Genomic DNA, 72089 nt, shown 5'->3' on the forward strand with positions numbered 1-72089 from the left:
GGAGAAGCTTCCAGGGCACTAAGGAGCAAACACAAACCTCCCTTCTAACTGGAGAATCTGATATGATAGTTATACAGAACACACAGGAGGCAGTTCCATTCCCTGAACAAGATCCCATGACATCTGTCACAAAGAGGCCATTCCTATTTTTTAATTTGAGGCATCCAACAATGGAGCAGAGTGCTTTGCAGATAATGAGCTCCCCACCTCCCAAGTTATCCAAACATTAATGGTCAGCATAGACGTCTTTTTGACAGCATACATAAGTGGGAGGTTAGACCTCATGGCCACCTAACCGTTACTTTCAACAACAAAGCCTTACCCTGTACAGTGTTTGATGGAAATAGGGTCTGTGTGCCCATGCTAACTTTCTTTCAATTCTCACAAAAGCTCTGAGAAGTTTCAAATCCTTTTTACAAAGAAAGAAATGGAAGCTTAGGAGGCTTATTTAATAGGAAAGAGAGAAGACTTCTTAGAGGGTAAACTTCCAGCTGGGCTCAGAAGTCTGGATGTTGGGGCAGAGCATGAGGGGCCCATTGGGAGAATAGTTAAATTGACCCAAACTCACCTTTTCCATAGCACTTCCATTAGACCCAACCAAGTCCCCAACACTCCAACTGCTGCTCCAATCTTCTTTATGGAAGGAGGCTTTGGGAAGCTTTATCCCAGAGAATAAGCTCCTTATATGATATCCAAAGACTTCAGAGCAAGATGCAAGGTATGATAGGAAAACCTGTAGAGATTGGGTGGTGGCCGGCCCAAAAGGTGAAAATAACCCACGACTGCTTAAAGAAGGCAAGTCCTGTCCTAAGACACCCAACAACCTCCATTACTCCATCTCCACACATGCCTTGCCTGGCCTGGGAAGACTTTTAAGTTTGCAAGCTTTGCTGAGCTCTGTGGGGAGCAATTAAAGGAGGGATGCAACAGGTGAGATGAGGGAGGCCTGCACTAGAATTGGGGACAGAATAGATGGGATTTCAGACAGAAGGGGTTGGGAGTTAAAAGGCTAGGATGGCTGGAAGGTAGGTTCTCAAGGGAGGGGAAATTTGGCTCTGTCTTGCTAGTAACACTGCATCCTGGCAAAACTATTCTCCTTTTTGTGTTTAGGTATCTGGTTTTCCCTTCATGTGATTGTTTGATCCATGGGCATCTCCATCAGCATCTCCTTCAGAGCTAGGAGAGAGGTCAGAGCTAAAGGCACATCTTGGAGTGTTCTGCATAGGGATGCTATTAGAGGTTGTATAGACAGATGTAACCAGTGAGAAAGAAGGTACAAGGAGGAAGAGAGCCAATGACTACAAGCAGCAGACATGGATTCTGAGTCTTTGATCCTCCTACCACATACATTTCCAGGAGACTCCTTTATGTTTGTTTACTAACACAAAGCTGTCTGAAAAGACAGAAACAGAGCAGTCCTAGAGATCCAGGAACAGAAACCTGGATTCAGCATGGCCCTTGGAATGAGCAAACTCCACTATTTTCATTCTTTAGTCATCCTGCTCAGGAACCGAATTCTTGGAAATTTGGGTATCTGTAGCAATCCACAGATGTATCTCTGGGAAGGTCTTCCCAAGATCACAGGGAAGAAGCCAGTGATATTCTAATTTTATAGAGGAAGATTAAGTGGTTGGGCCGAGACAACTTGGCAAGACCAGGAATAACATGGTCCTCAAGCTCCCCTAACTCGGAAACAGATGGAGAAGCATTGCTGCCTTCTGGCCTGAACCCTCAGGATATTCCCACAGGCTGATGTAGGGTTGTTTTATAGTGCTAAGCCCTCTACCGTGGGAGTGTTGTGATTTCTTCCTACATAAAATATGATGTGCCTTTATACATAATAAAACACTCATTATTTTGCATCTTCATTTTACCTTGGTACAATTTAATTTTTTATTTCCAATGTCAATCTAGGACCACTTTGGGTCTTACAAGTCAGACACCTTTTAAAATTTGGGGGGAGGTGGGTAGAGGAAGGGAGAGAAGGAATATTAAGCAGTCTCCACAGACAGCACAGAGCCCCATGTGGGGCTCAGTCTCACAACCCTAAGATCATGACCTGAGCCGAAATCAAGAGTCGGACACCTAACAGACTGAGCCACCTAGGTGCCCTACTATAGCTTTATCTTTAAAAGAATAATAATAATAGTAATGTTTGAACAGTGGCAAAAAATATATATATACCCAAGTTGTATGTGATAGCTTAAGCTTACATCACCTCTTGGCCAGGAAAGAACAAGAAACCAACAATGACCATCCCCCCAAAACCACATCCAGTGAGAAGAGGAGGAATAGTTTCTCTTAGCAAAATCAGGGTGCTTTCCCAGGTGACCTTAACGACCCAACCAAAGACAGCCACACTGATTCTGAGACAGGGTATTTCATGGCTTCGCATATAAAACTACTCATTCCAGAAAGCAGAGGATGATATGGAGCTGAGACTGCCTTCTCCTTCCCACCTTTCTTCTCAAATCCATGCAGAGGTGATGGGGAGATCAGATGTAGAGAGACACTTAGGGGATGAATGTGGGGTCATACTCAAAAGGTCAGTGCAATGTTCAAGCCACTTATTAGTGATTGCCAAGTAAACAAGCAAACAATGAACCTGGACTCAAAAATATTCTTGGAGAATTTGAAAATACATCCCTTGGAAATTGGAGATTTCAAAAAGTCTTCAGAGTCAGCACCCTGGCTGGCACCCCCACCCACCTGGTCGTGGCCCAGGTGGTAAGTGTGGTAAGGTTGCATTTGGACTGCCAAATGGGGCCTGAAAGAGTGGCTTCCTAGTCAACGAAAGTGGGAGGCTTACTGAGTTAATGTTTTCAAAAGCTTTCCTAGTGCTCTGATGGGAGCAGCTGTACCACGGGCAAACAGCTTTTCATCTCCCAAAATAGTCTCTCTTCCTACCCCCTCCAACCAGCTGGTTCTTCTAACTTTACCAAGACCATCGCCTCCAAGAGAAGAGGACAGGAGGCAGCTAGCTCACAGAAGGTTATGTATGAACCTCCCAAGATCTCTGATCCTTTGTTCCTTTGCCTAATGCACCTTGGCTAAATTTTGCCCAAACAGCATCATCAGTGGTACATGTGGCCCTGCTCCGAAGCTGTGCCATCTGAGAAGGCAGAGAAACCCTTCTTCTGGAAAATGAATGCAAATAGATTCTAATCAACAGGAAGAGCTCAATTAGAGCCAAGTTCAGCACACTTCAGAGGTATTGCTATTTTCTCCCTGGCTAACCCCACACAGCCCTTATGAAGCAGTCTCTGACCTTGGGAGGGTCTGGGCAACAAGAGCTCCTCCAGGCAACTCTGTAACCAGGCTGGCAAACTTCCACCCATCTTGGATGTCCTCTGAAAGCCAGAAAATGAGAAAGGCTCCCTGCTTAACTAAAGATGTTTGAGTTTAGAGCCACATTTCTCTTCTTGCATACCCACAGCAACTCTATCAGGGCTAGGGTAGAAAAGGGCTCAGTGAAGACATGAGTATGGCCACTGATCTGTAGGGCCCTGGGCCCTAAGAGCCCAGGTAAACATAACCACCTGCAGAATGTCAGCTGTTCTGCCAAGCTGCTGGGAACAGACTCCTGTTTAAGTGACCTCGATTAATGAAGGGTTAGAGCCTGACAGCTGGGGAGGTGAGGCAGGACATGAAATACAGCCTGAATGCCAGGCAACACATTTGGGGTTCAGATCTTGACACCCACTACTTGTTTAATCAACTGTGTGATCTTAGGGAGATTTTCATATATTTTTAAGATTTTTTTTTAAGATTTTATTTATTTATTTGACAGAGAGAGATCACACGTAGGCAGAGAGGCAGGCAGAGAGAGAGAGAGAGAGAGAGGAGGAAGCAGGCTCCCTGCTGAGCAGAGAGCCCGATGCGGGACTCGATCCCAGGACCCTGAGATCATGACCTGAGCCGAAGGCAGCGGCTTAACCCACTGAGCCACCCAGGCGCCCCTATTTTTAAGATTTTATTTATTTATTTGAGAGAGAGAGAATGAGAGACAGAGCACAAGAAGGGGGAGGTTCAGAGGGAGAAGCAGACTCCCCGCTGAGCAAGGAGCCTGATGTGGGACTCCATCCTGGGACTCCAGGATCATGACTTGAGGCAAAGACAGTCAATTAACCAACTGAGCCACCCAGGCACCCCTTGAGGAGATTTTTTAACAATCCTGCAGGTAGGTACCACTGTTATCCCAGTTTGTAAAGGAAACAATCCTCACATTATCTAAAGCATTAGCAAGAAAAGAGAGGAAAAGGGATCAGCACAGTACCAAGTACTTAGTAAGTTCTCATTAAGTGATAACTAGCAGTACCATGCTTTCTGCAATTCTTAGTTAACACTGGTATGCTAGGAAATGTCTGAAAAAGAGCTAGTGACCAGAAATTTTAGGAAAAGCTGCACACATCCTCCTCTGGGAGTCTGACAAGACACTTTTCTGAGGGACTTCTCCCAGTCTTTAAAATGTTAAAGGCAAGTGTAACTTTGAGAAATACTGAGTTAAATAAATTAACTTACATATTTGTTGTTACAAAGAATACCTGCAAACATCAAGATACAGAAATATTATGAAGATCAAATTGAGAAACGCTGAACTCATACATTCTCAGCTCATTGATCTCTCCCTTCAGTAATATCCTACATAAACACTCCCCCAGGCACTGGAGACCTTGGACAGCAAAGGTGCACAGGACCAGGGCAGGCAGCAGGCTGAGGGGTGTGTCCAGCTCACTGTTCAGATATTGAGTTTCTCTCTAGCTCATTTCCCTCCTTCCAGATGGGATCATTCCAGGCTGGAGGCCACTGTTCATTTATCCTGCATTTTGCTTTTGGACTTAGTAAGTTTTTAGTTTTGTTTTTAAATATCTAACCACATCTCTCTTTCTCTCTCTCTCTCTCTTTAATAAAAGACAAAGAGCATGGAAATTGGACTGAGACAATCAGGTTTTTCATTCCATCAATTTCATCTCTGCAACCTTTTTTAAAAAATAAATTGGGTCAGTTCGTTCACTCTCCCAATATCTGTAGACCCAGTGGCGAGCCTGTTTTTTTATTACAAAATCTAAATTAGGAAAGCGCTTCCCTCCAGGAAGGAATTTTTCAATATATGGGAGCTGGGCAGTGTCACCCCATGCAAGGGAGGCCCTAACTAGCAAAATGAACTCCAGGACCCCCTGGAATGTCACTTGCACTGTTTCTTGTGCAAAAAGAGGCCTTAGCACCTGTCAGCTAGACTCAGCCACTTCCCAATTCATCATTCCATTCCTGTCTTTCTGAATCTCCATGCTGAGCCCAAAGTCCTGCTTCACCTCACCAGGGATTATGGGGGTTCCCAGGGGTTTCAAAACAGATCCTTTGAGGGGCGCCTGGGGGGCCTTTGGCTCAGGTCATGGTCCCAAGTTCCTGGGATCGAGCCCCGCATCTGGCTCTCTGCTCAGCAGGGAGCCTGCTTCCCCCTCTCTCTCTGCCTGCCTCTCTGCCTACTTGTGATCTCTGTACGTCAAATAAATAAATAAAATCTTTTTTAAAAAATCCTTAGAAACTTGGGTTCACATCCTAAAGATGAAAAGTGGCAAAGCAGCAGCATTTCCAATCCCTAAACTTTCACCCCTAGCAGAAAACTCAAATTTATGCCCTTAAGTGGCTTTCTTTTTTTTATTAATTTTTTATTTCTTTTCACTGTACCAGAATTCATTACTTATGCATCACACCCATGCAATACATGCCCTGCATAATACCCACCACCAGATCCACCCAACCTAACACCCCTGCCCCTTCAAAACCCTCAGATTGTTTCTCAGAGTCCACAGTCTCTCATGGGTGGCTTTCTTAAGGATAAACTGGTGGGTGCCTGGGTGGCTCAGTGGGTTAAGCCTCTGCCTTCGGCTCAGGTCATGATCTCAGTGTCCTGGGATCAAGCCCCGCATCGGGCTCTCTGCTCAGCAGGGAACCTGCTTCCTCCTCTCTCTCTGCCAGCTTCTCTGCCTACTTGTGATCTCTGTCAACTAAATAAATAAAATCTTAAAAAAAAAAAAGGATAAGCTGGTGACATGAGTTGAGACAGACTGTGGTGTGTAAAGAAGAAGTCTCAATTGGCTTGTCCACTATGTCCCCAGATGGTTGTATAAAGCCATTGCATTATTTTCTTCCCAGACCCCAACCCACCTTCTTTTTTTTTTTTTAAGATTTTATTTATTTGTTTGACAGAGAGAGATCACAAGTAGGCAGAGAGGCAGGCAGAGAGAGATAGCAGGCTCCCCGCTGAGCAGAGAGCCCAATGCGGGGCTCAATCCCAGGACCCTGAGATCACGACCTGAACCGAAGGCAGAGGCTTAACCCACTGAGCCACCCAGGCGCCCCCCAAGCCACCTTCTTATAGTCAGATCTGACCCAAGTTCAAGCCAATAAAAGGGGTTAAGATTTCAAGCTCTAGAGTCAGCCACTCTGGGCTTAACTTCTAGTTGCGTGAACCAAGGGAGGTAGCCTAAGATCACGGAGGCTCCCTGGCGCAGGTTCTCAGACAAAGAAGCTAACAACCATCCCCCCAGCCAACATGACAGTTCTTAGGTCAGTTCCTGAAACATTTATTTAGCCAACATTTATTGAGGACTGAGTATCATCATCATTAGTAACTAACTAAAGGGCACTTAGCTGTCCAAAAGAAGATGAGGTGAAAGAAAAGGCTTAGAATCAATCGAGAAACTAACATCAAATTGCATGTTGCTTTTGGGTTGGAGATCCCCCACACAGATATTAACCTCCCTTTATTTTGGTAAATTATTCCCATATTCCCATACCACAGGGAGGAAAAACTCCAGGGGGGATGTGAAAAGATTTGCCCAAGAACATGGTCAGGCAGCAGAAAATCCAGGATTGGAGGTCCAGATCCTCTGACCCAAATCCTCTGTTCCTCCCACTAAACTAAATTGTTTCCCATTAAAAACCGTGATCTCCATTCTTCATAATCTTCCCTGAGGGCCAACATTTTCACCAAGCTGCTCTGAAGGTAAGTTGGCTGATGAAGAATCACCTTGAGAAAAGCCAAAGGAATCTTGTACAAGTGACCTTCATCCTGACCCCATGTCCTGGCCCCCAAAACGATGCCATTCATCAGAGACAGTGAAGTAAGATTTGCCCCCAAATCTTCCTGGTTCCTTTCCCATCTACCCTGCCCAGTGGGATGGGAGCTCTGGAGCAGGTTCAGGGGCCCATTTCTTAAGAAAACTGGTGATTTTTGCAAATGGGTTAATGAAAAAAGTCAATCCTCAAAAACAGAAAAAAAAAAAAAACCAGATGTAATAATAACTTAAGATATAATATGCCTGTGTGATTTTTGAGATTAACAGTGGAACATATCTTAGAAAGATTCACTTGATATTTGAGGCTCTCCAGTGCAGTCACTATAGACTACACCCTTGTCACAGCTACACTTTCCAGCTTTTTGGCTCACCTGGAGACCATAGTGAAGCTCCAGAACTGTAGCGAACAGAGGTCTGCCAGGGAGGACCTCTGCTTAAATGGTAGAGGGAAGTGTTTCCAAAAGTCCACTAATTCTTCTCCCTGCCACCAAGAAAAACCCGTGACCAAGTAAGTTTGGGAAATGTTGTTCACTGCCCCCGTCCCTCACGTCCACCCTTGGGAACTGACTGCACACGCCAGCATGTCAACCACGAGCCAGAGAGGTACACTGGAACCTTTCAAGCCCTGGTTCTCTAAACTTATTTCCCCTAAGCCCTTTTCACAGGTAACACCTACAGAAATGGTATTCCTTGAAACTCCCTTTGAGAAATACTTTCATAGTGGTCAAGAGAAATTTCCTCACCTTTTCTGGGCCTGTTCTATAACCTGGCCAATACTACGCTGGCAGGATTGCTGTGAGGATTAAAATGCTTAACACAGGGCAGGGCACATGGGTAGTGCTCAATAAATAGCAGCCTTAAAACAGTTGTTTTTGAGAAATATATTCAATAAAGTGTATAGATCTTAAATCAATGCCTCAATGAATTCATATATATATGCTCATTACCCAGGTCAACCACCCAGAACCTCTCCAACCTTGAGGTCTTCCCCAAGCCCACTTCTAAATTGTTTTTTTTGTTATTTATTTTTTATTTTCAGCATAACAGTATTCATTATTTTTGCACCACACCCAGTGCTCCATGCAATCTGTGCCCTCTATAATACCCACCACCTGGTACCCCAACCTCTCACCCCCTCGCCCCTTCAAACTCCTCAGATTGTTTTTCAGAGTCCATAGTCTCTCATGGTTCACCTCCCCTTCCAATTTCCCCCAACTCCCTTCTCTTCTCTATCTCCCCATGTCCTCCATGCTATTTGTTATGCTCCACAAATAAGTGAAACCATATGATAATTGACTTTCTCTGCTTGACTTATTTCACTCACCATAATCTCTTCCAGTCCCTTCCATGTTGCTACAAAAGTTGGGTATTCGTCCTTTCCTCAAGCCCACTTTTAAAGAGTCCCACAAAGGTAGTCAACCACTGTTCTATCATATAGATTAACTTTGTATAAATAGAATCATATAGATCTTATTTTTTAACTTCCTCTACATGGAATCACATAGACCCTGATATTTTTTTATGCCTGGCTTCTTTTACATATTACACCTGAGAAATTCACCCACGTCATTGTTATGTAATGGTCTGGTCTATGAATATACCACAGGTATATGCCTGTTCTCCTGTTGGTAGATACTTGGGTTGTTTGCTGTTTGGAGCTAGTATGAACAATGCTGCTATGAAATAATTTCTTGTGTCTACATCTGGGATAAAAATGGCTGGATCATGGGAGGGGAAATAGAGGGATGTTGAGATACAGTAATGAGGCGCTTTCCTTTTACCAACACCTAAAATGCCCCTTCAAGACACATTCCAGTCACTGCCAAGCCTTAGCGACAGCAAGGTGACCAGCCTTCCTGGTCTTCTGAGGACAGAAGAACTTCTCAGGACATGAAAACTTTTCAGTGCAAAAACCAGAAAAGTCCCCAGCAAACCTGGCTGAGCTGGTCATCCTACCACCCAGTCTTCAGTGCCCTCTCCTCCTCTGTATGCCTTTAATTGATCATTCCCACACTTAATGTGACTTTTTTCTAGGTGCTTCTCCACTGACAAAAGCCCCTTGAAAGCAGGAGCTAGGTCTTACACATTCTTCATGTTCTGACAATAACCAGGAAAATGCCTTATATAGAGCACTCTCCCCATAAGTCACTGGGGACATTATTATGGGAAAGCACATCATCAAAGCTATATTATATAGTGACATTATTATGGGAAAGCACATCAGCAAAGCTGTATTATTCCCATTCCTCAAATGAGAACACATTCACATGGGTCATTCATGTGCTCTCTGTCAGGTGATAGGAGTCAGGAAAAAGGAATTTTCACACAATTCTAGATATTGGGTTCTGGACTCTCTACAAACATGGCCACCAGGCAACAAAGCAACAGCTGTGGAGGAGTTAGAGCGAGGATTAGCAGATCTGTTTCCAGGCTTGAATATTAACCAGACCCATCACTTCTACAGAACACAAAACACGGCGTTAAGAAATAATACAGCGCCCACCCCACCACCTTTATCCTCTTCACAGTATTAAGGTGCTATTCCCATTGCCTACCTTCCCTCATAGCAGTGATTAATCTTCCCAGCACATCAGAATCTCCTGGGGTGTTTTTAAAAATTATCTATCCCTGAACAGACGCTAGACCAGTTGATTCAGAATTCAGGGGGGGATGTGGGCACTTAAGGTTGGGTTTTTTTTTTTAAGCACACAAGGTCATTCCAAACCAAGTGCTGAGAAACACATCTAATGCTCTAGCCTGGTGTCGTTTTATTAAGCTGGTATGGAAACAGAACTTAAAAGGGGCTGAAACAATGTCCCTACTTGTGTGGTCTCTAAAAATGTCTAGAGCGATAATGGGAGATTCAGACTCACATGAATTCATAACCAACCCCATGAGTGATGAATCTGAAATAATTCTGCCTTCATGTTCTAAGGAAATTAGCCTTAGAGACTCTTAAGCAAAAGTGCTGGATAGACACGAGATATTCAGACATTTCCACAATCTCTAAAATAGTATCTTATGAGAGCCTCCTATATTCCTGCCATTTCTATAACCTTAAATCTTCAAAAGTTGCATGTGAAAAGAGAACAATCTCCTCAAGTGACTAGGTGCCCTAACACATACTACAGAAAACTACCTGTAAACCAACACTTCTATCTTGGGGGAAATGATTTAGCTTTACTATTGTCAATATTTGCTTTAATATTCTCAGTTCTTTCCATAGGACATTATGCAGTTAATTTCATAGTGTAAGCACATGTCTTGTGTTACCAGTTCCTCCCCTCCAGAAAAACTTTCCTGTATAGTGTCCTACAGAGCAGAATTCCACCCTTCCCCCACCATAGAATAACACCATCAGCAAATTAGTCATTACATTCCACAGAGCCAGGAAGAACCCTCCCCTGTCAATTGCTGAATCGTCAATTACAGTCTGGACATACACACTTTACACTGATTAAAAAAAGAATTACAGCCGTTGATTCTGCTTTTGAAATTAAGGGACAACATCTATGTAATATGGAATTACAGAGACTTGGCTTAACAAAATGGTTATTTAAAAGAACAGAAAATTGGATTTAGAGGAAAACTCTGTGACCAAGACAATGTGACTTTCCAAAAACAGAGAGTATCAAATCTGTTAGCCTTTCTAAACCCATAAGATTGAAAGACCCTAGGGAACCATAAACTCTAACCCAATATCAATACTATGTTGAAAGGCCAAAATGTTAATTTCCTCCAGCACCAGAGAGGATTTGTCTCACTAGCAAATTTTAGATATAAACACCGAGTCAAAAATAATTCTCCAGTGACTCTGAGCATTTTACCACAACAGATTTGAAATGCATTTTAGAAGCAATGACAGGGAATTAAATAGATTTCTAGTGCTATAAAGCTTAATATTACTTTAGAAAGTGTTAAACTGTCTGCTCATCTTCCTTGCAGCTCATTTGGTATCTTGTAAGCACTGAAGAAAAGCTAAGTGCTGGAGCACTTTATTAATGTACCAAAAGCTTCATCACTATTAGTATGCCTAACACCTTCAGAAAGTTTTTTAGAGATCTAAAATAAAACAGTATGTGAGTTCCTAAAAGCCTTGCTGAAAAATATCACCAGCTATCATCTAGAGAGCTGCCTTTAGCTCAAGGGCTAACTATAAATTAAGGATACTTGATTTTGCAGGAACATTCACAAGTAACTGCAAAGTATTATGCTTCCCATGAAAATAATGCATAGGATTTAATTAGTTTTTAATTGCTTGTTAAATTGGTCCTTTTATTCAAAATGTCCTTTAAAGAGCTACACATGATTATTTCTAATATTTCAGTAAGAAAGTTGTCGGCCCACTTGGCCTGAAAGTAGTAAAAGCTAAACTCCAGAAGTATGTACACCTGGTGAGCTCACACAGGCTTCTTAGTAAGGTAAGAGTTTGTTTGCCAACCATCCATGACCTCATCTACATAAATAAGTCTGAATGCAGAAAACTCTTAATTTTGGCAGGAAGCCCACCAAATTAGGGTTAGCTGAGATTCTGGAACATGTATGTGCTCAGCTGAAAGACTTAATGCCCTGTGATACCACCCTACCCACATTCCCCATTTACTAAACATTCCAAAAATGTTATTTTGGTCAAATACTAATTAGTCTAATAAATATTTCAACAGAAATAAGCTAGAGAAACTCAGAAATTTGAGCTGGTTAACAACTGGTTATTGATAGAGTCCCTCACTCCCTTTGGCAATGGTTCCAACCAGGAAGATTGAGTAACAAATATCAGATTTACCCCCCTGCCTTAGATAACTAGAAAACTGGACAAAATAAATGAGACAATGGTTTTCCCAACATCAACCAACATAGGACAGTGTGTGATACCTGAGAAGGGAAAAAAAGGGAAGTTCTATAATTACTCTACTTTTGTGCCTAGTGGCAGTTTCCAGGCCTCAATACAGGGAAGGGAAACAGACCCCAGTTGATTCATGAAGGTAAGGAAACAGAAATCAGAGTGTAGGAGACAACCAAAATTTTCCAGGGTGGAATACTGGAAGAGGGAGAGGCACAGAGAGCTCTGGAAACCTGCAGTGGGTCCCCTTGAGTATTGGTTGAGTACCAATCTGTATACGTGTGAGAACCACCCAAAGCTGGGGAAAGATCACCAGAAAGGAATAAATGAAAAAAAAAAAAATTGATCCCTACCAGCTAGAGTGAAAGAGTGAAAAGATCTTACAATACATGGGGCACCAGATAGAATTCTAAAAGGGATAGGGGATGGAGCCACTAGAATAAAAGTTGCTCTGGTCCTGTCAAAACAAACTTTAAAAACAAGCACTAAAAAGATCCAACTGATTCTAAATAATGACATTCCAGAAAAATATCCCACACTACTTAGAGGAATAAAACGAAGCACAGCAATAGCATAAAATTCATAATGTCCAGCACCCAATTAGAAATAATGAGACAGCAAAGAAACCGGAAAATGTGATCCATAACCAAGAGAAAAATCAATCAATAGAAACAGACCCAGAAGCAGTAGAGATGATAAAGCTAATAAAAAAGGATATTAAAATAGCTTATAAATATGCTCTACATATTCAATAAAGTAAAATATGATTGTGATGAAAAGAGAAAGGGAATACATTAAAAAGAGTCCCCCCAGGGGCACCTGGGTGGCTCATTCAGTTAAGCATTTGCCTTTGGTTTGGATCATGATCTCAAGGCCCTGGGATCAAGCCCCATGTGGGGTTCAACACTCAGTGGAGAGTCTGTTTCCCCTTTCCCTTTGCCCCTCCCCCAACTTGTCCACGTGCCCTCTGTCTCTCAAATAAATAAATAAAATCTTTAAAAAATGTCCTCCTAAAATACCATCTTGGGATAAAAGATATAATACCCAGGGTCCTTAGGTGGCTCAGTCTAAGTGACCGACTGCTGATATCAGCTCAGGTCATGATTTCAAGGTAGATGAAGCCCCACATGGGGCTCAGCACTCAGGAAGGAGTCTGCTTGAGATTCTCTCTCCCCCTCTCACCCACTCAAATAAATAAATAATTTTTTTAATTGCAGAAGATTAGTAAACTTGAAGACACAGCAATAAAAAACTAAACACCAAAAAAGGACTGAAAAATAAATAAAGCATGGGTGACCCATGGGACAAAATAAAACAGAGTAGCATGCATGTATTAAGAGTCAAGGAAAGAAATGAGAGACAGAAACCAAAGAAAAACAACAACAACAACAACAACAAAAAACTCACACAATGAAGTACAATGAACTCCACACCGAATAAACATAAAGAAATACACACAAAATACAGGATAATGAATTGCTGACAACCAGTGATAAAAACTAAAACAGCCAGGAGAAAAAATACAGGACAGTAATCTACTTGTCAGAAACTATGTAAGCCAAATGGCAATGGAACAACATCTTCAAATACTGAAATAAACTATCAATTTAAAATTCTCTAAGCTGCAAAATTTATCTTTCAAAACTGAAGAGAAAATAATGACATTTTCACAAATGCTAGAAGAATTCACTGTCAGCAGACCTGTACTGAAAGAAATAGTATCGAAGTATAATATGATACCAAATGAAAATTTGGATCTACAAATACCAGAAAAAATACCAGAAATGGTATATAACTTAACAAATATAAGAGACATTTTAAAGATCTTTTTGAAGAATAATATTTTAAAGCAAAAACAACAGCAAAATATTGAGGAGCTTGTCACATACATAAAATATTTGACAGCAATAACACAAAAGATGGAAGGGGGAATGGACCTTACATATAAGGTGACAAAATATTATTTGAAGGGGGCTGTGGGAGATGGGTGATGGACATTAAGGTGGGCAAATGATATAACAAACACTGGGTATTATATAAGACTGATGAATCACTGAACTCTACCTCTGAAAATAATGATACACTATATATTAAATAATTGAATTTAAACTTTTTAAAAAGGAAAAAAATAAAAATAAATACTTTTTTAAATATTATTTGAAAGTAGTACATGTATATTTTAAGAACTAGGGCAGGGGTCAGCAAACTGAAGCCACAGGCCAAATCCAGGCTGCTACCTATTTTTGTACAGTTCACAACTAAGAATGGCTTTCACAATTCAGAGGGAGTAGAGGGTGGAAAAAAATGCAAGACCATATATGTCATACAGAGCCTAAAATATTTACTATCTGTTTCTTTAGAGAGAAAGTTGCTGAGCCCAGTCCTGAAGCAGGATTTCTCAGCCTTGACACATTTGACAATGGGCCAAAATGCCATTCCACGATGTGAAGACAGTCTTGTGCATTGTAAGATGTTTAGTAGCATCCCTGGCCTTACCTAATAAATGCCATTAACACCACTCCCAGCTGTGACAATAAAAATGTCTTCAGACACTGGCAAATGTTCTTCTGGGACTGGGGTAGAAGCCCAAACTTGTCTGTGGTTGATAACCATTGCCCTAGGGCACAACTTAAATAAAAAAGTATAGCTAATAAGCCAATGGTAAAGATAAAAAGGATCCGTTTAAAAAATATCAATCCAAAAGAAGGCAGGAAAAAAGAAAATAGATTTTTCAGAGAAAACATAAAAAACTGGGGTGCCCGGGTGGCTCAGTCATTAAGCATGCCTTCTACTCAAGTTATGAGCCCAGGGTCCTGGGATGGCGTTCCGCATTGCACTCCTCTGCTCAGCAGGGAGTCTGCTTCTCCTTCTCCCTCTTCCCCCGCCCCTGCCCATGCTTGCTCTCTCTCACACTCTCTCTCTTGTCAAATAAATAAATATTTAAAAATATAATATATATAATATAAATATTTTTTTTTAAAGACATGAAAACTGTAGAGAGAGTCTCTCATGTCAAGCAGGAGCCCATGTCAAGCAATGACACAAGCAGTTAAGGTAGTGCAGCTAGGAGATACCTCTGGGACCAATGTCAGCTGACACTCCAGAACTCGTAATGAGCAGAACCAGAGGACTTCTTCAGAGACCCAAAACCAATTAAATTCCTTTAAAAAGCAGAGGGTTTTGGCAGCAAACTCAGACTCTTCAGACCTGACCCCACTATGTCTGACCAGCAGGCCCGCAGACCAACTTTGCGTTTGATTCGTTCACTTCCTGCGCCATTCTGTTTTCTTGTTTGTTGTGTGGCTTGTCTTCTGTACTGCTTGGTATGCCAGGTAAGAAGCCAAGTTTATCACATGGTGAATTATCGTAGAGATTGGAATCCTGAACCTGCTTTATAGTTGTGAGCTAACTTTGCTTGAGGATTGAAGAAAACTGATGTAGTGGAAAGACACAATTCATGTGTCATCATCATAGTGTGCTCATAACAAAAACACAAACCATAAAAGAAAATATGAATAAACTGGACTTGATCAAAATTTAAATTTCTGCTACTCAAGTTTTACTGTTAAGAAAATGAAAATCCAAGCCAAGATAGAAAGAAAATATTTGCAAAACATATATTTGATTAAAAACTTGTATCCAGAATTAAAAACAAACAAAGCTTACTACTCAATAGGACAAATAATCTGATTGGGGTGGGGGAGGGAATAGGCAAAAGAGTTGAATACACACTTCACCACAGATAAAGAAGTGGCCAATAAGCACATTAAAAAGATGCTGAACATCATTAAAGTAAATGCAAATTGAAAACACGATGAGCTATCACAGCATACTCATTAGAATACTTAAATTTTTTTGTTTGTTTTTTGTTTTGTTTTGTTTTGTTTTTAGAATACTTAAAATTTTAAAGGTTATATCAAATATCAAATATTGGAAAGGGTGTAAAACAACTAAAACTCTCATTACTGGTGGTAGAGAAGCAAATGAGATAGCCACTTTAGAAATCAATTTGGGATTTTCTAACAAAGTAAAATGTGCACTTACTATACAATCTAGCAATCGCACTTGTAGGTGTTTACCCCTAGAAAAACCTATGTTCAAACAAAAACTCTTGCTCTGATAGTCTTAGCAACTCATCCATAATAACCAAATACTACAAAACACTCATCAGCTGGTGAATAAACAGACAATATCCACACAATGGGAAACTACTCAACAGTAAAAAGAAACAAACTAGTGACACATTAAAGAATACAGATGTATTTAAAGCACATTATGCTAAACTTGAGAAGATGGACACAAAAGATTATATATGAGTCATTCTTTTTATTATGTGACTCTATAAAAGGCAACAATGGGAACAGGAACAGAAAGCAGGTCAGTAATTTCTAAGGTGTAAGCACTGGGTGGGGATTGACTGCAAAGGAAAATGAGGGAAATTTTAGAAATAATAGAAACATTAACATTGTGGTTTTGGTAGTGGTTACACAAATACATACATTTGTCAAGACCCAGAGAATTATTCACTTAAAATTGATGATTTTTTTGGTATCCAAAAAACTAATAAGAGCAGATTTAAAAAAAAAAAAAAAAAAACTCAATAGCCAAGGTTTTGAAAAAATAAGAACGGAGTGGGAGTAAGACTACATTTTCCCCAAGTCACCTTAGTAGGAAACACCTTGCTATATAGAGGGTAACCAGGAAAGAGTTTTTCCAGCCACATTTGATTGAGTACACTTGGATCTAGGTAAGAGAATCTACATTTAGCTGGAGATTATTAGTCAGTAGTACTGAAGCCAGAGAGTCAGAAGTAGACAAACAAGGGAACTTAGCAAGATTCCTAGTAAGTGGGAAAAGGATGAACTATTCAATAGATAGTATGGAGAGAACTCATTAACCATTTAGCAAAAAAGAGTTCTGTATCATACCATACACAAAACCATATTATAGATACAGAAATGTAAATTTAAACAAGATTATAAAAGTACTAAAATATGAAATATTTTTATAATCTGGCGATAGGTAAGCTTTATGTAAACAAGTCACAAGACCCAGGTACCCCTGGGTGGCTCAGTCGTTAAGCGTCTAACCTCAGCTCAGGTCACAGTCCCAGTGTCCTGGGATCCAGCCCCACGTCGGCCTCCCTGCTCAGTGGGAAGCCTGCTTCTCCCTCTCCCAACCTCCCTGCTTGTGTTCCCTTTCTTGCTGTCTCTCTCTGTCAAATAAATAAATTAAAATCTTTAAAAAAAAAAAAAATCACAAGGCCCTGAAGAGCAGATGTGACTACAATTAAAATTTTTAAATTTCAGTAAAACAAAATATCATAAACAAAGCTCAGATAGCTTAAGAGATTATTTTATGTATATACATGTATACTACATATATTTATAAGCATATATACTTTTATATAAGTATGCTTAAATGTAATATGTATAAATGCATTTATAAATCTATTTATATTTATAAATGCATGTATATATATATATATATGTGCTTGCAATATAAAAAATTAAAAACACCCTATATAAAACTCCTTTTAATCAATAACAAAGTCAAGCCACCCAATAGGACAACAGACAAAAGATAACAATAGGCAACTTTCTGAAAAACAGATATATGAAAATATAGTTAACAATAAAATATTAAATCAAATAGTCATCAAATAAATACAAGTCTAAATAATATTTTCAATCATGAGATAAGCAATATTTTTAAGATTTTTTTTAAAAGATTTTATTTATGTATTTGACAGATAGAGATCACAAGTAGGCAGAGAGGCAGGCAGAGAGAGAGAGGAGGAAGCAGGCTCCCTGGTGAGCAGAAAGCCAATGCGGGGCTGTATCCCAGGACCCTGGAATCATGACCCGAGCTGAAGGCAGAGGCTTTAACCCACTGAGCCACCCAGGTGCCCCAAGATTTTTGTTTTTAAGTAATCTCTACACCCAAATGGGGCTTGAATTTACAGCCCCAAGATCAAGAGTTAAATACTCTACTAACTGAGCCAGCCCATTGTCCCAAGCTCTTTTTTTAATTGACAATATTATCAGAATATGGCAAACTGTCACTTCCATATACTGTGGACAGGAGTATAAGGCAGTGCTCGTTTTCTTAGAGAACAGTCTGGCAATACCTACCAAAATTTAAATCCACGACCCACGACCCAAAAAGTCTTCATCCAATAATTTTTTTTTTTAAGTTTCTATTCATTTGTCAGAGAGAGAGAGCACAAGCAGAGGGAGAAGCAGGCTTCCCGCTGAGCAAGGAGCCTTATGTGGGACTTAATCCCAGGACCCTGGGATCATGACCCAAGCTGAAGGGAGATGCTCCACTGACTAAGCCACCCAGGCCTTCCTTCATCCAATAATTTAACCACAGAAAATCTTAGAGATGTCACAAATGTTGCTTTGCATCCTTTTAGGTGTGTCTATTTGTTGTTTTTTGTGGAACAAGAACTAAGTTTATTTTTTCATTTCTTGCATTTTTAGTATTCCTTGATGACATCCTTTGCCTAGGTGTGTCTTTTTGTAATAAAGAAAAACTGAAAACCTGAAAGCCCACAGGGGACTACATTAAATTATGCCTCATTCATCTCTGGTGAAACATCTGTTTTTGCCTCCAAAGCAGCCCTTCCATCTGCTTCTAGAAACAGAACCCTTTCCCTCTAGAAACTGCTCTTTCACCACCTAGAGAATGCGTCAATCACAAAGCTCCACCCCTCTTAGAATGTGACTCAGTGAGAGCAGATGGCACCATCCATCAGGTTTCTAGTGTCTGATCAAAGGACAAGCAATACTGGCAGAACCAACCATACCCTAGAAGGTCTCTCTCCCTTCTGGGACCATAAAAACGGGCTATAGAGCACCATTTTTCCACCACATGAAAAAAGCCAACCTGAGGATGACGCCAACCCCAGGAATGGCAGAATTAAAGATGTAACCCCCCAACCATGCCCAAAATCAGACCTCTTACTTCCAGCAAGCAACCATCATCAGCCTGTCTGAATTGGATTTCTAACACTTATAAATGGCCATCTGGATGTCTTCTTTGCAGAAATGTCTGTTCATGTCCTCTGCCCATTTCTTGATTGGATTATTTGTTCTTTGGGTGTTGAGTTTGCTAAGTTCTTTATAGATTTTGGACACTAGTCCTTTATCTGATATGTTGTTTGCAAATATCTTCTCCCATTCTGTCAGTCGTCTTTTGATTTTGTTAACTGTTTCCTTCGCTGTGCAAAAGCTTTTGATCTTGATGAAATCCCAATAGTTCATTTTTGCCCTTGCTTCCCTTGCCTTTGGCGATGTTCCTAGGAAGATGTTGCTGCGGCTGAGGTCGAAGAGGCTGCTGCCTGTGTTCTCCTCAAGGATTTTGATGGATTCCTTTCGCACATTGAGGTCCTTCATCCATTTTGAGTCTATTTTTGTGTGTGGTGTAAGGAAATGGTCCAATTTCATTTTTCTGCATGTGGCTGTCCAATTTTCCCAACACTATTTATTGAAGAGGCTGTCTTTTTTCCATTGGACATTCTTTCCTGCTTTGTCAAAGATTAGTTGACCATAGAGTTGAGGGTCTATTTCTGGGCTCTCTATTCTGTTCCATTGATCTATGTGTCTGTTTTTGTGCCAATACCATGCTGTCTTGATGATGACAGCTTTGTAATAGAGCTTGAAGTCCGGAATTGGGATGCCACCAACTTTGGCTTTCTTTTTCAATATCCCTTTGGCTATTCAAGGTCTTTTCTGGTTCCATATAAATTTTAGAATTATTTGTTCCATTTCTTTGAAAAAGATGGATGGTACTTTGATAGGAATTGCATTAAATGTGTAGATTGCTTTAGGTAGCATAGACTTTTTCACAATATTTATTCTTCCAATCCAGGAGCATGGAACATTTTTCCATTTCTTTGTGTCTTCCTCAATTTCTTTCATGATTACTTTATAGTTTTCTGAGTATAGATTCTGTGCCCCTTTGGTTAGGCTTATTCCTAAGTATCTTATGGTTTGGGGTGCAATTGTAAATGGGATTGACTCCTTAATTTCTCTTTCTTCTGTCTTGTTGGTGTAGAGAAATGCAACTGATTTCTGTGCATTGATTTTATATCCTGACACTTTACTGAATTCCTGTATAAGTTCTAGCAGTTTTGGAGTGGAGTCTTTTGGGTTTTCCACATATAGTATCATATCATCTGCGAAGAGTGATAATTTGACTTCTTCTTTGCCGATTTGGATGCCCTTAATTTCCTTTTGTTGTCTGATTGCTGAGGCTAGGACTTCTAGTACTATGTTGAATAGCAGTGGTGATAATGGACATCCCTGCCGTGTTCCTGACCTTAACAGGAAAGCTTTCAGTTTTTCTCCATTGAGAATGATATTTGCAGTGGGTTTTTCATAGATGGCTCTGATGATATTGAGGTATGTGCCCTCTATCCCTACAGTTTGAAGATTTTTGATCAGGAAGGGATGCTGTACTTTGTCAAATGCTTTTTCAGCATCTATTGAGAGTATTATATGGTTCTTGTTCTTTCTTTTATTGATGTGTTGTATCACATTGACTGATTTGCGGATGTTGAACCAACCTTGTAGCCCTGGAATAAATCCCACTTGGTCGTGGTGAATAATCCTTTTAATGTACTGTTGAATCCTATTGGCTAGTATTTTGGTGAGAATTTTCGCATCTGTGTTCATCAAGGATATTGGTCTATAGCTCTCTTTTTTGATGGGATCCTTGTCAGGTTTTGGGATCAAGGTGATGCTGGCCTCATAAAATGAGTTTGGAAGTTTTCCTTCCATTTCTATTTTTTGGAACAGTTTCAGGAGAATAGGAATTAGTTCTTCTTTAAATGTTTGGTAGAATTCCCCCGGGAAGCCGTCTGGCCCTGGGCTTTTGTTTGTTTGAGGCGCACTGAGGAGTGGGGCCCCCGGGCTCTCGGCTCCTCCAGGCCGGAGACCAGGAGGCCACCATTTGTATTCAGTCCTCCAGAACTCTACGGAAAGCGCTCAGGGAAGAAAAGCTTCTGAAAGCAAACCCGAGCGGATTACTCAGCCCGGCCCCTGGTAAGGGTGGTGCAATTCCGCCTGGGGCAAAGACACTTGAGAATCACTACACCAGGCCCCTCCCCCAGAAGATCAACAAGAAATCCAGCCAAGACCAAGTTCACCTACCAAGGAGTGCGGTTTCAATACCAAGGACAGCAGCAGAATTCCAGAGGAGGAGAAAGCAAAGCACGGAACTCATGGCTTTCTCCCTGTGATTTTTTTTCTTTTTTTTATTTTCCCTGTAATTTTTTTAGTCTTGCAGTTAATTTAATTTTTTTCTTTTTCATTTTTTTTCTCTTCTTCTGCTAAAATTTTTTTAAACTTTTACCTTTTTCTTTTTTAACGTTTTTTAACTAGTTTATCTAATATATATATTTTTTCCTTTTTATATTTTTCTTTATTCGTTTTCCTTTTTTAAATTCTTTTCTTTTCTTTCTTTCTTTCTTTCTTTTTGAACCTCTTTTTATCCCTTTTCTCCCCCCTCACGATTTGGGATCTCTTCTGATTTGGTTAAACCATATTTTCTTGGGGTTGTTGCCACACTTTTAGTATTTTACTTTGCTCTTTCATATACTCTTATCTAGACAAAATGACAAGGCGGAACAATTCACCACAAAAACAAGAACAAGAGACAGTACCGAAGGCTAGGGACCTAATCAATACAGATATTGGTAATATGTCAGATCTAGAGTTCAGAATGACAATTCTCAAGTTTCTAGCCGGGCTCGAAAAAGGCATGGAAGATATTAGAGAAACCCTTTCGGGAGATATAAAAGCCCTTTCTGGAGAAATAAAAGAACTAAAATCTAACCAAGTTGAAATAAAAAAAGCTATTAATGAGGTGCAATCAAAAATGGAGGCTCTCACTGGTAGGATAAATGAGGCAGAAGAAAGAATTAGTGATGTAGAAGACCAAATGACAGAGAATAAAGAAGCTGAGCAAAAGAGGGACAAACAGCTACTGGACCACGAGGGGAGAATTCGAGAGATAAGTGACACCATAAGACGAAACAACATTAGAATAATTGGGATTCCAGAAGAAGAAGAAAGAGAGAGGGGAGCAGAAGGTATACTGGAGAGAATTATTGGGGAGAATTTCCCCAACTCCCAATATGGCAAAGGGAACGAGCATCAAAATTCAGGAGGTTCAGAGAACACCCCTCAAAATCAATAAGAATAGGCCCACACCCCGTCACCTAATAGTAAAATTTACAAGTCTCAGTGACAAAGAGAAAATCCTGAAAGCAGCCGGGAAAAGAGGTCTGTAACATACAATGGTAAAAATATTAGATTGGCAGCTGGCTTATCCACAGAGACCTGGCAGGCCAGAAAGAGCTGGCATGATATTTTCAGAGCACTAAATGAGAAAAACACGCAGCCAAGAATACTATATCCAGCTAGGCTATCATTGAAAATAGAAAGAGAGATTAAAAGCTTCCAGGACAAACAAAAACTGAAAGAATTTGCAAACACCAAACCAGCTCTACAGGAAATATTGAAAGAGGTCCTCTAAGCAAAGAGAGAGCCTACAAGTGGTAGATGAGTAAGGAACAGAGACAATATACAGTAACAGTCACCTTATAGGCAATACAATGGCACTAAATTCATATCTCTCAATAGTTACCCTGAATGTTAATGGGCTAAATGCCCCAATCAAAAGACACAGGGTATCAGAATGGATAAAAAAATAAAACCCATCTATATGTTGCCTCCAAGAAACTCATTTTAAGCCCGAAGACACCTCCAGATTTAAAGTGAGGGAGTGGAAAAGAATTTACCATGCTAATGGACATCAGAAGAAAGCAGGAGTGGCAATCCTTATATCAGATCAATTAGATTTTAAGCCAAAGACTATAATAAGAGATGAGGAAGGACACTATATCATACTCAAAGGGTCTGTCCAACAAGAAGATCTAACAATTTTAAATATCTATGCCCCCAACGTGGGAGCAGCCAACTATATAAACCAATCAATAACAAAATCAAAGAAACACATCAACAATAATACAATAATAGTAGGGGACTTTAACACTCCCCTCACTGAAATGGACAGATCATCCAAGCAAAAGATCAGCAAGGAAATAAAGGCCTTAAACGACACACTGGACCAGATGGACATCACAGATATATTCAGAACATTTCATCCCAAAGCAACAGAATACACATTCTTCTCTAGTGCACATGGAACATTCTCCAGAATAGATCACATCCTCGGTCCTAAATCAGGACTCAACCGGTATCAAAAGATTGGCATCATTCCCTGCATATTTTCAGACCACAATGCTCTGAAGCTAGAACTCAACCACAAGAGGAAGTTTGGAAAGAACCCAAATACATGGAGACTAAACAGCATCCTTCTAAAGAATGAATGGGTCAACCGGGAAATTAAAGAAGAATTGAAAAAAATCATGGAAACAAATGATAATGAAAATACAACGGTTCAAAATCTGTGGGACACAACAAAGGCAGTCCTGACAGGAAAATATATAGCGGTACAAGCCTTCCTCAAGAAACAAGAAAGGTCTCAGGTACACAACCTAACCCTACACCTAAAGGAGCTGGAGAAAGAACAAGAAAGAAACCCTAAGCCCAGCAGGAGAAGAGAAATCATAAAGATCAGAGCAGAAATCAATGAAATAGAAACCAAAAAGAAAATAGAGCAAATCAACGAAACTAGCAGCTGGTTCTTTGAAAGAATTAATAAAATTGATAAACCCCTGGCCAGACTTATCAAAAAGAAAAGAGAAAGGACCCAAATAAATAAAATCATGAATGAAAGAGGAGAGATCACAACTAACACCAAAGAAATACAAACTATTATAAGAACACACTATGAGCAACTCTACGCCAACAAATTTGACAATCTAGAAGAAATGGATGCATTCCTAGAAACATATAAACTACCACAACTGAACCAGGAAGAAATAGAAAGCCTGAACAGACCCATAACCAGTAAGGAGATTGAAACAGTCATTAAAAATCTCTATCACTTATAAATTAAAGAATTCTGACAATGGAGTTTAACATAGTCAACAGAAAGACTGAGATGGATCTGTACATACATAGATTTCTATAATATGTTGAGGGAAAAACAGCATAAGTTTTTCAAAGCATTATATACTATGCCTTTTTTATTGTTTTTAAAGGATATATATTTTTCTATTAATAGTGAGAACTGGGAAAAGAGAATGTTCACTTTAACACATATAAGACTTTAAAAATAGGGGCACCTAGGTGGCTTAGTAGGTTAAACATCTGCTTATTTATAACACTTTAAAAAAAAAAAAAACCCTGCTCAGCTGGGAGCCTGCCTCTCCCTCTCCCACTGCAGCTACCACTTCTTGGCTCTCTTGCCCTCTCTCTCTGTGAAATAAGTAAATAAAATCATTTTTTTAAAAAAGACTTTAAAAATTTTGTACATTAGGGGCGCCTGGGTGGCTCAGTAGGTTAAAGCCTCTCTTCCACTCAGGTCATAATCCCAGGATCCTGGGATGGAGCCCCACATCAGGCTCTCTGCTCCACAGGGAGCCTGCTTCCTCCTCTCTCTTTCTGCCTGGCTCTCTGCCTACTTGTGATCGCTGTCTGTCAAATAAATAAAATCTTTAAAAAAAAAAATTTGCATTAAGGCCTTATCATCAATTTGCATAAGGCCTATGGAATTTTTTCCCCAGAAAGTAATAGAAATAAAAACATCAAATTACAAAGCAACGTAAGTGGGATTACTTCTAGGTCCTCGTGAAAGTTCTATTACATTTCTTCAACCTCCCTTTGAAGAGCCAAGTCTGATAACTGGGTATTTCTCCAATCTCCTGCAACTAAAATTTGCAGAAGTTCTAGAAAATTGGGATGGACACACTGGAGAATAAACGATCTTAGGCTGAATGAATGAAAACCTATTCATGGACATATCTGTGGCACAATAACAGAATAAGAAACCAAAGGAGATACTTCTAGAAAATTTCAAATACTCAAATCAAGGTATAGAACTTTGTTACCTGCCATAAATCCAAGGTTACACTAAGAGCAGACCACAAGGAGAGGACATATGGTAATTTAATCAACATTGAAGACAGTCCTTCCATGTCAGTATTTTCACCTCAAAAGTCAAATCCAGGGGCGCCTGGGTGGCTTAGTGGGTTAAAGCCTCTGCCTTCGGCTCAGGTCATGATCCCAGGGTCCTGGGATCGAGCCCCACATCGGGCTCTCTGCTCTGCAGGGAGCCTGCTTCCTCCTCTCTCTGCCTGCCTCTCTGCCTACTTGTGATCTTTGTCTGTCAAATAAATAAATAAAATCTTAAAAAAAAAAAAAAAGTCAAATCCACATCCCTTCAGAGCGCTCTCTCTACCTCCTATACTAAGTCATCTAAGGTGTTCAACTCTTCACAATTGAGGGAAAAGGTACTCTACATAACTTAAATAACAATGCATTAGGCCTACTCACTAATAACTTATCACGTGAATAAAAATGTAAGTTTAGATTTAACTAAAACAGAAATGAAATCTAAAAACTATCATGTTATAAAAAGGAATAAAGAAAGTATTAATTTCACTTATCTTGCTACTTGTCATTCTCTTGACACTCCAGCAAGTTACAATATATGAAATCTAAACTCCAAGATAACGTGGAAATTTGAATGGAAAACTAATCTGATTTTTTTTTAAAGTTGAATAAGTGGTTTTTAAATCAGTATTTGAGGGGTGCCTGGGTGGCTCAGTGGGTTAAGCCACTGCCTTCAGCTCAGGTCATGATCTCAGGGTCCTGGGATCGAGTCCCACGTCAGGTTCTCTGCTCAGCGGAGAGCCTGCTTCTCTCTCTCTCTCTCTCTCTCTCTCTGCCTGCCTCGCCACCTACTTGTGATCTCTCTCTGTCAAATAAATAAATAAAAATCTTTAAAAAAAATAAAAAATTTTTTTGAAAAATAAATAAATAAATCAGGATTTAACTCAAGTTGATGCAAAAATAATTAGCATTACCTCTGCAACAGGATTTAAAAAGAGTAAAAGAAAAATGCCTTTCAATGATCAAACAAAATACCCAACATAAATTCTTCCACATTTAGTAGCATCTGAAAAATAAAAATAATGTATATAAATATAAGAAATAACCATACTGAAGAAAAATTTAATACTCCTGAAACACTAAAAAGATTAAAAAAAAATTTGTGTGCATTCCAAAGGACCACATATGCTACATAGCACTATGGACCAAAAGGCTTCTGGAAAAATACAACAACATTCAATTTATTATTTCATCATTTTAATTTTAATAAGTAATCATATTAATGTCCCATATACTTTTTAAAAATATAAATATTTTTCAAAAGCTGTGTTTTACAATACAACATTCAAGAACACAGAATTCAAGAACACAGAGCTGATATAGATTGTAAAAGTAATCACTGTGTGTAAGACATTAGAAATTTGATCAGAATACTGTTATGGCAAAAGAAAAACACCTTCTTTTTAATCATTCATATTCAGCAACAGTGAAAATGCTCTACATACGCATTGGCTCTGAATAACACATCTCCTATGTTTCAGACCTGCCATGCTATCTATTACTGTTTTGATGATTACACAGTTCAACATAAAAATGCATCCCACTCAGATTCTCAATAATAAGTCTGATTATGCAGATAACATCCCAATCATAAAAGCTTTTATTTTAAGATAAGTATTATGCAAATGCGGCATGGAAATCAGACTTGCTATAATTTGGAAAAAAAGACAAGTGTAAGAACACTGCACATTTGACACTTACTGCATTTCTGGGCATTCATCTTACATCCCCTGACTTTCTTCCTCATCTTTGAAGTGCTAGGTTAAAAAGTATATTTACACTAGAAAGTTACTGATAGGCTTAATAATATGACAGAATGATGTGTTTGAAAGCAAGACTTTCTAGATAATAAATCTTTAAGTATTTTCTATATTATATGTTTTCATGACCCTCCTTATATAGAGGGAATATTTCATGTGCAACACCTGCAGATAGAAATAGATGTACATTTCATTCAAACCCAATCAAATTTATCAAATATAAAATATAGACATGAAGCAAACTATGATAGCAGCAGTGATTTTCAGGGCAGCATGTACAAAATCCAATATTTTGCTATCTATTTACATCATGGTGGTCAGAAAAGAAATGTGCCAAAACTCCCTTTCCCATTCCACTTGAACTGGTTCCCCACAATTGAAACAAACATCTCCTGTGACATTAAGTTGTCATCAGCTTGCGTGATCCCCAGTTCACTCAACCTCTTCTTCTTCATCTGGCCCTTCTGTGTGGAGGCAGCAACTAGTTCATTTACAATTTCACAGTTGCCTTCGACTTGCTCAGAAAGGCTGGATCTTGCATAAAGCTCCATTTTGCCAGTTGCACACTGAATCAGCTCTTCTAGATCCACCCTTTCCGCTGTGCCTGCCTCCTCACTTGTCGGAATTTTAAGTGCTCTATCTTCTGAAGAAACAAACAGATTGTAACAAATAAAGTTAAATGTACAAAAGAACACAATAAAAAATATATATATATATTTCTGCATTCTATTAGAGCTTTCAAGTTTTTTTCTGCCAAGGATTTCTGCTATCATCCAACTGGATTCTATAAGCTCTTTGCCATAAGTATCTCAATGAACAGCTGTCTTACCCTTTGTACCAAGGCTTTCTGACTCTCATACAGGACTACCAATTTTGAATGCTTTTCTCTTTATATCCTAGACTCTCATTCACTTAACAGACTTTGTCTGGGTATTTACCACCCACAATGCATGGTGTTAGGAGCCAAATGCAAAGATTAGTAAGACAGTGCCATTCTTCCTAAAGAAACTCCCACTCCAGCAGCTAACGCCAGCATCATCAGCATTTATTGAGAAGCAGAATTCTAGATGTCCTGATGTCCAAACCCCAGTGTTACTCTCATGATTGTTAAATGGCAAAATGGTTTTGCAAATGTAATTAAGGTTACTAATCAGCTGATTTTAAGACAGTAATTCAGGTGTCCCTAACCTAACCATATGGACTCTAAAACGAGGGTTTTCTCCGGCTAGATGAAGAAGAGGAAAGCAGGAAGAAATTCAAAACTTGAGGGAGATTTGAAGCACGAGCAAAATTTGCTTTGAGGGAGGGTCTCTTAAGGAAGGTTGCTGAGATAGAGAGGTTATTGGGCAAGCACCTGAGAGCAGCCTCCATAGAAGCTGAGAACAATCCCCGGCCAGTAGAAAAAAATGGAGACCTCACTCCTACAACCTCGAGGAAATGGATTCTGCCAACGATATGAATGAGCTCAGAAGCAGATCTTCCCCCCAGAGCTCTCAGATAAAAGCCCATTCACCTCAATTTCACCCTTGTGAGACCCTAAGTACCTAACGCACCCAAGCCCACCTGGACTTCTGACCCACAGAACTGTGGGAAGAAAAAGAACTCACAGAGAACTGGAGTGGGTCCAAAAGTCTGACAAGGACTACTTTCCTCCCCCCATGCCAGTGCTTAATCCCTCTGACTGAGATTTCATAGGAATCTGGGTCATGGCTTGAAAGTCATGAATTTCCTACTGAATTAGCTCAGCTTTGTTGCCAAGAAAAACAGTTGACAGGGAGGCATTATTTCTGCCAATAAAAAAATAGAGATAAACTCCTTGATCCCCTCCAGGAAATGCAGACTTCAAGCTGGCACACGCACTTCTCTACCTCCATCCTTAACAAATGCCGGCGGGAGCTACTGCTGCTGTCATGTGCCCAGCTTTATTCTAGAAATGTACAGAAAGCCAAGCATGATAAGGGAACTGGGCAACCAAAGAAACCACACACCAGGGTTTTGAATGAATAGGTGAACTAGTTGACCTTGAAAGTTTCTTCACCCTGAGAGTCTATAATGTAACAGCTCCCCTAAGCTTCTCTATCTCCATGTCCAAGCATATGCAAGTTATCTTTGTTAAGGAGGAGAAGAAGACTAAGATCCTCAAAGTTTAGAGCTGAAATAAAATAAACTAGATCTGGTTTTATTTTAAAAAATCACTAAGTATAGCATACCTTCAGTTTCATCTTGGACATTTTCCTGTAGGTCAGAGAAGATTGTAGGTTTCACCAAGACAACACCATAACCTTCATTATTATGTATGACATTATTCACCATGGATATTTTGGGAATGTCATAATGCTCATCTAAGAAGTCCTGTGATATTGAAAACAAATGTTTTAAGGAACTGTCATACTCAACACACCTGATTTTAAAAATCTTCTCACTTTTTTTGGGCTATTCTAAAAATAAAGGCGAAAAGCTACACTTATTAATAAGTGGTAACACAGTCTGTGAGGTCTGAGTGACACAGCATTCTTCTGTCATTTCTACAGATCTATAGACATCAAAGTATTCTCACAAAAGTCTCTCAGTCACCACCTAGCAACATCAAGATAATTATTAAGATATATATACTGTTTGTGCTTTTCAAAAACGGAAAACAATAGAACTCAACATGGGAATTTAATGAAACATAATTATTTCTTAAATGAAACCATTCCAGCTCTTTAGAAAGAGGGTGTTTTAGCAGGTACACTCACCTTAATGAGTATCCCTTCCTTGCAGTGATGGATTTCATTGTCACTCAAGGTGCACTTACTTCCAGGATATATTTCTATACCAGCACCCTACAAGTTACATTTTAAGGTATCACAATCAGTTTTTTAAAGGCAGGACTACAAGAGAAGGTTTATCACAATCACTTCTTAAAACTTAACAGGGTGTAAATATAAAGTGTTTTACAGAAAGCTTATTAGATATTTCTAATCAACATTTCCATTTGTTCCATTTCCAGAAAGTTGTCTATCATTTATCACTTTCAAAAACCATACACAGAAACACACACAAAACACTGGCTAAGATTATCAACACCTGATTACTGTCCCACTCCCTTTCATTCTGGACAAGTCAGTTTTCTGATTCTGCCAAAGAAAAAGAACAAATTATTTAACAATTTTGCACTTATTTAACGTGAACATCCTCTCTGAGATAGTCAATTAGTTGGAGAACAGTATGAGTCTAGTAAAATATTGTAATGTAAGGTTAGAAAAAAGACCCGATATTTTTAAAAACACATCAGTTTTAAAATATCCCAATGTAACTTAAAAATCACTTCTATGAGCTAAACAATTAATGGACTCCACTACTACACACATTAAAATTAGCAGCTAATTCAAGAGTCTCATTTATACGAAGTAACCAGAAAGATCCATGCATGGCCCAGTTCTTTCACACTGTCCCTTGGGACCACATGGTACCAATTAAGAAGTTAATAGTAACAGGAAGAATTTATTTCCTGAAGTTATACTAAGCACTTTGGGAAGTAAAAATCATTTATTCAAACCTCTTCTATAGTTATTTAAGAAATAATTTTTTGGAATAATTTCATACACAATATCAGACATGAAGAAGAGTTGCTATTAACCATTTATAATGCATCTATTGCATGTATATTGAGTTGTTTTTCTAAGAGTAATATATGCCAAGAGAAAACATTTATTATTAATTCCCCTTTTGGAGATACAAGAACATATATGCCCACATGGCCCACTTCACACCAATCTAATTCTCTATTAGGTAAAAGATCTGCAAATTGGGCTTTCTTCCCCAAACTTGAGGATGAAGAAGTTGGCAATCCATTAACACCAGACACAGACCAGAAAAGCCCCCTGAAAAGCTTGCTCTCTCCAGCCAAAGGACCAGGCAGCCTAGACAGACAGAAAACTTTCAGACAGTTAAAGCTCTATGCCAGCCAAGCAGCACAGGTAAAAACAGTGGCCCAGCCCCATGCATGCTGGCAAATGCCAAGAGGAAAGAATAGACTTCCACCTTCTCAAAGCTGGTGCCTGCTGGCACCCCAACTCTCCCAATGTTTGGTGTCACAGAAGGCCAAGCAAGAAGCCAGGATTTGCATCCCACCAGCCAGTAACAAGGCCCTACCAGCATCAGTGGAGACTACACACTGCCATCCAACAGTAACAAAGTGCCGCTCCCCCTCCCCACTAGAGTGATATCAGAGCACGCCATGTAGAAAGTCTGGACTTCCACCATTGCCCAGTGATAACAAGGTTACTGCTGTGGGGCACAGTGTCAGCGGACACCATGTGAGAAACCAGAATTTCCACCTCCTCCCAGCAGTATCAGCTCCCGCATTCAAACTGGGTATCAGTGAGGCTAAATGGAGAACCTGGACTTACACGTTCCTCCACCTGGCAGTAACAAGGCACTAACCTCCACTCCACCCCTTCCTATAGTGTCCAAAGCTAAAACAGAAGATCCAGGTTCTCATAATACAGTACAAGATGTCCAGGTTTCAACTGAAAATCACTCGCCATACCAAAAGTTAAGAAGATGTCAAACTGAATAAGATGGTCAATAGATGCCAAAACCAAGATGTCCAGAGATGTTAGAATCAGCTGACAATGATTTTAAAGCAGCCATGCTAAAAAATGCTTAATGAGCAATTATGAACATACTTAAAACAAATGAAAAATGAAAGGCACATACAGAAATAGAAAGCCTCAGCAAAGAAACAGAAGATATAAAGGACCAAATGGAAATTCCAGAACTCAAAAATAACTGAAATTAAAAGCTCCATGGATGGGAGCTTCACTGGCAGAAAGGAAAAGACAGAGCAAAGAATCAGTGAACTGGGAAGATAGAACAACAGAAATTACCCAATCTGAACAACAGAGAGAAAATGCACTGAAAAGGAAAAGTGAATAGAGCCTTAGGGACCTGTGGGACCATAACAAACTACCAATATCAAGAATGAATTGAGATAGCAGCACTGACCCTGCAGAAATCAAAAGATTAAAGGAATACTACAAACAACTCGAAATATGTTAATTTGACAACTTAACAGAAGAGCTGTCACCTGCCTCCCCAGGCTGGTGTGAGGCCTAATGGGCTGGGTGGGAGGTGGTACATATAATACCTGTTACACCAGCAGCCACTGCCGCCACTGCCGCCACTGCCACCAAACAGGAAAGCCCTTCACCCACTGACCTGATGCCCACTCATAGGAGCCCTGTAACCTATGAACATATCTGTTACTTTGCCTCATACAAAATAGGTCATTTTAACAGCCCTCTAACTACTAAGGAAACTGAATTCATAATTTTAAAACTGCAATAAAGAAATCTTCAGGTCCAGATGGTTTCACTGAAAAAATCTACCAAACGTTTAAAGAATTAATGCAAGCTAGTGCCAAATTTGTTTTATGAAGCTAATATCCTGATACCAAAACTTGACAAAGACAGTGCAAATAAAGAAAACTTCAATATCCCTCATGAATACAGATGTAAAAACTCCTCACAAAATATTAGCAAATATAATACACCAATATATAAAAAAAATACACACTATGACTAAGTTGTGTTTATCCTAGGGATGCAAAACTGGCTCAAAATTTGAAAAATCAATGTAATCCACCATTTTCTTTCATCCAAAAAGAAATATCATGTAATCATATGAAATAATGCAGAAAAAGCATCTGACAAGTGTCAATATACATTCATTATATAAATTCTTACAAAACAGAAACAGAGAACTTCTTCAACTTGATAAAGAATATCTACGGAGCACCTGGGTGGCTCAGTCAGTTAAGCGTCTGCCTTTGGCTTGGGTCAGTATCTCAGGGTTCTGTGATCAAGTCCCATGTTGAGCTCCCAGCTCAGCAAGGAGTCTACTTCTCCCTCTCCTTCTACCTCTCCCAGTGCTTGTGTTGTCTCTCTCTCTCTCTCTCTCTAATGAAAAAAATCTTAAAAAAAAAAAAAAATCTACAAAAAGCCTACTGTTACCCTTATACTTATTGGTGTAATATTGAATACATTCTCCCTAATATCAAGAACAAGGTAAGGATATCCACCCTGACCACTCTTATTCAACATAGTGCTAGAAGTTCTAGTCAGTGCCATAAAGCAAAAAAAGGAAACAAAGCCATACATATCAGAAAGGAAGAAATAAAACTGTCTCTATTTGCAGATATCTACGTAGAAAATCCCAAGGAATCTACAAAAACAAACCTAGGACTAAGAAAAGTCAGGAAGGTCACAGGATATAAGACAAGTCAATTATATTTCTATATAGAAATGAACACGTGGAATTGAAATTAAAAACATGAGATGATTCACAATCACCAAAAAAAATTAACTATTTACATATAAATCTAACAAAACACATACAAGACTTGTATACTGAAAATTATGGAAATGCTGGTGGAAATTTTAAACATAAAAAAAGATGTCCATCCTACCCAAATTGATACAGAGGTTTATTAGAATTCATATCACAATCTCAGCTAGATTTTTTTTTTTTTAGATAGAGACAATATTTTTCTAAAACTTTCAGGGCACCTGGCTGGCTCAGTGGGTTAAAGCCTCTGCCTTCAGCTCACGTCATGATTCCAGGGTCCTGGGATTGAGCCCTGCTTTGGGATCTCTGCTCAGTGGGGAGCCTGCTTCCTCCTCTCTCTCTGCCTACTTGTGACCCCTGTCTGTCAAATAAATAAATAAAGTCTTTTTTAAAAAAATCTTTTTTCTAAAACTTTCACTGAAATCCAAAGAAACTAAAATACCTGAAACAATTTTGGAAAAGACAAATAAAGTGGGAGGAATGACTCAATCAAATTTTAAGACTTTACAATAGCAGGTATTGGTGTAGGGACAACTACACAGATCAGCAGAACAGAACAGAGACCACAAAAATGGGCCCACACAAATTTCCCAGATGATTTTTGACAAAGGTGCAAACCAATTTATTGGAGGAAGGACAACCTTGTCAAGAAATGATGTGGTTACAATTGGACATCTATGGGCAAATAAATAAATCTTAACCTAAAACTCACATTTATACCAAAATTTACTCAAAAATGGATCATGACCTTAAGTGTAAAATGTAAACTATAAAATTTTTAGGAAAAAAAATAAGAGAAAATCTTTGAGATCTAAGGCTGGGCAAAGAGTTCTTACACTTAACACCAAAAGCACTAGCCATAAATGGAAAAAGTGATATCTTATACTTCATCAAAATTTAAGACTTTGCTCTATAAAAGCCCATGTGAAGAAAATGAAAAGACAAGCTATAGACTAGCATAAAAATCTGCAGGGGTACCTACCTGGGTGGCTTAGTTGGATAAGCATTCAACCCTTGATTTTGGCTTAGGTCATGATCTGAGGGTCATGGCATCAAGCCCCAAGTAGGGTTCTGAACTGGACATGGTGCCATGGCTGGACTTGAGATTCTCTCTCTCCCTCTCCCTCTGCCCCTCCCACCCTGCCTATTCACAGACGTGTGTGCATGTTCTCTTTCTCTCTCTCAAAAAAAAAAAAAAAATCTGCAATCCAAATACCCATTAGAGTACTAGTATCTAATATAAAAAGAACTCTCTGGGCACCTGGGTGGCTCAGTGGGTTAAAGCCTCTGCCTTTGGCTCAGGTCGTGATCCCAGGGTCCAGGGATCGAGCCCTGCGTTGGCCTCTCCACTCATCGGGGAGCCTGCTTCCCCCTCTCCTCTCTGCCTGCCTCTTTGCCTACTTGTGATTTCTGTCAAATAAATAAATAAAATCTTTAAAAAAAAAAAAAAAAAAAAGACCTCTCAAAACTCCAGTTAAAAAGAATGAATAATCCAGTTAGAAAGTGGGCAGAAGTCACAAACAGACATTTCACTGAAGAGAAGGATGGCAAGTAAGCATATGAAAAAATGTTTCACATAACTAACCACTAGGTAAATGCAAATTAAAACCGTACACCTATAAGGGCGCCTGGGTGGCTCAGTTGGTTAAGCGGCTGCCTTCAGCTCAGGTCACAATCCCAAGGTGCTGGGATTGAGCCCCACATTGGGCTCCCTGCTCAGCAGAGAGCCTGCTTCTCCTTCTCCCTCTGCCTGCTGCTCTGCCCACTTGTGCTCATTCATTCTGTCAACTAAATTAAATCTTTAAAAAATAAATAAAATTAAATAAAATTTAAAAACTATATACTTATCAGAATGGCTAAAAATACCAAAATGATGGTGAGGATATGGAGCAACTGTATCACCCAAACATCACTGATGGGAATGTAAAATGATATAACTACTCAGGAAAAGTCTGGCCATGTCTTTAAAAAAAAAAAAAGTAAACATGCAGCTACCATGTGTCCTACAACTGCACTCCTGGGCATTTACTCCAGAGAAATAAAGTATTCACATAGTAACCTGTATGCAAATGTTTACTGCAGCTTTATTTACAATAGCCAAAACCTGGAAACAACCCAGATACCCTTCAACAGGTGAACAGTTAAATAAACTGCAAGAACCATATGCTGGGGAGTGCCTGGATGGCTCAGTGGGTTAAGCCTCTGCCTTCAGCTCAGGTCATGATCTCAAGGTCCTGGGATCGAGCCCCACATCGGGCTCTCTGCTCAGCGGGGAGCCTGCTTTCCCTTCTCTCTCTCTCTGCCTGTCTCTCTGCCTACTTGTGATCTTTGTCGTCAATGGATAAAATCTTAAAAAAAAAAAAAAAAAGAACCATATGCTGGAATACTACTCAGCAATAAAAAAAAAGAATAAACAATTGGTACCTACAACTTGGATCAAGTTCCAGAGAATTGTACTGAGTGAAAAAAGCCAATCCCAGAAGGTCATGATTTACAGTTACATAACATTCTTGAAATGGTGAAATAATAGAAATGGAGAAGAGAATGATTAAAGAAGTCTAAAGGAGAAGCAAGTGGATGCCAGTCCCAAAAGGTAATATGCAGGATCCTTAGAGTGATGGGAATACTCCACTTGACTGAATAGACGTTATCCTGCTGTGCAATTGTACTACAGTTTTGCAAGATGTTAAAATAACAGAATATACCTGACCATAGTCAAAAGGCCAAGAAGCAATAGTAGTAACAGAATACAATGCAGGGATTTCTCTGTATTACTTTTTACAACATTTTATCTCAGCAATTCTCTCAAAATAAAAAGTCTGATTAAAAAGCAAAAGCAGAGCGCCTGGGTGGCTCAGTGGGTTAAACCACTGCCTTCAGCTCAGGTCATGATCTCAGGGTCCTGGGATTGAGTGCTGCATCGGGCTCTCTGCTCTACAGGGAGCCTGCTTCCTCCTCTCCCTCCCTCTGCCTGCCTGTCTGCCTACTTGTGATCTCTGTCTGTCAAATAAATAAATAAAATCTTTAAAAAAATAAAAAATAAATAAAATAAAAAGCAAAAGCAACTAAACTTCAATTGCTATAAAATCATTTATAAAGTTAACAAATGTGAAGGGTCTAAAATTCTGTAAGCACAGAATAACTGAGATTTCCTATTTTTCTTCCTTATACAACTGAACCTGGCTGACTTAATACCTAAAACTGTCTGAACCTCTTTGAAGAAAGAGAACGGGAGTATGCATTTACATCTTGGTCCCACATTTTGTTTACATATTTAGAACTTAAACCTAAACTACTTCCCCAGAGGATAAGAGATTATCCTACCTTGGCACCATATAAATCCGAGTTCTTCATTAAAAATTCTGCTGATGTTCGCACTGTGACTCCTGTGGTTTCACACTGCAGCACACAATTTTCCAACGTGGTCTTACCACGGTGAATGACTAGGATGAAAACATGCATTCAAATGCTTTAAGTAATGTGCGTTTTCCAATATTAGAAATGGTCTAGAGGTGACATTAGGTGGTCTAAATATTTCTCTAGCTACCATTTAAACTTTGATACTAGAATTATGAACTCATATTTTATAAAATAATGACTAAAATTTAAAAGCAACATTCTTAAAAATGATTGATCTCAAAAATGCAAAATCAAGTTAAAAAGCACTTTTCATTACCAAAAAAAGTATCAGAAAGTAACTTTCATGAGTATCTTGGAAGGGAAAAGAAAAGAAGACCCAACTTAAGATTCTAGAAAACCAGTACCAGCACAATGTGAATAGAACTGCACTGAGTCTAGGGCTAAATCGAATACAAAGAACACAGACCACAATACTGGAATGTTTAAAAGGGGGGAAAAAAAAAAGATCACAAGGAAATCAATATTAAACTAACAAATTTTTAAGAATAGGCTGAACTATTTTTTACTTGAGAGTAACTTCCTAAGTCATCATGTTATGTACATAAATAATTAATCAGCCTTTTACATACTCAAAAGTGGTTTGTTAAACTGCATCTTCTAGAAAATGTAAAGTTTTCTTTTAAAACCTGGAACAAAATAATACAGGAAATATTCAGATACTTACTCAAGATTCCTTCTACAGCATCATGCTGGATAAATTTTATGCCTGAGATTTTAATATCTACACCTGTACAATCCACAAAAGTATCTCCTTTGCCCCTCTTTTCTATCACAATATCATCTGGTAGACCATACCCTAAGGAAGAGAACAAGAGCATTTAAGATGAGTGAGGGGAAATGTCTACACTAAAATTGCTACAATAGATTTCTCTATTTCAAATGGCTCCAAATAATATGAGACCAGTCAACCAAGTTGCATTAAATAAAATCTAATCATCTCCCTACATTTCTTGTTTAATTTAAACTAGGGTATATAATTTTTAATAATAACAATTCCTCAATTTGCCCCCATATCAGGAAGACTACCCTATCAACCATCTCAGACCAGCTCAGCACTAAATTCACCTACAAAACTGCTATATAAAAATAAATAAACCTAAATATAGCTGGTTCAAAAAGCTTTAAAGCACTTAACCCTTATAAATTTTTTCCCAACTCTGAAATTCTATTATTCTAATATAAATTAGGTTTGAAAAAAAACCTAAGCATTTCTCAAGATTTTCTAATTTTAGTGTTCTTTTTTCCTTTATTTTTTCTTATTTTTAAATTGTGTATGGTGACTAACAGAACACAATAATTTTAGTATTCTCTTAAACAGACCGACTTCCAATCTAATAAACTTAAAACCATTTTAATTATTGAAGAAATAGGTCTACCTTGTGAACCAATAAAAAACACTGGATCTCTACAAATCCCAAACGAATAATACAGGCCAGACCTCTGAAAGGGCTTACAAAAAACTGAAGTATCAGAAAACCAGAGAAGTTGCCTGACTTTTATCATAAAACAAAAGCACATAAACAAAGCTGTAAGAAATAACTCTCATTGTCTAAGATAAGCCTTTACTTGAGTAAATGAAAGCAGTCACCACATCAAAAGACACAGACAAGATTTCAGGGACACTGGAGAAGAATCCTAGAGTACTCCATACTTGGGAATGCTGCCAATGGTAGACTGGATGATTGGATTTTGAGTATCTTTTTTTCCTGATTCTTTTTGTCTGTAGTTGGAACATTTTCTATAATAACCATTGTTTTTTTTTTTATCACAACAAAATAAAAAATAGTAAAATAATTGTCATATTGAGAAAAAACAGATTATTGCATAAACATACTACATATTCTGAGTAGGGTTTTTAAGATTTTATTTATTTATTTAACTGACAGCGAGAGAGAGAGAGAGAGAGAGAGAGAGAGAGAGAGAGAATGGTAACACAAGTGGGGGAGTGGGAGAGGAAGAAGTAGGCTTCCTGCTTCGATGCTTTGCTGGGTCCCAGGACCCTAGGATCATGACCCCAGCTAATGGCAGATGCTTAATGACTGAGCCACCCAGGCGCCCTATTCTTAGTAGTTTTAAAACATAAAACCATCACTTAAGTGAAGGTATGTTCTAAACAAGAAAGAAAAACACTATATATAAGCCTATATATAAACCCTACTATAAGTACTAGTAACACCCTAAACACAGTAAGTATTCAATTATATATCTCCTGTGATAAGTGTTAGCTATAGATCAGAAAAGATATCAGATAACCTTTAATCTTACTCATGAACAAGTACTCCATAAATTCACACTAGAGATACCATAGGATTTCCCAAATTCTCAGAAATGCCCTCTGTCAGTAAATCTACTAATCTTTACACTCAACTATCAGAATTCTATATGGTTATTTATTACACTTTGACAATTTCATTATTAATACCCTCACCAATCTAGGAAGAACTCTTATCCACCATAAAATCTATAATATCAATGTTATTTTCACTATGCCAAAAAATAAAGTGTTTTTATTGCAGTGATTTATCCTGCAGATGTGTTATTTATACACACACATCTATTATATATCAAATATTGGAGAGGAGAAAGAACAAAAATTACATACATAAAACAAAAAAGGGGGTGAGGTGATGTACTAGTGAACAGCAGGAAATTAAACTCCTAGCCTTGTTTCCATTAAGAAGTTTTGACAAGATAAAGATAAAGAACATAGCTTAAGCAGTTTGTGAACAGCTGCACAAGTCCCAAAATGATAAACGATTTTTTGCATTACAAGCTTTATTGCTAACTTGAAGCTCTTTTGGTAAATAGTTGAACAGGTGCATCTAAATTTGACACGTTATGGAAATACACAGGACCAAGATGAACAATTGTAAAGTAACCTAAATTTAGGAATCTCTCTAAATGTACAATACGATGATGCCTGCTAAAAAGTTATTTTTAATAGAATCTTTCAACATAAATGTTCTCAAAAGTACACTTTGGTCAAGATATGGAAGCGTAGAATTTGACATTCAGCAAACTTTTAATTTTCTTTCCCTCTGGAGAGAGAGCACAAGAGCACAAGTTGGAGAAGGGCAGAGGGAGGGGAGAGAAGCAGACTCCCCGCAGAATGTGAAGCCCATAGCTGGGTTTGATCCCAAGACCCTGAGATCATGACCTGAGCCAAAGCCAAGATTCAAATGCTCAACTGACTGAACTACCTTTAAAAGCCCCTCAGCAAGCTTTTAAAGAATTAATAAGGGCACCTGGGTGGCTCAGTTGGGCATCTGCCTTCAGTTCAGGTCATTGTCCCGGAGTCCCAGGATGGAATCCCAGGATGGAGTTCCTGCTGGGCAGGGATTCTTCTTCCCTATCTGCCCCTCCTCCTGATGGTGCTCACTCTCTCTCACAGTCTCTCTCAAATAAATAAATCTTTGAAAAATAAAATTAAAAGTAATTTAAAATAAAAATAAAGAGTAAGATAAAAGATTTTTGGTCCACTTTCAAGTTGGACCTATACCTATGCAAAAATATGTTAAATTTAAAAACAAAAAACCATGCATCAACATATCCATAACATATAAGAAATAAGAGTAAGCAGTTAATAAAAATACTAAACTTTAAAAAAATATTGCTAGGAAAAATTTTTATTCTAGAAATGATATTTCCTCTCCATGAACCACCTACAATCTGGAAAATATGTTTCTTCCTAATGGTCTTTTTTTCTCTATATGCTTATTTTCCCAACACATACAAATAATCATACCTCAAGTTGCTCAAACATTGAGTCAATCCCCCATATACTTTGAAAACTCTTAATATTTTAGGGAAACTCATTTGAAATCAAATGGATTAAATCATATTCTCAGACTTCAGCAAGCTCCAAGTGACTTACTGTTTTCTTAAGCATATCATGCAAAAGAGTTTGGTTGCATGATATTCCAGACTCACCTTCCAGCTCAATGGAATCAGCAATGGAGAATGTACCATGTACCGTGTAATGGCCAGGACAAACAATCACAGTATCACCTTCATAGCAGGCATTTATAGCAGACAACGGATCACTATGGAACTAGAAAACAAAAACAGATTGCAAATATACACCCCCAAAATGGCAACCTACATATCACTCTAGGTACCCTCATGCTTCACTTTATAAAGGGAGCCAAAACTACATACTTAAGTTTATCTCCTCATGATCAACACATGCTTGGTAAGTTCCTAATGCTGATGACAGATAGGGCTCTCACTACTACCCATTTCACCAAAGAATAGTTCTGGTAAGCTCCTGTAAATGCTTTGTAGAATTCAGGAAAACCTTGGAGTGAATTCAAAGAAAAAAAAGCCACCTCAGGCAAAAAAACTCCTTTTACCTGAATTTCTGTTTCCTCCTTACAAGGCTCCTGACAAAGCCTGTCCCTGAGCAGAGACTGCAGCAGACCAGTCATCATGGTGGAGGAGACCACATGCATCACCTTCTGACCATTTGGACGAATGCCCTTTGCTTGGATATTCGAATTCTTCTGATAACCGAACACATATCTTAGAGAAACCAACAGACCTGTCAGTTCTTAGTAAGACAGCTGGTTAGAAAAGATGCCAACTAACTAGGAATAACAAAGACACACATACCTCAACAAAGGATTCTCAATGAGTTTTAGCTTTTGTTTCAGCTGTTCAATCTCTGAATATAATTTTAACCCTTCAACCATGGAGATGTTTTCCTGCTCGGAATCAGAGTTACAATTTGACAAACTGCTTCTCAGATTTAAAAATGTCTGGTAACTCTCCTCACATTGGGACAACAGATTGCGGTAATCAACAACAAGTCCTGAAGGAACTCGGTCTTCAAGGATATCATAATGCCTGAAAGTTTAAAAGCAAATTAAAATCCACTGTCTTTCTGACACATTTTCCTATCATTAAAACAGCCCATTTAGTCCTCAAAGACCAGGAAGAAAAAAAGCATTTTATCATACATAACTCAGGTACATGTAAAGTCTTTCTGAATAGCACGCTATTATAAGTGGAAGCTATTTAAAGTTTTAAGGACCACTTCGTTAAAGTCACTAATGTTTCTTGCTTTGGGGAGTTGCTGGGTTTTGTCCTTAGATTTGTGCTTTAGAAACACTGAGAGTTCATGTTTTATCATTTGTATCATTATTTAATAAAAAATTATGTTCTCATATATTAGACTCAAAATCTTAATAAGCAGATGTCAGGCAACAATCTGGGAGTGTGGGTCAAGGTGGGGAGGGAAGTATCCTAATAGTATTCATAATAATTTTGAAGATTACCATATTTATAGGATCAAAAATTAAAAATGATTTAAGCATTGGCTTTAGTCCTTCCTCACATTTAAAGCACTACAACACAAAATTATGCTGAATATTCCCTCAGGAAGATTATTACAGTATGTTTCAAAAATGTAAGGCTTTGAGAGTTGCAGAAAAAAAATATATAAAGCTGCCATTACTAAACTAGAAAGTGATTAAAACAAAATAACCTTGTATTGGACAACCTTATTGGCACTTAAAATTTATTATTAGTTTATATACCTTCTCAAACATATAGATAGAATAAAAAGTATTTCTAGATGGAATATAATAATTTATTAATGTAGTACAATCACGTTAACAGATGTGAAATTAATGGATTTGAAAATAAACTGCAATATTCTTGTCATTACCTATAGTTTTAAATAATTGCTTCATTTCTCGTTAAAAGTTTATTGACTAGCTATGCCTGAGGCCAGAGTTTCTCAACCTTGACTGCATATTAGAATCACTGGAGAGCTTTTAAAAATACAAATGCTTAGGTCCCCATTCAGACCAATTAAATTGATCTCTAGAAGTAGAGAGGTTTTTTTTAAAGTTCCTTGGGGATTCTAATGCGCAGTCAAGGCTGAAAACTATTGCCTTAGATGATGTTTTTTCAACTTAGTCATGCTCTAAATAAGATGGGGGGAAAAAACAGAACTACATCCTAAACAAATTTACATGAAATTACAGTTAACATTCAAACAGTATTTAAAATGAATAAAAAATAATTTTTTTCCACTTTTCAACTAAATGAATTAGGTGAAGCTTGAAAAGCATGGATTTTGTCTGCTTTGGTTAATCCATACTCATTTAAAGATATTCTAGAAATCCACTCTGCAAACAAAAAATTGGGAACCAAACCACTGACTGCTTGATCAGGTCTATTAAGTTATGAAGATTAAGACTCAAATTTTAAAATAAGTTTCTTAGCATTTCCAATATCCATGCCAATCAGCTTATTTCTTTTCACTAAAGTGATACTTTGTGGTCTAAAATCAATGAACCAACACCTGTGTCTCAGACACAGCTTTGAAGCACAGCATTTTGAATTAAAAAGGAAAAACATATACCTCACAGTGCAAAATCAAGACAATATGGTTTGATTCCCTTTAAATCCTGCCTGTTGATAACAGTACACCTATCTTTGCCCAGGGACCTTTTATAAAGAGTCTGCCTACATTTGATAACATTACAGTTCCCCTACCAAGTACCATAGTTTCTTCTCCAAAACTGAAAACAATTCCTCCCTTATGCTTTCCCATCTGCCAGTGATGTACAAAGTATGTATGTAAATCATTTCTTGTTGTTTAAACATGTAAAGCTGTCAAATCAGAATTCATTCCTTTCCAAGATCAATTTGCTAGATACACAATACTCACCTACGATTACATTTCACTTCAGTCAAAACCAATCATTGCTTTCTAAGGCCAAGTATACCAAAACTAGAAAATATGCAAGCTTATTGAAATCCTGGCATTTTATTGAATACACTATGGGAAAATAGGAAATGCACAATGGAAAAATTGGAAAGGCTAAATAAAAATCATACATAATTCTAAATCAGGTAGAACCATTAACAAGACTTTTCACATTTTTTTTTAACTTCTTACTTACTATATAAACCAAGAGAAACTTACTAAATCTAACTGGGTTCCACAAAAATGTAATGGGTTACTGCCTTATCTTATGTAACCAAATCATCTTTCACACAGGAAAAAAAATTACCTTCTACAAAATTTTTTTGAGTGCCAGTTCTAATTTTATTCTTATAGCAGCACTGCCCTTAAATTACCACTTATGAATACAAGAAAAATTACCTAGTCTTAGAGTACCATCTAGTGGAAATGTGAATGCCACATTTAACAAAATCAGTACAAAACAATTACTTGGGTTGCACCATTAAGCTAGGGTTTTTTGTAACGTAAGCATTTTTCCCTATTAAAATATGACAAGTTAGAAAAAGAATGTGTTTCACTATTTAGGATATTTTTATGCACCACCAATATTAACTGTTTCATATTTTCATCCATTTGTCAAATAGGATTCAAGGACAAGAACTTGACAAAACACCCTGAAATAATTCTGTTAGTTTAACCTAGTATGTTTTACTATAAGAATTTAGAATAAAGCCAAATATTTTTTAAAGTTCTCTTTTAAAAAATTAAAACAAAAGAAGTCTTCTATAATTCAACTAATTTCACTATTTTTCAAACAACTGTCTTTGAATTTAACACAGGGAGGTTTTTTTTTTTTTAACACTCAGCTCAACTGAGTTTTATTTTATAAAAGTTAGCCCTTTAACTTCAGTGTCCCTGAACTCTGCTGTTACTCACTTTATAAACTAAAAGTAGGTTTCTCTGCACTTGCACAAGTTTCATTTAATAACTTTCTAATGGGTTATACTATTTGTATGGTGGCCTGTTCTGTGTGTGGGCCCCTGAAGTATATATACACCAGATGGGTAAAATTAAACCAGGGCAGCTATTTTTCCAACACGTACAGGTCACTAACTTACAATCTCAATCGAGGTTCAACACATCGGACAAAATAATCATACTCATCCTCCTCTTCTTCATCCCAGCTCCTCCAAATGTTTTGATAGAAAAACCTGAAATACAAATTCAAATCATTCAAATTTAATCACTGGCTCGGTTTTAGGGTTCTGGAGGTGTGCAAGCTAGACTAAATCGAAACAAATGTATCAGCTACAATAGAGAAAGCTGCATAAATGCTAGACTTCAGTCATGAGTCATAGAACTTCTATGGATTGGCCAAAGAAATTTTTCTATAATACTGGTTCCATTATGATCTTTAATTAGAACTATTTATTGGGGTGCCTGGGTGGCTCAGTTTGTGGAATGTCTGCCTTCAGCTCAGATCATGATCCTGGAGTCCTGGGATAGAGCCCCAGGTCGACTGAGTGGGGCATCTGCTTCTCCCTCTCTCTCTATCCCTCCCCCAACCAGCTCATGTTTTAAATAAATAAAATCAAAAAAAGAGAAAAGTTTTATTGACCATCTATAATTGGGTGGATGGTAGTGCCATTTGTTAAGACAGAAAAGACTTGGAGAGAAACAGGTTTAGGTTAAAAACAGAGTTGTTTTCTCCATGTTTGAATTGAGATGCCTATCTGACCTCCAAGTGGATGATGTCAAGAGTAAAGATGAATATAACAAACCCAGAGCCCGAGGGAAAGGTCAGGGCTAAAGATATAAATCTGGGAGTTGTCAGCTTACTGATGGCATTAAAGCAACAGATGAGATCATCGAGGGAAATAATATAAGGCAGCAGTTCTCAAAGCCAGCTACCTGTTAGAGCCGTCTTGGAAGCTTTTAAAAATTGGTTCTCAAACCTATTCTAGACCAATAAATCAGAATCTTTGGGGGAGTGTGGGAGGTAGAAATAGAATCTAATTTTTTTAAACCTATCCAAGTAATTAACAAATTTTTATTATGGAAAATTTCAAACATATACAAGAGCAAATAGTACCATGAATACCATGATACTATGATGAAGCTGCATCACCCAGCTTCAACAATGATCCACGCATAGGGAATCTTATTTCATCTCTACCTTACCCACTCACTTCTTTGCTCCCCACACCCACCATGCCGACACTGGATTACTTTAAAGCATATGTCAAACATATAATATCATTCACAAATTTTAGTATGTAGCTCTAAAATAAATCTTTATATCAAGAAAAAGTTAAAATTCTTTAATATCCAAACATCCAGTTAGTGTTGAATTTTCCCTGTTTGTCTCTTCTGCTATTGTTGCTATTGTTGTTTTATCATTAGCTTGTTCAAATAAGGATCCAAACAAGGGTCAGCCACTGCGCTTAACTAAATCACTTTTGTTCTATAAATTATCCTTTCCTCCTTTTCTCCTTGCAATTTATTTAAGTTTTCCACACTCTAAATTTTATTGATTCCATCTTCATGGGGTCATCTAACATGTTCTTCTGTTTCTTTCACTTCTGGTAAACAGTAAGATCTAAAGACTTGATCAGCTTTAGGAAAGTTTTTTTGTTTTGTTTGTTTGTTTGTTTGTTTTTTGTGGCAAGGATACTTAAAAGGAGACACACTGTACTTCCATTAGGAAGTATATGACACCTGGTCATCTCTTCTGATGATGAGGTTAAGAAACCAGTGGATTCAGTTTTGTCAGCCTGATCCATCCACTATAAAGTTCCCTATGAGTTTTCAACCAATGGTTGTAGCAGCCAATCATGATCATTGCCTAGAAACTTTATTTATTACAGGTTGTAAAATATTGATATTCTGATCCTATCATTCTTTCCTCATGTATTAGTTGGAATACTCATAAAAAACAATTCCCAGGTGATTCTAATGTGCTTCCAAGGCTGATTAAATAGAGGGAAGGGTAGCTAGCCTAGGATGGATCCCTGGGTAACTCCAACATTTTAAAGTTTTGAGCAAGAGCCAAGATGACTAAGAAGATGGGAGGAGAGTGTGTTAAGAAGATGGGAGTGACCAAGTAACTAGAATGTGACCAAGAGGGAAACAAGATGAGATCAGAGAAGAGATGATGGGGAAGGAGCAGAAGGAGGACTTTGATGACCTCAAGCACAGCTTCAGTGGTGCCGTGGGGCAGAAGCATTACTGAAATGCCACGAAGTGCAGACTGAGACTACACAAAACTCTGCCAGGAAGTTCTGCTGTGAAAAGGAGCAGTGAAAATGAAGCCATCTCTTAATCTTTATATATTAGACTGCTAGTCTCTTCAGCCTCTAGAGTCATCTTTTTATGTTGTTGTTTGGCTTTTTTTTTTCTTTTTTCTTTTTTAAGAAGGAGAGAGAGTGAGCAAGAGCAGGGGAAAGAAGGAGCAGATTGCCAGCCAATCAGAGGGCCCAATGCAGGGGTCCATATCAGGACCCTGGCCTTGGACCGAAGGCAGAGGCTTAAAAGACTGTGCCTCCTCTAGAGCCAACTTAAAGAAAAAAAAAAAAAAAAAAAAGAAAAAGGAACCTGAGCATGCCTTTACTCAGTAAAAAAAAACCTGCTGGTTCCTACCCCCAGAATGAAGTTCAAAATCCTGAGTGTGGAGGTATTCCATGGGTTCACAATCTGGCTCTAGAGCACCTCTCTTAACTTCAGACCTCTTTTATGCAAACTCCCATTTCAGAAGCTCTTTCAAGCCTCCATGCGACATGCTGGCAGGCTGTCCACCTTCTCCACCTGGTGATCTTACACTTACATTTTAAGACCTCCTCAAGTAGTAAGCTCACCAGTACTGTACTGGACATTCATACATCATTCACACCTGCACCTCCTCTGGTGTTTACTCCCTCAAGACAGAAACCTTGACTTCTGCCATATCCACTCATCATCTCCGCATCCCCCAGCTCTACTCTATCACCAGGTCCCAGCCATCCAACCTTCTCAGGAAGCCTCCATGTGTCCTCTCCATACCCCACTCTAGTCCACTCTCTTGTCCCTAACCTGGGCTTCCTAGTCCATCTCCCTGCATTTGTTTTCCAAAATACAAAGCTGATCTTATTCACCTTTGAATAAAAACATTTTGATGCTTCGCCAGTGCTCTTAAAGACAAAAATGACTAATCTGCTGGCAAAGCCCTACATCTTCTAACTCTTGACAACCTCTAAGCTGGTTTCCTAAGCCTCCTTCATTACTGTCTGTTCCAGCCACACTGGCCTTTCAGCACCTTAAATTCATTCAGCTCGTGAACCTGTTCCCTCCCTACCCCTGCCACAGCCCCTTTCAATACTTCAGATCCAGGTTCAAATGCCATCTCCTCAAGAGACAACCATGTAATTGCCACCTAACGTAGCCTTAGGACCTACCTCTTCACTGTACTTGTTGCAGTTTCCAATCACATATGCACTTTTGTGTGATTAGGATTCATCTCCCACCCCTAGATTGACAGTCCCTGGTGATGGTGATTGTATCAGATTCATGCTCCAGTCACATCTACCCCTCAACTCAGGACCCAGCACTTGAATATTCATTGAGTAAACAAATGAGAACCTGCATAATTTGAACTTTTCTGGGCATTACCCAGAATCTGAGCCCTCAAAATGAAGAATAAATTTGCCAGGCTCACCTTCAAATAATACCATTACTAATTCTAAATACTAGTCTTTCTACCAACTTCAATACCCCTAGAGATTAGCTCCCTGATTCTTAATTTCCTAAGCTCATCAATTATCCCTTTACGTTCAAATGCTTCAATTGAAAGATTTTTTTCAAGTGAGATAAACATAAGAGAATTAATTATATTGGTTCTGGACAGAGGCCAGTTCTTTAGATTTATATTGCTAGGCCTAATGCTGAACATATAGGGTTAAAATTTCTTGGGTACAATTAGAAATTTTCCAGAACATCTTGGAAGCAGGGCCTGAGATACCCTGCTTCTTTGTAGAGCATTCAAATTAAGCTCAGCAAAACCAGGTTAACTCACTAATGGTACAAAAACTGAAAACTACAAGACACTAAGCCACACTAGTTCATAGAGAGTTCTCTAGGAAATCTCCCAGTTCCTAGAGAAATAGAAGTCCATTTTTAAATAGATAAAAGTCAGCCTTCCTTAGTGAATATACTTATAACACAGAAGATCCAAAAGAAGTACCTGTATCAGGAAATACATGACAAAAGATCTAACTGATGATCGTTATCAAGGGGAGGTGATGGGGGGATGGGTGAAATAGGTGATGAGAGCTAAGGAGTGCTCCCTTGATGGACACAGGGTAATGTATGGAACTGCTGAATCACTATATTGTATACCTGGAACTAATATAACACTGTATATTACCTATACTGTAATTAAAATTTAAAAAAAAAAAAGGGTATACTGTTTAATCCAGGTAGGAGTTTTCCTCCTCACTGAAAGGACAAGATGAGCACATGTTCAAGTGGAAATCAAGTATGCCAAAAAAGGTTGAAAGGCATGAACATATCCCCTAAGGATCCTGGAAATGACCTAAGAAGAAACCTTCTTTGGCCAGATACATCCTTGAGAAACAGGGGCGCCTTGGTGGCTCTGTGGGTTAAAGCTTCTGTCTTCAGCTCAGGCCCTGATCTCAGGATCCTGGGATTGAGGCCCCCATCTGGCTCTCTGCTCAGTGGGGAGCCTGCTTCCTCCTCTCTCTCTGCCTACTTGTGATCTCTATCTGGCAAATAAATTTTTTTAAAAATCTTGAAAAAATATATATATGTCTTGTCAGTGCACAAGACATGGTGTACCACCTCCTTCACTTTCTCTTCTTTCCTCATATTCAAGTACATCAACCATAAGCCTTAGCATCCAGAACTTTTAAGGGTTTCTAAACATATGCAAATCAAACAAAGAATCTCCTATCTTTTGTTAACATTTGGGGATACTGAATGAAAGCCACACAGGAATTCTCTGTATTTTTTTTTTCAACTTCTCTATAAGTCTGAAATTATCTGAAATGAAAATTTAAAATGCTTTTTAAATCTTTTTAATTTAAAAAAGATTCCCCTATCTTTGAATATTTTTAAATACTGCAATGACCAAATTTACAGTATGAGTTTTAAATCTGGGTATATAACACAAACTAGAATTACTGCATTTCATCCATAGTTTCTGGCGACAAGGTTATTTTTATCAACTCTCCTCTCTTCCTACCTGACATGCTCAATTGCAAGGGCTGTCTGGTCAAATATTCCAGAATCATCAAACACCACCCACAGCTCCTGCAGGGGCAACCGATGTTCCTTCAGATCGAGGAGCTCATTCATACATTCCAAGGTAAAAGAGCTCACTTGAGATTCACAGAGGTATGGGTCTGCAAGCCTCACCACTGCCTTCAAGGCTGCAAAGTCCACATCTGTGACCTGAAATTTAAAATAATGTGACTTACATGGAAATCAAAATTAAGATACATACAAAACACTACTAATAGCCTGATTTTATTATGCAGGTAATGGGAACAGGGAGCCTTCCTCCATAATATAGAAAATAAACAAGAAAGGCCTGGCTCTTACCCAAATGGAGCTTACACTGTAATTGAGACAAACAAACAAGATGGTGATGAGCATGTGACAAAGTATAACAAACAGGGGTAGTGGTCTGGTTTTGCTGGGATGGTCAGAGTCACTTCTTAGCTGTGATGTACAGGATGAAAGGGAAGCAGCCATCTGAAGAGCAGGAAGGTAAAAAGGCCCTGTGGCAGAGAAAAGCTTGGCTGCTGGAGCAGCAGAGAGGCAGTATTTTTTGCTGGAACGGAAGGAAAGAAATGGGCGGGGGAGGGGCACCCGGCGATGAGGGGAGAGAAAAGGGCAAAGAGATGAAGACAGAAATGGCATTAGAAGGAGCTTGGATTTCGTATTCTCTAGACAATGAAAAGCCACAAAGCCAACACCATGGCTTTGGTAAATGCAACGCATTAGAGATTTTAAGCAGAAGAATGATACATTTCTCTCTCTCTCTCTCTCTTTTTTTTTTTTTTTTTTGACACATTTCTCTTTTAAAACAATGACTTTGGGGTTGCCTGGGTGGCTCAGTGGGTTAAGCCTCTGCCTTTGGCTCAGGTCAGGATCTCAGAGTCCTGGGATCGAGTCCCACATGGGGCTCTCTGCTCAGCGGAGAGCTTGCTTCCCCCTCTCTCTCTCCCTGCCTCTCTGCCTGCTTGTGATCTCTCTCTCTGTGTCAAATAAATAAATAAAATCTTAAGAAAAAAAAAATGACTTTGACAACTTTGGGAGAGTGGATCAGGGTGGAGGTTGAGGGTTGGACATGTATGGAGGACACGACCAATGACAACACTATTATAACCAAATTAATAGGCCTTTCCTGCCACCAAACATATTAACATAATACAAAACTTAAGTCACCAGAAACAGCTGCAACCCACTGCCTCATCCATAATCACTGCAGTAAATGATGTCATTTTCTCAAAGAGCTGCAGCAACAACTTGTATTCTCACTCCCTGGTTTAACATTTTAGGTTAACAGGGTTTTCTGTGGTCCAGTTAACAAACACTGAGAAAAATTCACAGCTGTAATTAGAGTGCAAATTTAGTGTAAAAGGCCCAGTCAGTTGAAAAATAAGATCATTTTTACTTTTGACAATGGGACACATTATCAAGAGATTAACCACATATCTACAAATTTGTTAGGCAAAAAATAGGCCTGTTTTAAAATGCCTGTTTGGTTTGAGCTACTTAATGGGCTACAACTAAGAAGGTAAAAAATTAATTGAAACTCCGTTGACTTCATAATGAGGTCTCTTTATTTTTTAAATGGTCTCAAATACCTCCTCCACTTCATAGGTTTATAATCCATTCTCCTTGTCAAAGGACACTGGAAATTTAACCACCTCAATTCCCGAGTAGCTCCTCCTTGGCTGCCTTTAAAATTCGCGGAACACTTCATACACCATGACAATTAGATGTGAAAAACATGCTATTTTCAATCAGCTCATAAACTTTAATTAAAAATAAGCACTTTGGCTCTAACAGTCTGAAGGAAAGTGCTTTAAGCTAGAGACAAATGTCTTAACAACAGAATTAAATTTACCTCAACCAGCACCTCAAACACATTAGTGTGCCAGACTGCCCGCCATCCAGATGGTTCAAGGACCTTCTCCAAGAACTCAGCTGTGAATTCTCTTACTTCAGAGGCCTTGCAGTCAGCTACAAACAAATTAAACACAATAAGAATTGAGACTGCATAAAGCAGAGAAAAGTTAGTAAATCCATTTTCTCAGAACTAACTGACAATCTGGAGACTGAAATCTACTTGTAAACTGAAAACATTAAAAGCAGCAAAACAAAAAACAAACAGCAACAACAACAAACCTACTCACCTAAAATGTAATCTTGATAAGCTCTGAATCGCTCATAGAACAAAAGTTGACTTGTCTGGAATATTTCTGGAAAAGGAGTCTTTCCTTCAAGCACAAAACTTCGTAAACTAGAACCTGGCTTATCATGATTGCTGCAATCACTGCATGAATCTTCATCTGGGAACAGAGCTAAAAGAACAAAAATAAGCAGGTTTAACCATCCCAGACACTTCCAGTGCTTACAGACTTCTCAGAAATTCTAAACAAAATACAAATAAGGATTTGGATGTGATGCTTTATTTACCTTTATCACCGTCAAAAGAAATCAGTTTTCCAAACTTGAAAATATCTCAAAATCCAAGTTCTACTTTGAAACAATAAGAACTTAAAATCTTTCATAGGTTAAGTCTTTGTTGTTCTGTGAAGTTTTTCAGGAAGGCAGAGAAAAAAGGTTTTTTGATTCACTGGCAATCACTAAAAATCTCCTTCAAAGGATAAAGTTATGATTCTTACTATAGCTACCAACTTCCAATGGTCAAATAGCTTACAGTTATTTTTTTCCCCAAAACAATTCCATAAAGTCGCATTAAAGTTAGGAGCTAGTTTCCTATATTCCTTCACAAATGAGCTGAAGCAGCCCTTAATTTTCTGCAATATCAGTCTGTCAATGGTCCCTCAACAAACAGGGATGAGAGATGCTTAATAATGCATAAGGTTTACTTCGCTAAAGGTACTTTACTAAAGGTTCCTCCTCACCAATTTCAGTGACTGTGTCTAAAGAAAGGATTAGAAAATGCTAATCACATTAGGTTTGGGCTGTATGTAATTATGTTTCATAAGGCATGATTTGATCAGTGGCATATCTAATTCTGTATAATATGATGTTTTTAATAGACAAAACAACTACTAAATAAACAATGCTGAGGGTAACATTTAAGCTGGCAAAATAGTTTCCAAAGGTTGTTTCAGGGAGAATATCTGAGACTGTTATTAACAGCAATCTTTCTCTCAACCACACCCCACCCCACTGCCGGCTGCTCCTCATATTTTCTCCTTCCTTCGAATCTTTGCCTCTATTCAGGCTACCAGAACTACTTGATCCCACAAATGACCCATAGTGTACTCAAGTCTACTGCTCACATGCCAAAGCACATGAGCCTCAGAAAACATCAATACCTCACTGCTGTGTGGCAATCTCTCTGTGCCTCGGCTTCCTCTCCTATAAAGTGAAGATGAAGATAGCATGCCTGTTTGAATTCATTAATTCAATAAGTTATCTGTCAATCACTTACCCATCAAATAGTATATATAAATGTTTATTAGAGGAATAATGCCTTCCCTTCCCACCCACTGGGATAGCTTTTATCAAAAACAATAAGAAGGGGTGCCTGGGTGGCTCAGTGGATTAAAACCTCTGCCTTCGGCTCCGGTCATGGTCTCAGGGTCCTGGGATCAAGCCCCACATCGGGCTCTCTGCTCAGCAGGGAGCCTGCTTCCTCCTCTCTCTCTGCCTGCCTCTCTGCCTACTTGTGATCTCTGTCAAATAAATAAATAAAATCTTTTAAAAAAAAATAAGAAAAACTATCAAGGAAACAAGTGTTGGTGAGGATGTGGATAAATAGGAACTCTTATACACTGCTGTAGGCAACAAAAATGGTACAGGGCTATGGAGAACAAACAGTATAGTGGTCCCTCAAAAATTTAAAAATAGAATTACCAGAAGACCCAGCAATTCCACTTCTGAGTATATATCCAAAAGAACTGAAAGCAGGATCTCCAAAACATATTTCTACGCCCATGTTCATAAAAGCATTATTCGCAATGGCTAAAAGGTGGGAGCAACCCAAGCGTCCATCAATGGTTGAATGGATAAGCAAAAGGTGATATCTCTATACAAAGGAATATTTTTCAACCTTATAAAGGAAGGAAATGCTGACACCTGCTACACCATGGATGTACCCTGAGGACATGATGCTAAATGAAATAAGCCAGTCACGGGAAGACAAACACTGTATGAATTCATTGACATGAGGTACTCACCGTACTCAAAGTCATAGAGACAGAAAGTACAATGCTGGTAGCCAGGAGCTGAGAGAGGGGAGGATGGGGAGTTATTGTCTAATGGGTACAGAGTTTCAATTTACAAGAAGATGAGTTATGCGGATGGAAGGTGGTGATAGCTGCACAACAGTGTGAATATATTAAACATCACTGAAGGGGCACCTGGGTGGCTCCGTGGGGTAAAGCCTCTGCCTTGGCTCAGGTCATGATCCCAGAGTCCTGGGATCGAGTCCCGCATCGGGCTCTCTGCTCAGCAGGGAGCCTGCTTCCTCCTCTTTCTCTGCCTGCCTCTGGCCTCTCTGCCTACTTGTGATCTCTGCCAAATAAATAAATAAAAATTTTTTTTAAAAAATCACTGAACTATACAGTTAAAAATGATTAAGATGGTATAAGATGGTAAACTTTATGTGTATTTTTACACAATATAAAAAAGCAAAGACTACCTGACTTCGCCACAATTCTTTACAGCCACTTTGAAAGTACCACTTTTCACACATTATTTCCATTCATCTTCCCCATTCTGTAGGACCACTGGCTCTGTTTTCCACATAGGAAAACTGAGGCCAAGTGATTTTTGCCGGTTCACAAGAGGGATCAGCAGTGGAATTAAATCACAGGTATGTTTTCTCCCTTTGCCAGGACTCTTTCCACTACATAATCCAACTGAAAATGTTAAAGGAAAAGTCTGAACAGCTTAAAACATCAGGAAAGAAAATCCTAACGTTCTCTCCATAAAGAGGTACACAGCACTGAAAATTGCACTCGGGCTCTATTTTTAGACTCTGCCCCACCCTGGCTCCCTTCACTTTGGGCTTGTCAGCTACCGAGGCCAAGAGTTTACTATCTTCTCTTTGGGGAAAAGATTCATGAGCTCCGCTGAGATTGAGATGAAAAAGAAGAGACGTCTCTCCACAGATGAACGCAAAAATAAAATAAAATAAAATAAAATAAAATAAAATAAATAAAAACAATCCGGAAGCCCACCCAGACATCCCTGCTGGGAGTTCCTGAGCGGGCCCAACCCCTTTCAGTGTCAAGGAAGCTGAAGCCCGATGGGGCGAGGAGAAGGGGAGACGCCCAGGGTACCTCCCGACCTTGACGTTCTGAGGAGGGGTCGGTGCCTCTCACAGTCACCGCCGCCACCCTGGCCAGCCGCTCCGGAAGGCCTGTGAGACCCAGGCGCCCTCGGAGGGTCCCGACTGCCTCAAGCCACCGCGGACACGGTCGGCTGCTAGGAGGCGGCTCCTCCGGCCTGTCAAGACGGCTGCTCACCTTTCTCCAGAGGCGCCGGCTCCTCCTCGGCCGCCCAGCCCGTGCGTTCCTGCTGCGCTGTCATGGCCTGCGACCCCAGCCCGTCACCCCCCAGCGATCCGTCCGCCATTTCAAATTTCCGCGGGCAGCCGCCTACCTCGGGAACAAAGTGACGCAGACGCTTCTGACTGGATGGTGGGCCGAGGCGCTCAGGCCAATTAAAGGAAAGCGTACGTTGCCCCATTTCCGAACGAGCTCCGCCCTCTCCCGCCGCCTCTCACCGGGTAACAGCGCCTTTGCGCCACCTACTGGCCGGACGAACCGCTGCTGTTCTCGCCCAAGCTCTTGGTTTTTTTTTTGCTGTGACTAACATGGACAAAATTGAACTTGGAACAGAATCTGGGATGACTTCTGAAACACTACCAAGCCATGCCTGGAAATGGGTGTTAGCCTTAGAGGCACTGAACTGGGGATCAAAAAAACAGTATTAAGACTTGTTTCTGGGCGCCTGGGTGGCTCAGTGGGTTAAGCCGCTGCCTTCGGCTCAGGTCATGATCCCAGAGTCCTGGAATCGAGTCCCGCATCAGCTCTCTGCTCCGCAGGGAGCCTGCTTCCTCCTCTCTCTCTGCCTGCCTCTCTGCCTACTTGTGATCTCTCTCTGTCAAATAAATAAATAAAATCTTTAAAAAAAATTTTAAAAAGACTTGTTTCCGCCATTACTAGTGGTATTACCTTGAGCAAGTCCTTCACCTGTCAGAAACTTATCTTCCGTTGTAATAGTGTATTTACCTAAGGGGCTGTGAATTTTTCATCACTACAAGTAAGACTCAGTCCTTCTCAACATCCCCCCACCTCTCCCTCATTTGCTGTGTATGCACACACAATATTTTCAAAGAATGTCAAATCAAATTTAGTAAGTAAAAGTATGGTTTATGCATAATTATTAATCAAAGGCAACTGTAATCTCCAATGATAACTGATAACATGTATTGAGTATTGTGTGCAAGACACCCTCCCGCATGCTTTACTTATACTATCTTTTTTTTTCCAGTTTTACTGAGAAATAATTGACCTACATCATCCTTTAAGTTTAAGGCATTCAGTGTGACAATTTGATTTACATATATTGTGAAATGATTACCACAGTAGGTCCAGCTCATATCCATTTTCAAAGATAGATACAATAAAAATAAAAGAAAGAAGAAAGGAAAAAAATTTTTTTCTCCTTGTGATGAGAGGATTTAGTCTCTTAACCTCTATAGATAAAACAGCACTGTTAGCTATAATCATCATGTATATTGCATACCTGCATTATTTTATTCAATCTTCCAAAAAAATCCAATGAGAGAGGAAATATTATTATTCTCATTTTACGTTTGAGGAAACTGAGTTACCAAGAAGTGAACTAACTTGCCCAATCTAACTCAGCACAGCCAAGATTATAAACCAGCCGAACTCCAGAAACCACCCCTTTATGCTTCAGCAAGACCATGACCCATCAGAGCTGAGATGGGCGGGTGATGGCAAGAGGTTACCAGAACACTCTGTGGGCTGAGTCCCACAGAAGGACAAGAGCCTGGTTGTGACAGTTGGGCTGCACCGTGTTGTCATAGGGAAAATGTATCCACTTACTGGCTAGGAGGAAGACCTCGGGCTAATGTCCCTCAGATCCCTTGTGACTGAAATGAAATGGAGCCAGGGGAGGCATCTGTGGAAACCTGCACTTAATTCCACTAGCTTTTCCAGGAAATACGATTTCTTTGACTCTTGTGTACAGTGTCTGACCTTAAACTTATTCATTCACTGAGCAAATATTTATTGAATTCCACAAGGTGAAAACACACAAAACAATAAAATCGAGACAAGCAACAGGCCTTGAAGATGAAGCTAGCTTTCTCATTATTGTCCCTTTAACCTTCCCGCCCACAAACACCACAGGTAGCAGGATTTCTCCTCACCTTTCTCCCTCAGCCCTGGAGCCAACATAGCTCTCTTCTTGTTCAATTACCAAATATTTCATCAGCTGTCAATATATTACCCAAGCCAGTGCTTCTGGAAATAGGACAGGAGGCCACAAGAATTGGAGACAAAATACCTATGCCGCTGCAAACTCCATTAAGAACAAATTGTTCATTAAACTGGATGCATTTCCAAAACTTCATCAATGTTTATTCATTACTTGCTTAATTATATCAAATGTTTTTAGACTTTTCCCCTAAATGGAGACCTGTAAGTTGTACCTATTTCATGGGAGTTTGCCTTCCCTGCCCCCTCTCCCTTATACTAAGGAGTGGATTTTTTTTTTTTCTTTCTTTCTTCCTTTCCACTTCAGGCCTATCTCAATCTTCCACCTATCCTAAGTTGGGATGGCACCCATTATACCCACTCTTTTTTATATATTTTTAATTTTTTTTATTTATATGAGAGATTGAGAGCGAGAGAGATCACAGAGGGAGTGGGAGAAGCAGACCCACTGCTGCGCAGGGAGCCCAAGATAGGGCTCGATCCCAGGACCCCAAGATCATGACCTGAGGGGAAGCCAGATGCTCAACGGACTGAGCCACCCTTTTGTATATCTTTGCTCTCTTTCCCACCCCTAGGTCCTTGTACTATGTCTCTACAAGGACTCAAAACTAACTGCCTTCCCCAAAAAACTCATCAAAGCCCAGTAGCAATCTTAAGATATAGCCTACATGCTTTCCTTCTCTATAGTGCCTTCCTCTCCTGCTTTCTTGAAGGCCAGTGACTCCCTCCATCACCCTCCATCTCATAGCAGCACTGGCTGCCCAGCACCCCTCCTCTGTAGTCTTTCCTCCCTTGGTCTCTGGGTGCTCACTCTCCTGGTCTTCTTTCCTGCCCTGGTTCCTCTTCCCCTCAGGTTCCCTAAACCTAGGGGCTTCCCAAGGGCATGTCCTGACTCCACCTTTCTCAGGAGGTAACATAAGTGAGTGAAGAGGGCCAAGTACAAACTGTGGCAATCACTGTGAGAGCACAGGAAAGTGGATTTGCTGATTCACTTGACAAATAATAAACATATAGAGTGTAGACTGTGTGCCAGACTAGATTCAAGGGAAATGGGCAAACAAGACAGCGTGGAATTCACAGCCTTGTGAGGATACACAATGAACAAATGAAAAAGGCAATTAACAGGAGTCTATTATGAAAAACAATAAAAATAAAATTTAGTGATATGACAGAGAATGATAAGTAAAGAGGAAAAATTCAGATTTTTATGTGAAAAATGCCTGGTTTACAAGTATCTACTGTTTTTTTTTTAAACTTAAACACTATGGGGGCGCCTGGTGGCTCAGTGGGTTAAGCCTCTGCCTTCGGCTCAGGTCATGATCTCAGGGTCCTGGGATAGAGCCCCGTGTCAGGCTCTCTGCTCAGCAGGGAGCCTGCTTCCCTTCCTCTCTTTCTCTCTCTGCCTGCCTCTCTGCCTACTTGTGATCTCTGTCTATCAAATAAATAAATAAAATCTTAAAAAAAAAAAAAAAAAACTTAAACACCATGTAACCCAGAAAAACTTGTTTCCTAGGCCACATCTGACCCATGGCCCACTAGATTTCAGCCTGTGTTCTAAGCCCCAACAACTCAAAGTATAGCCCAGGGACCAGGAGCTTGTTAGAAATGCAGAGTCTCTACCCCACCTCCATATCTGCTGGATGGGAGTCTGCATTTCAACAAGATCCCTAGTCCCCAAACAACATCATTCACATTTGACACAAAGCCCTTCACACATAACATCTCTCCTGAGGCCAATTCAGTTTTCATCTTCCTGCTGGAACATTTGACCTGGAATTCTCGCCCAAGATTCACGTTCGCTGTGCTGTAAGGCCAAACCCAAGCACAGTTTACCTTCCAGCATACGTGACACTCCTCTCACCCCACCTTCCTGGCCACAGTCCCATAGGACCACTACCATCTCCCATTCAGGCTCTCAAGATGGCATCTGGGAAGTCACCCTGTCTGAGAAGACTTCACCCACCCTCTCACTTGCTTCCAAAATTAATTGCTCCCCTTTTGTTGCTCCTACTACAGGGTCTCAAGCAGAGAGGCCCAGAATGGCCAGGAAAGTGACATAAGAAAAGAAGTGGATTCTTGTGTAAGTCCTATGGGAAGTAATGAGGGACTCAGTGTTGCCATGTTGGTTTTCCAAGAGAAGTCAGAAACCCAATTTTTATAAGAAATCTCCCATATTAAAAGGTTGGCAACTAATTTTAAAAACTTAAACACTGGGCCAGCCAAATAAACATATCTGTTGAACATCAGTTTGCAACCTCAGAGATTTAATCGACTTGTGACATTGCATCAGAGACAATGCTCTAGGTTCTCTGAAGACAAGGACTTCGTCTCATTCATCTTGGCATAGCTAGCACTGAGCACAAAACTTCACTTAGTAGAGGGACAAACTAAATTAAGGCAGTTCTTTTTATATATAACGTGTTAAGAGAGATAAATAGACAACAGGCCCAAACTGGAGTCACTTGAGCTAAATCCACATCACCAAACCTAGATTTAATACCTAATCGAACAGGACTATAATCGTAAGCCATTAAATCTTGAACTTCCTGGTTAGCACTAGGGAGGTAATCCTCTTGATAGACCCCTTCTGCCCCCAAAGAAAGATGAGGTCACACTTTTTCCTTGCCCCTGTCCCCTTCTGCTTATAAAATCCCCCATTTTGTTCAGCTTTTTGGAGCTCCTTTCTACCTGCTAGACAGGATGCTGTGGATTCATGCATCATTGAATAATGCCCCTAAGAATAGACAGTGCAAATTCTGACCATCACAGAGGGTAGGGAGAGGCTCCAGAGCTGAGGAGGGGTCCCACTGGGGGAAAATTGTCCCTCCACTGCTGTTTTAGGGAACTCCATGTGGGCCCAGGCTAGGCAGGCATTCCACAATGTCCACTCTGCTGCAGGGACAGACAAGACGCTAGGTCTTTGCTGCTCTGATTGGAAAGTCTGGGGACCCCATTAGCAAGAACAAAAACAAAGCAAGCAAGCCAGGCCTGACTTTTTGGATTGTACATTCCACTAGAGGGCAGCTTAAACTTTCAAAAGAAAAGAACTCTTTAGCACTTGGTAAAAAGGTTGAGTTCTGGGGTGCCTGGGTGGCTCAGTGGGTTAAGCCGCTGCCTTCCGCTCAGGTCATGATCTCAGGGTCCTGGGATCGAGTCCCACATCGGGCTCTCTGCTCAGCAGGGAGCCTGCTTCCCGCTCTCTCTCTCTGCCAGTCTCTCTACCTACCTGTGATCTCTCTCTGTCAAATAAATAAATAAAATCTTTAATAAAAAAAAAAAAAAAGGTTGAGTTCTTTCAGCAAGTTTCCTCTTGAGCCTCCAGGCCCAGTGCGAGGCTGTGGGATGAGAAGGGAACAAATAAACATAGCTCTTCCTTCGTGGAGCTCTTGTCCAGCGGCAGAGAGACTTAGTAAACAAGAGAACACAAGGTGAATGCAAAATCGGAACCTGGTGTAATTACCGTTAAGGAAAGAGAATCCCAGAGCAGGAACCTCTTTGCATGGGGAGCCATGGGAATGATGAGGAAACAGAAGGCTGGCTGAGGACAAAGCAAAAGCTGACTCCCTCCAAACTTCCCCCACCCCCACTCCTGGGTGGGACAAATTGTGACATTCTTTAGGAATTTCCCAAATATCTTAATGTTAGTATCTTGCTAAAGGGCAAGATGACCTTGGCAATGGCAAGGCCTCTGGTATACTGTATCTTTTGGGTCCTCTTTAGCGTATGAAAGTTCTGTTGAAACCTCCCTTTTCCTTACTTCCCCCACCTCCATGGTACATAACCTGCAACCCCTCACAACTCCAGGCAGCAGCTCTTTCTGCCCACGGGTCCTGTTCCTGTACTTTAATAAACCACCATTTTGCACCAAAGATGTCTCAAGTATTCTTTCTTGGTCATCATTTCTAGACCTCACTCCACCAAACCTCACTTATATTCTAAAACTTCATCAGGAAGACCTCACTGAAGGGAGGATATTGGTCTGAAACCCTCAGGATTAGGCAGAAACAGCCATGGGAGGAGATGGCAGGGAATTCAGAAAGATGAGGGGAATCCAGGAGGGAGAGTCAGATGATGCAAGAAGAGGGCAGTCCCAGCCCTAGAGGCAGAAGAGAGTTCTGTGTGCTACAGAAATAGAACATAATGCCTGGGCTTTTGTTTGTTTGGAGATTTTTGATGACTGTTAAAAAAAAAAAAGAAATAGAACATAATGCTTCAGCACACCATGTGAGGGAGGAAGTGGCTAGCAAGAAGACTGCTGGGGTAACAAAGCCTTAAAAGCCATCTTTCATAGAAAGTTTAAGATTTATGTAATACGATGCCATTGATGAACTTTAAGGAAAAAGAGCTGATCTGATGGATACTCTGGTAAGAGTTCTGACTGCTCTATGGAGAATGCATTGCAGAGGGATTTGGGCATCTGGGTACATCCGCTCCCTGCCCACATAGATTGTGTAAAATTAACGGAACACCCCATATTTGCATCGTGCCCTCCAGTTTACAAAAGTGATTTCACTTGATCCTCAGCCGCCTGCCCAATTTCTTTCCCCCTCTCCAGCTTTGCCATGATGTGTTTACCTAGAGGGTATTTGTTTGGTGAATTCTCATAAGTCATCCAAAGTCAGAGAGATCCATAAATGAAGGAGTCTGAACTCTAAACCAAGGTCTTTGAACTTCCAATTCAGGGCTCTTCTAATCTTGACTTTAACCATATGGTCCAAATATACATTACTTTATATACTTGTGTAAATAGATATAAATATATTTATACATCTGTATTTTTATTTTATTTATTATTTCTTTATATTTGTCTAACATATCAAGGAAAAAGGATGCCTATATCTTGAGCTTCAAAATCCTGCAGAGAATAGGTCAGGCATTTAGCTCTCCATATGTCTGGACATATGCAGTCTAGGGAAGTGGTACAGGACAGAGTTGGAAAATACCTAAGAAAATTCAGAAGCAGTAAAAGAGCTAATGCCGCTCATCTAACCCACCCACTCCAACCAACTCTTGGACATCACCCTCCTGCACAACCCAGCATCTATGCTTACATTAACCAAATATAAGGACACACAGATAAATACTTCTGCTTCCAGGTGTAATGAGTAACTGGGACTAAACTTATGTTTTCACCATAAACAACCAGAAAAGTGGACAACATTTTTCAAACAACAGATGTTGCAGGATCATGGTCCCTGAGAGAAGAGAAGTGAATGACGTGAATCCTGTAGCTGTCCTACCTTGTGGCAAAGGCAGGTTCCAGGCTGTGGTATATGAAAGGGGGATTTAAGCAGAGCCTGGCCTCTCACTAAGCTGAGGACACAGAGATAGGAGTTTGGACGGATAGGCTGGGATTTTAAGGAATGAGGACCAGGAAGAAGAGCTAGTCACCAAAAAAGCTCCAGAAGTCAGCAGACGGTTCCCCTCTGGTCTATACCTGAATACTGAGTCACAGATGCACAAGGGGGGCACTTCAGGAGGCAGGGCCAAGAAGCTCTAAGTTAAGTAAGTACCACAACTCACACAGACCTCAGAGACATTTGACTTCAGACCACAGAAAGGAGACTCCTCAAAGGACTAGTATCCACAATATATAAAAAACTCTCAAACTCCACAGTTAAAAAAAAAAAAAACTAACTAGAAAATTAGCAAGAGACATGACCAGACATTTCACCAAAGGGGATTTAAGGATGGCAAATAAGTACATGAGAAAAACGTTCAGAAATGAAAACTGTGTTTCTACAATAACCTGTACATGAACTTTGGCAACAGCTTTATTCATAATAACCAAAGACTAGAAACAACCCAGATGTCCTTCAAAAGATGAATGGTTAAACAAACTGGTACCACCATACCATGTGTATTAACCAGAGTTCTTCAGAGAAACAGAATCAACAGATGAACAGAGATGTAGAGGGAGAGACAGAAATGTAGTGGGGGGGGAGAGGGGAATGGAGATTTATACTAAGGAGTTAGCTTATGCAAATGTGGGGGGTGTAAGTCCAAAAATGTGTAGGGGAGGAGGCAGGCTGGAAACTCAGGTAAGTGTTGATGCTGCAGTCTTGATGCAAAATTTCCTCTTCTCTGGAAAACCTCAGTGTTTGCTCTAAAGGATTTTAATGGATTGGATGAGGCCTACCCACACTATCAAAGATAACCTCTTTTACATAAACTCAATTGATTGTAGATGCTAACCACATCTTCAAAATGTCTTCATAGCAACACTTAGATTAGTGTTTGATTGAATGACTGGGCACCATAGCTGAGCCATACTGATGCATAAAACTAATCATCACAAAGGGGAACCCTCTTACACTGTTGGTGGGAATGCAAGTTGGTGCAGCCACTTTGGAAAACAGTGTGAAGATTCCTTAAGAAATTAAAAATAGAGCTTCCCTATGATCCTGCAATTGCACTCCTGGGTATTTATCCCAAAGATACAGATATAGTGAAAAGAAGGGCCATCTGTACCCCAATGTTCATAGCAGCAATGGCCACAGTCGCCAAACTGTGGAAAGAACCAAGATGCCCTTCAACAGACAAATGGGTAAGGAAGATGTGGTCCATATACACTATGGGGTATTATGCCTCCATCAGAAAGGACGAATACCCAACTTTTGTAGCAACATGGATGGGACTGGAAGAAATTATGCTGAGTGAAATAAATCAAGCAGAGAGAGTCAATTATCATGTGGTTCCACTTATTTGTGAAGCATAATGAATAACACAGAGGACATGGGGATATGGAGAGGAGAAGTGAGTTGGGTGAAATTGGAGGGGGAGACGAGCCACAGAGACTTTGGACTCTGAGAAACAAACTGGGGGTTTTGGAGGGGAGGTGGGACAAGAGATTGGGTGAGCCTGGTGGTGGGTATTGTGGAGGGCACGTATTGCATGGTGCACTGGGTGTGGTGCATAAACAATGAATTCTGGAACACTGAAAAGAAATTTTAAAAAATAAATAAAGTCTACCTGAGAGGGAAAAAAAAATGTCTCTTTACTACTTTAGATGCTTGCAACTAAGGAACATTGATAGTAAAATAAAGTAATTAAAATATTATAATTAACCCATGGCCCAAGTTAAAGGGACTCACACACCCCAATTTCTGTGACCCATTCACCAGAGTTCAGGGTCACCTTCTCTCAGATACTGGCCTTGTTTCTTCCATTCAGTATTTATGATCCATTCTCTATATCTTTGCAAATCTTACCATCTTTAAGGCACAGGGCTAGCCCACATCCTCCAGGGAGCCTTGTTTCCCTTCCTTGTTTGATCTCCTCTGAACTTTTTCTAGTCGTTAATCCAACCTCTAGATCTCATTATTTGATGAGTTGAGAAAACAGCACATATATTACTATATCGCGAATGTTTTTATAATACTTTGATAACTGCATTTCATTGTAACTGGTTTCCTTTGTAATCCTATGTATTTTATTCATGCACCTAAAAATATTATTCTGTGAAGAGATCCAGAGGCTTCCCCCAGTGGGGTCATGGCACAGAAGAGGTTAAGAATTTCTGTTGATGGATTATACTTCTGATTCCTGAGGGAGGTCTGGGGCCTGTGGCAGCTGGAGGAGCAGCCATCAGGTGGCTCAGAAAATACCATGCCCTCTCACATGCCCACTGGAGAGCACTTCCAAGAAGGCCCTGTGGTAATCAGACCAGCAGAGAACCCTCTTTATGGCAGATGTAGGCTTTAGGACTTGCCAGGTGATGTTATGGATAATGGGAGTGGTCAGGTGAAAAGAAGACTTTGGGCTTAGCCCTGGGGCACCCCCATGGGGAACAAATAGCGCTATCTGTACTTAACCGTGACAGCAGGGCCACAGGGCCAGCTCTGCTGCTTGTCCGACTACAAGACGGGCCAAGAGAGGCAGCCACAGGCTGAATTTCTGTGTCCCCCCCCAAAATTCAAATGTTGAAACCTAACCCCCAATATGATGGTGTTAGAAGGTGGGGTCTTTGGGAGGTAATTTGGTCACAAGGGTGGAGCCCCCATGAATGAAATCAGGGCCCTTTTAAAAGAGAACCCAGAGAGATCTCTTCCACCTTCTATCATGTGAGGCCATAGCAAGACAGCCACCTATGAACCAGGAAGCAGGCCTTCCCCAGGCATGCCTTGATCTTAGGCTTGATCTACTAGTCTCTTGCTCTTGAACTTCCAGCCTCCAGAACTGTGAGAACTACAGTTCTGTTGTCTCTAAGCTACCAGTCTATGGCATCCTATTATAGCAGCCTGAATAGTCTTAAGACGGAAGCAGAACTTTCTTCAGTCCTCCCTGACCTTCAGACTGTGCCTAGTTTCAAATCCTGTATCTGCCCCTGACTAAGTTATATGTGGCTTTGGGCCAGGTGCTTGATCCTGTAAAGAATAATAGAACATATTTTTCATGGAATTGTCAGGAGATAGCATGAATTCGCACACCAGGTCCTTTATTAAGAGAGTCTGGCATGTAGTGAGTGTTATGCCCGAGTTTTTGTGTCCGAGAGACCACCAAGGAGCCAAGTACTGATGTAATCACACGAGGGTTTATTTGACAAGCTTAAGCCTGGGCCCAAGTATACCTGACACAGCGGAGTAGGGACTTGGGCTCGGCCTCCACAGTGCGTAGTGTGTGAGTGCTGGCTTTATTGTTCTGTGGCTATGTATTACTTCCTTCTCAGCCATCCACTCTTTGAGTGACATGGGCACATTAGTACCTACCCCAGAGGGTTCTGGCACACAGTAAGCATTCAATGGTTATCCACTATTGTCATTTTCACTGTGATTTCCAGATCCAAAGGACTGACTTTAGAAAAGGAAGATTCCAGACACAGTGCCTTTGGCTCAGCATTGTGGTCTGGTGTCCTTAGGAGCCATTGCAAAGAATGATAATCCTGGATTCAGGGGCCACATTTTGACCTGTGACATAGTCAAGCTCACATGACAATGAGGATGGAGATGAGTCTGACCAAACGGACTGGTTCATGAGCGGCCATCATATTCAGAATACCAAATACTCTACTTTCCTGCCTGTCCCTGCCTCACACATCCTTCCACACTGTCCAGAAACCCCAGTCTGGCTACTCCAGCCCTCAGGATGGAACCCCTGTTGTGAGGTTCTCAGCCCTGGAAGTCCACACCTCAGCACTGGGTCTTCTGCTCCCCCTGAACCAGTCCCCAAGCACCTCAAGGGCAAAACAATAGCTCCCCTGACCCTTTGTCTCATTGATACCTTCTGGAAGAGGGCATCTATAATGCACTGCTTACATAATTCATTTATGATAGATTGATTAGTTGATCAGTTGCTGGACTGGCAGCCAAGAATAGCAAGAACCTAATCAGTGATACTGAGCCTCAGGGATGTTGGAAACATACAGTATCTATTCTGTGTCTGGCTTATTGACTTATCTTTATGAATGAGATCTATGTTGTATCAACATGGATAGACCCTAGAAACACTGTTGAATAAAATTAACAAATTGCAGATGATATGCTTAACTTACCAGAGTGGTCATTAATGCTGCCCACCAAATATTTCCCATTCTCCCAGGCATAAGATTCTCACTCCTTGGAATTAGGTGAGGCCATGTGACTTGTTTCGGCCAAGACATGACTTGCTTCTGGGTGGAAGCTTTAAGAGACAGTGCAAAATTCCTCACTTTTTCCTTCTTCCTCTCTTGTGTTCCATCAGCATGAGTCCCTCAGTGATGCCAGTAAATAAATCCCCATTAGAGATACTTACCAGCATGTGTCAGAGAAGAAATAAATGTGTGTTCAGCCACCAAAATGTTTTAATTATCTGTTATCAGAGCAGAGCCTAGCCCATGGACATGTGCTCCCACATACAAACACATACACACCAGTTGATACAGCTTTTTAGTAAACAAATGAATGAATTTTTTAAGTGTTATTCAATAGGTCAAAGTTCTAAAACTGGTGACAGGCGTGAGTCATGGGATTCGGGATGGTAGTCAAAAGAGATTTTAGCTTGTATAGAAAACGATCTACTTTTAAAAGTAAGATAGAGGGGCGCCTGGGTGGCTCAGTGAGTTAAAAGTAAGATAGATCTTATTTGATTTTATAATTTTTTAAAGATTTTATTTATTTATTTATTTATTTGACAGAGAGAGAAAATACAAGCAGGGGGAGCTGCTGCAGAAAGAGAAGCGGAAGCAGGCAGGGAGCCTGATGTGGGGCTTGAACTCAGGACCCTGAGATCATAACCTAAGCCAAAGGCAGATGTTTAACTGAATGAGCCACCCAGGGCACCCCTGATTTTATAATTTAGAAAATTACAGAATGACATGGTTATGCCCTATCGTGTCTTCAACATGTCCTTTCTTTGACTGGTAGCCACATAACTGCTGTCATAGGGTCAAGACCATATCCTTGTCTGTTCAGTTTGCTCAGCACGAGGTCTCCGTGTTCACTTGGGGCTACTAGTATTTCCAGCCCACTGCAACAGACAGACCCTGCTAATCACGGTAACAAGGAGAGGTGTCTAGCCAGCACTGGAGACAAGAATACTCCCTTGGGTTCCCAGGCGAGGAGCCACTTTCAGGTTCAGGATCAACTAGGGGGCAGGGAGGGGCAGCGGGCAGGAGTTCTTTCTGGGCATTTCAGCCATATAGTGGTTGTACGTTCTCTCTCTGCACAGCATCTTTTTGGGGCACCACCTCTCACCTTGGTCAGTCCGTCCACTTTAGGGATAGGCATATGAACCAGGCCAAGCCAATCAGGGAACCCCATTCCCCTGGGTCTAGTGAATGGCTCAGGCACATGATCAAGGCTGACCTGTCAGAATTCTCTCTGGGACTTTGGCTTGAACCAGAAAGAGGAGTTTTGCCTTTCACTGGGACTCCAGCTATGAGGATAACGTAGCTTAACACTGCCAGAGACGTATTTGCCTGCCCGTGGAAGAGTCTGCCTGAATAAGATGACACAGAAGAAGTCAGCCAAGAACTACAGAAACAGGGAAGATTCCTGGGACCAAGGATTCATTCCCTGGGTCCACCTGTGCCTAAGCCAGATTCACACAAATACATGCACAAACACACACGCAATGATCTTTCTGACGTCATGAATCAGTAAGTTCTGTTTTTCTATATTGTTTAAATTAACTGAATTGGTTTTCTGCAAACAGAGAGGTCTGTCCTGATTCATACCATGCTTCATCTTTTTTGAAGCTCCTTTGCAGTTCATGTGGTCCTCACATCATCACTATAGAGTGAATGCAGCATAGATTCTTCCACTATTTTAACAAAAGGAGAAGCTGAGGGTCAGAAAGAAGCAACTTGCCCCAGCCCTACAACACTTAATGTCACTGCCAAGGCTGATGCCATCATCTTGACTCCCTTGTGCAAGCACTACCCTTGAGTCCCTATTTATATTCTCTGCCAAGAGTCTCTTGGCTGCAGGTTGGTGAGGACAGGCAAGAGAACCACACTCTTCCTAGCTGGAAGTGGGACAGGCACAGCTTCCTCACATTAATCTCTCCAGTCCAGGGATTTTGGATCCACAGCTACAATTAGCACAGTCCTTCTTCCGCAAGTAAGCCTCTGCTGTTAATCATTAGGTCATTAACCTTCACTCTGATAACAAGCTCATGTTTAATCCAAAGAGGTCTGTTACTAAGGCAATCAGAATCTCCATCATCTTCTGGGAAGGCTGAGGGTGGGAGTGATGTGGTAGATGGTGGGAGGGAAGATTCTGGACCTTTCTCTGACTTTCAGTGAGTTTTGTCTGATCTCAAGAAAAGAACACTGCAAGCCTCAGACAAATCATTCTGGTGAACTCCTGGGCACGGTTTCTCCAAATGAAAAATGAAGAGTTTAGACCAAACTCAGCTCCAAGATATCAGAGAAGTTTCCAGAGTGGGCCATGGGCACACAGCCTTGAACCCTCCCTGTTCCTCCTCAACAGGGCAGTTATATTTTTATATGCCTTTTAAATTTTATTTTTACTGTAATATCATCAGAAACATAAATACATTCCTATTGTAAATTTTCAACCAACAAGGGTAAATTTACTTGGCTACCTCTCTTAATGCCATTTCCTGTCTCCCTACTCCCAGAGGTAACCTATTAGTTTAGAAGAGTTTTACCTTTCCAGAGAGGTCTGTCCTGATTCATACCATGCTTCATCTTTTTCGAAGTTCCTTTGCAGTGTATGTGGTCCTCACATCATCACTATAGAGTAAATGCAGCATAGATTCTTCCACTATTTTACCAAAAGGGAAGCTGAGGCTCAGAAAGAAGCAACTTGCCCCAGCCCTACAACACTTCGTGTCATTGCCAGGGCTGATGCCAGCATTTTGACTCCCTATTAGTTGAAACCTATTAGTTTAGAAGAGTTTTACCCTTCCAGGCCTATTACTACATATATGCATACTCTGAGAAAATGGACAGTACTCCTTGATGTGGAAGTTTTTTTAGTTTTTTTAAATAAATATAATTTTTTTAAGAGTTTATTATTTACTTGACGGAGAGAGAGGTCACAAGTAGGCAGAGAGGCAGGTAGAGAGAGAAGGGGAAGCAGGCTCCCCATTGAGCAGGGAGCCTGATGTGGGGCTCGATCCCAGGACCCTGAGATCATGACCTGAGCCGAAGGCAGAGGCTTAACCCACTGAGCCACCCAGGCGCCCCATTGAGCCACCCAGGTGCCCAAATAAATATAATTTTGAAAATTTATTTTTTAACTTGTTATTTGAACAATATATGTCAAATATAGCCCATTTTAATATCTAGAATTCTACATTATTCTTTTCACAAGTTACTTCATTGTCAAGGCTCTGAAATAAATCCATAAAACATTTCCGACTTTCCTGTAGTTGGTCTGTTTTCTTTCATGGTTTTCCAAACCAGAAAACCACAGAGAATCACATTAATGGGTTTAACAGATAATGAAAGCAGTCATTTGTTCAAGGTGAAGGTCATTATTGCATATATTAGTTAGAATCAAAATTGTATCTGACTTTTATGTGTGTGTCTCAAAAATATCAGAAAGAAAAAGTGGAGAGTGTTTTAACGATCCCCAGAGGGCAATGTCATCCTCAGCGGAGCAGACTCATTAGCTTCTCACCAGCTCTGTAAGGTCGCTCCTAGGGAGACCTAAACTCATCGGCCCTTCATCTCCTTGGTGATGATGTAACTCCCCTCCAGACTGGCAGCTGCCTTGCAACACTGGCCCTGGCTCAGTGTTTCAGATAAAAAGACAAGAAGATGGACTACAGAGCAAGGCCACTCACTGATTGGGCAACGCTATGAGCCAAACTGCTACTTTTCCAAAATCTGGAACCAAGGCCCATCCCTTCAGGCTATAGGACCTGGAATGATTCAATGAGGGAAGCAGGAGATGAACACCTCTTCTTTGTTTGTCTGAACCAGGTTACAGAGCCACTGAGGCAATCTCTGCTGCTATTTGGCGATAAACAACAAAAGCAGACTGGTCAGCTGAAGCAAAACTCAGCAACCACAGAAATAAACCATGGGAGCATAAAGAATAGCTCAAAGGGGCGCCTAGATGGCTCAGTGGGTTGGGGCCTCTGCCTTCGGCTCGGGTCGTGGTCCCAGGGTCCTGGGATCGAGCCCCGCGTCGGGCTTTCTGCTCAGCAGGGAGCCTGCTTCCCTTCCTCTCTCACTGCCTGCCTCTCTGCCTACTTGTGATCTCTGTCTGTCAAATAAATAAATAAAATCTTTAAAAAAAAAAAATAGCTCAAAGAACGGAAGAAACAAAAAAGGACGGGCATTTGGAAAGACAGTTTCCAAGGAAGCTCTGGGTTTGGGAGTCAGCAGTCTTTGAAGGTAAAGCCTCATCCTCCCTCAGGGTGATCCTCTTCCCCAATTTTCTGTCCTCACGCCATTGCTCAAGATTCAGATTCCTAGTAGGTTTCAACTAGCTAAACTCAGTGCCATGTCTATCCTCTGTCTGGGTGAAGACAGGCACCCAGAGCAGCCCCCTTAGCTCCCATGGGTAGAAATAGTTTGCAAAGAGAACTCAAGATTATACTGTTACCAGAAAGGGGGAAGATGTACGCCAGGGAAGGTGGGGGGGGGGGGAACCCTATGCCCACCCTGTTAAACAATCATTTTGCAAATACTGAATTGACCCCAGTGCCCAATGGAGAGAAGAGGAGAAAAAGGAGGTTAGGGGAAGAGAAGGAGAGGACAAGGTGAGAAGGAGGAGGAGGGTAAAGAGGAGGAGGGAGAATGAGAAAGTTGCTCGAGAGCCCCAGGGGCCACCTCAGGCTATAAAGGCCCCCCATGCTAGTCCTGGGCTCAGTGACCATCCTTACAGCTGGAAATGGTGCTAACGGTGATCTGCCGTCCCTCTGACCCACCCCCTTTGGAAGATCTCTTTGCTACTGGACATTTTTCCAACTTTCTGTGGGTTTTGTCTGGTCTTGAGAAAATAGCACTGCAGTAGAATATTCTGATTACCCATAACCACAGACTCAGATCTGCACAAAGTTGATAATCTTTTTTTTTTTAATTTGTAAGTACAGAAAAGCAGACAGTAGAATATTTTAAAAGCACTAATTTTCTTCCAGTCTTTTTTGTTTGCAAAGATATAAAAGAACCACATCATGTAATTGGAATTATGTAATATACACGTGTTGTAACCTGCATTTCGCACATTTTCCTGTCACTAAAATTCCTCATAAACATAATTGCAATGTCTGTAGAATACTCCACTTTATAATGACATTATAATTCATTTAATGTGAATTGTTAAGAGCTTAGAGTATCTATTCAGAAGAACCTGAGATGAAATCCCAGGTCAGCCATTTACTTATTGACCCTAGGCATATTGCTTATCTTACACAGGTCTCAGTTTCATCTGTAACTTGGAGATAATAAAGAGTACCTCCCCCTAGTTTGACCAGAGGATTAGGTAAGAGGACACGTGTAAAGCTCTTGGCATAGGGAGACGCAGGGTAAGCATTTTCACTGACTACCATTAGTTTTTTTCTAAATTTTCATTGGTACTATTAGGGGATTTTTTTTTCCTTCAAATTTTTGCAAATGTAAATGGTTCTGTAATGAAAATCCCAGCACAGATTCCCAGAATTAGAATTCCTGAGTATGCACTTTTTCAAGGTTCTCAGTACAGTTTACCAGAGTGCCCTCCTGAAGGTCAGCCAACAC

The 72089-nt window shown here is 40.0% G+C and overlaps 1 protein-coding gene across 1 annotated transcript; it reads right to left on the minus strand.

The window, feature by feature from the left end:
* Nucleotides 1–26208: 26208 nt before the first annotated feature.
* Nucleotides 26209–55163, minus strand: SHCBP1 (SHC binding and spindle associated 1). Its single transcript, XM_032325932.1, has 13 exons — nt 54953–55163; nt 51641–51808; nt 51352–51467; nt 49459–49667; nt 44342–44434; nt 41138–41371; nt 40879–41047; nt 40457–40577; nt 37191–37322; nt 36431–36549; nt 29512–29598; nt 28984–29125; nt 26209–27416 (listed from the first exon to the last, which is right to left on the minus strand). The coding sequence occupies exons 1-13, from the start codon at nt 55059–55061 to the stop codon at nt 27091–27093; spliced, it is 2025 nt and encodes a 674-aa protein (XP_032181823.1). The 5' UTR covers nt 55062–55163; the 3' UTR covers nt 26209–27090.
* Between the last annotated feature and the right edge of the window lie 16926 nt (nt 55164–72089).

Source organism: Mustela erminea, chromosome 19 (assembly GCF_009829155.1).
Source record: "Mustela erminea isolate mMusErm1 chromosome 19, mMusErm1.Pri, whole genome shotgun sequence".
NCBI classification, from domain to species: Eukaryota; Metazoa; Chordata; class Mammalia; order Carnivora; family Mustelidae; genus Mustela; species Mustela erminea.

Coding starts and splice junctions, on each gene's coding strand:
- SHCBP1 (XM_032325932.1), bottom strand. CDS start 55,061: ATGGCGGACGGATCGCTGGGGGGTGACGGGCTGGGGTCGCAGGCCATG. Junction 49,668..51,351: donor TGTTTGAGGTGCTGGTTGAG/GTAAATTTAATT, acceptor TTTAAATTTCAG/GTCACAGATGTGGACTTTGC. Junction 29,126..29,511: donor AGGAAGGGATACTCATTAAG/GTGAGTGTACCT, acceptor TCAATATCACAG/GACTTCTTAGATGAGCATTA.